The sequence below is a fragment of the Oryx dammah genome, unplaced genomic scaffold, assembly GCF_014754425.2.
Source record: "Oryx dammah isolate SB20612 unplaced genomic scaffold, SCBI_Odam_1.1 HiC_scaffold_5, whole genome shotgun sequence".
Classification (NCBI taxonomy): Eukaryota; Metazoa; Chordata; class Mammalia; order Artiodactyla; family Bovidae; genus Oryx; species Oryx dammah.
In genome coordinates this window covers 88,025,309-88,095,159 of record NW_024070189.1, presented here as the reverse complement: position 1 = coordinate 88,095,159, position 69,851 = coordinate 88,025,309, and the positions used below count along the sequence as shown (strand labels likewise).

At 47.0% G+C, this 69,851-nt stretch overlaps 3 protein-coding genes across 14 annotated transcripts in view; 2 read left to right on the top strand and 1 right to left on the bottom strand.

Moving 5' to 3' along the window:
- Positions 1–20,944: 20,944 nt before the first annotated feature.
- Positions 20,945–48,403, top strand: SEPTIN8 (septin 8). Of its 10 annotated transcripts, XR_005721229.1 has the most exons (11): positions 21,393–22,109; positions 33,184–33,304; positions 34,301–34,496; positions 34,831–35,017; positions 36,048–36,209; positions 36,774–36,870; positions 37,067–37,235; positions 37,444–37,576; positions 37,682–37,872; positions 46,777–46,962; positions 47,055–47,131. XR_005721229.1 is itself a non-coding variant. In XM_040241839.1 (10 exons), exons 3-10 carry the CDS (start codon positions 34,330–34,332, stop codon positions 47,218–47,220), a joined length of 1,272 nt encoding a protein of 423 aa, XP_040097773.1. In that variant the 5' UTR covers positions 20,945–21,114; positions 33,184–33,304; positions 34,301–34,329; the 3' UTR covers positions 47,221–48,403. The 10 variants fall into 10 exon arrangements, 9 of the variants coding, with proteins under 9 accessions (XP_040097773.1, XP_040097767.1, XP_040097766.1 ...); XM_040241839.1 differs by lacking the exons at positions 21,393–22,109; positions 46,777–46,962 and adding an exon at positions 20,945–21,114 and having other exon boundaries at positions 47,055–48,403; XM_040241833.1 differs by lacking the exon at positions 46,777–46,962 and having other exon boundaries at positions 47,058–48,403.
- On the bottom strand, positions 45,701–51,509 carry CCNI2 (cyclin I family member 2). Its single transcript, XM_040241607.1, has 6 exons — positions 51,465–51,509; positions 50,971–51,423; positions 50,536–50,667; positions 49,965–50,039; positions 47,040–48,357; positions 45,701–46,406 (listed from the first exon to the last, which is right to left on the bottom strand). Exons 1-5 carry the CDS (start codon positions 51,507–51,509, stop codon positions 48,103–48,105), a joined length of 960 nt encoding a protein of 319 aa, XP_040097541.1. The 3' UTR covers positions 45,701–46,406; positions 47,040–48,102.
- Positions 51,510–56,192: 4,683 nt separating this feature from the next.
- KIF3A (kinesin family member 3A) overlaps positions 56,193–69,851 on the top strand; it is an 82,956-nt gene continuing 69,297 nt past the window's right edge. For 2 of the 3 annotated variants that reach the window (XM_040241831.1, XM_040241829.1), the window contains exons 1-2: positions 56,208–56,353; positions 59,465–59,738. In XM_040241831.1, the coding sequence (XP_040097765.1) occupies positions 56,348–56,353; positions 59,465–59,738 (280 nt within the window). In that variant the 5' untranslated portion in view covers positions 56,208–56,347. Of the gene's footprint in view, positions 56,354–59,464; positions 59,739–69,851 lie in introns of all 3 variants that reach the window. The other variant, XM_040241828.1, reaches the window with a different exon arrangement.

Below are 69,851 nucleotides of genomic sequence, written 5' to 3'. Positions count from 1 at the left end.
CTGAGCAACAAACAAGAAGCAGGAAGATGAACTGTACTTCTGAGGCTCTGCGGTCTGGGGAAGAGGTCATTAATACTGGTTTTACTTATCTAAGCGTTAGTAAAATGCCAGCAGCACTAACTGAAAACGAGGATGAGATATGTCTCTTTTCATCAACCTATGCCCACAATAGCTCAAGCTCCCAGGAGGAAGATGTTGTATCCTTATAAGTTCCGATATAGCTCTATATTCAATTAATATTGGTAGTGATAAAATGGCAACAATTTGTCACACAATAGTGACTTTCATTGCTTTGAGTTTTCTTTATCAGAGTGGAGCTAGAGGGCGCTGTCTATAGCAATTATTCAGTAGTTATTCAATATGTTCAATAACTATTGATACTGACAAAACAGTGACAGTTTGTCATAAGGTAATAACTCTCATCCCTTTGGCTCTTTCTTTTCATTTGGTAGTGACTCTCATCCCTTTGGCTGTTTCTTTTCAAAAGTGGAGTCAGAGGTGACTGTCTACATCCTTGACTCTCAGTAAACAACTTGAACATGTTACAGCAGGTTATCATGGCTCACTGCTGCTAGCCATGTGATTTCAGAAGCTAGAAGTGAGACCACGGAGAGGGCTGTCTTCCTGGACTTCTGTAAATGTAAACTCCTGGTTACCTTCCATGTTGATCAAATGGAGGTGAGCACAGCAGAGCAAACAATGCAAACATCTATGCTGACCTTGCAAAACTTCGATTTCAGATAAGAATGGCTGGAGCAAGAGCAAGGAACAGAAACGCAGAGGAATTTGGGGTGCTCTTCTAGAGGGGAGGTTTTGCTTCCCCACGCAGGCTCTGAAACAAACTATCGAGGGTTTGTCTCAGTGGAAAAGGCTGGAGTCTGCAGTTTGGCTCTTCATGCGTGTGCTGTGTTCCTTCCTCTCTTCTTTCTCCCCCATCTTCTCTTCTTTGGCAATGATGATAGAATTTCCTGGGCAAAATAATCCTTTCTTTTTTAAATGGAAAAATCTGGCATAATGTCACAGTGTTCTAATGTCCTCAGAGCTCGACATACTGGGCCTTAGAAAGTTTCCAGGGGAGAGACAATAAGACCACAGTCTGCATAGAGCCTTCTGTGTGGCTGTGACAGCAAAGGCAAAAACAATCACGTTAATGTTGCTGCTTCGGATTGGGCTTGTTTGCTGCCGCTTCTTTGTGAGTTTTTCACTATTCACTCTAAGTTTTTAAAGGACATTGTGTATGTCTCCATTAAGACAAACTGTTTACATCTCAGAGTTACCACATTCTGTATCCTCTTTGTTATATTCTATTCAGAAGATGAAGTAGGTGGAAGAGTGGACCCCCACCCCCCACCCCCAAAGATATACCTACATGCCAGAACTTGTGAATATGACCATATTTGGAAAAAAGCTTCTTGGTGAATGTAATTAAGGATCCCAAGATAAGAACACCCTGGATTATCCAGTTGGGTGCTAAATCCAATGAAAAGTGTCGTTATAAGAGACAGAAGTTGCAGAAGAGGAGAAGGCAATGTGAAGACTGACGCAGAGATTGAAGGGGTGCAGTCAAGGAAGCCGAGGCAGGCTTGCAGTCCCCAGAAGCTGGAAGAATTAAGGAAAGATCCTCCCCTACAGCCTTCAGGGGACTACAGCCTGATGACACCTTGATTTTATTTGTTTATTCTATGATTTTAATTTTTTTTTTTTGCCAGATCACATAGCTTGCAGAATGTTAGTTCCCTGACCAGGGATGGAACCCTGGGCCTTGCCCTGGAGTCCTAATCACTGGACCATCAGGGGGTTCCCGACACCTTGATTTTAGACTTCTGGTCTCCAGAATTATGAGAGAACACACTTCTGCCATTTTAACCCACCCAGTTCATGGTAATTTGTTATGGCGGCTCCAGAAAACTAATCTAGAAGGTTAGGAGGACCTGGTGGATTTATCCAAACATTGTTGGAATGGAAGATTTCATCCTGAAGTAGCGTTCGTCAGGTCTCTAGGACTCAGATAAGCCAATGCTGTGACACGATCTGGCCCAGGCATGTCTCAACTAAAACCCATGGCTGTAGTTGTGAAGTCCTAATATATACATCAAATTTGGGGAACAGAAATTCCTCGACAGTATAAAGGTATCCAGACCTGGAGGAATGCTCCTCATTCTGCGAGGTATTTTATGTGATAGAATGGTAGACCAGCACGGTATTTTCACTCTCTTGGAGAGGGGTGTTTCTTGTTAGTTCGTTCGCTGAACTCCCGGCTTCTGTCTCCTCTTCCCAGACAGACTTTCTCTTTCCCAGAACCCACCACCACCTTTCAGTGCCCGCACCCCTTCGGAGTCATATGCAATGTGGTATTCCGTGTTGTCATCTCCAAGCTAAGAGTGTTGGCAAACAAGATGAAATATCTTCATACTTCTAGTTTAAGGGGTAAAAATATAAAGGATAATAAGTGACAGTTCCTCTGTACTATAAACCGTAGCCTGGGGGAGAAGATAGACCCATAAATGGAGATCTATAGGAGAGTGTGCTTAGGGCCAAACAGAGATCTGCTGGCCTCCTGGGGCACCCAGGGGAGGGAGCACCTCTCCTTGGGAGAAGATTTATGAGAAGACAAAAGATTTGTGCTAATGACCTGGAACTCTGCAAGCTGAGAAGGGAGAGGAAAGCATTCTCAAAAGAGGCATCAGCATAGGCAAAGACATGTAGTCAATTTGTGGAATAGCAGGAAATTCCTCTATGCACTAGAGAAGGCAATGGCAACCCACTCCAGTGTTCTTGCCTGGAGAATCCCAGAACGGAGGAGCCTGGTGGGCTGCCATCTCTGGGGTTGCACAGAGTCGGACACGACTGAAGCGACTTAGCAGCAGCAGCAGCAGCAGGGTAGCAAGAGAGTAGGGTGAGATTGGAGGTGAGCAAGTGCAGAAATACAGAAATCACGATCAGTCAGGCATTGGTTGTGATTCTTCCTCACCCTGTTTATTACTTCTTGAGCCCATTCTTCCTCACCCTGTTTATTACTTCTCCTAGGCCAGGCTGCCATCACCTCCAGCCTGTGATGGCCCTCTCGCCCCCTTGCACTCAATGTTCTCGCTCCCAGTCTGCCCTGCTCTCCAGTCCAACTCTCTTAGCAGCCAGAAATCCATTTAGAACACTGACCCAATCATATCACTCGATTGTCTTTGTAAAACTCAAAACTATTTTAAGTGGCTCACAAAACCCTCTGTGATATACCTTCTAATCAAAGCAACACGTGCACAAAGGAGCATATAATGGGCTGCACCAGCGCCCTGACGTGACACTCTCTATCCCCGGGCTTTCTCCCTGCACCAGCGCCCTGACGTGACACTCTCTATCCCCGGGCTTTCTCCCTGCAGAAACTCATTTGACTAGTTCTAGATTTTGTACTTCTGGTGATTACATCCACATCCCAAGTTTTATGCTTGTGCTGAAGTCTCCAGGTTTATCAATCATGAATGTCCTGGTATAATAAATAAGGGTCTAATTGACTTCTATTACCTTTTGTCTCGTTTCTCCATCCCCAGGTTATTCCTGGTTCCTTCTCAGACCAGTTCTGAAACCTCAAAAAATATACTTAAGCCTTAATTTCTTTCTTTATCATTATAGGACAGATTTACCTCTAATGTATCATGCTGTAAGATGGTAACATTAGAGCTCCCACCCTACCCTCTGCCTTCCAAGCCCCATTTCTTGCCTACACCTTGACTTATACGTTTGTCATCTGATGACATCTACATTCCATTTAACTGTAGTGAAATCGTCCATAGTTCTTTTTTGAAATAATTAATTCATTCACTAGTTTTGGCTGTGCTGGGTCCTCATTGCTGTGTGCGCTTTTCTCTAGTTGCATGGAGCAGGGGCTACCCTCCAGTTGCAATGCACGGGCTTCTCATTGCGGTGGCTTCTCTTGCTGTGGATCACGGGCTGTAGGGCATGTGGGCTCAGTAGTTGCAGCTCTTGGGCTCTGGAGCACAGGCTCAGTGGTTGTGGCACACAGGCTTAGTTGCTCTGCAGCATATGGAATCTTCCCAGCCCAGGGATCGAACCAGTGTCTCCTGCATTGGCAGGTGGATTCTTTACCACTGAGCCACCAAGGAAGCCCCCATCCCCATGAGTTCTTTTTAAGTGGAGTCTAAAAGGCAAAACAATTTAAAAAAATGTTGTAATAACCATGGAAACCCATTCACTGCAGCTCACTTCTGTGCTGTGTTTCATTTTGCTTTATATTTGAGTCCTGTCTCTCTTATGTATTTTTTGTTTGTTTTTCTGGGAGTATAATTGCCGTTTTTTTTTTTTTGCCTTCTGTGGGTCTCCAGGGCATCAGTCATACTCTCCTTCCTATGGGATCCCTCCCCACCACCCCTTTCCGAGAGCCCCCTGGTCAGTCTGCCTAGTGGCTCCAGACTTGCTGCACAGCTCTCAGCTCTCATCCCGGGACTCCGCTGGACTGCTCTCCTGGCCTGCACACACTGTTTCTGAGCGTCATACCTTTCTCTCTTTCTTGGAACCTGCTGAAGCATGCTATCAAGTAACTTCCTAACAGAAGATGCTTAGGCGGTAGTGTTTTGTTTTTTTTTTTTTTTACCTTCTTGTTATGGAAAACTTCAAACATGTATAAAAGGGTAGAAAATAACAAAATGAGCCCATAATGATGGGTACATGACCCAACAACCAGCTCCAAAAATTGTCAATTCATGGTCAATCGTATTTCACCTATATTCCTAGTCACTTCCTACAAATTGAAAAGTGAAAGTCTCTCAGTCAAATCCGACTCTTTTCAGTCCCATGGATTGTACAATCCATGGAATTATTCAGGCCAGAATTCTGGAGCGGATTACCGTGCCCTTCTCCAGAGGGTCTTCCCAACTCAGGGATCGAATCTGGGTCTCCCGAATTGCAGGTGGATTCTTAACCAGCTGAGCCACAAGGGAAACCTCAGTCAATTCCTACACTCCCAGATTATTTTGAAGCAAATTCCAGATATCCTATTACCAGTAAATATTTATGTATATATCTCAAAAAGTAAGGATTCTTTAAAAAAAAAAAATTACCATACCATTAACACATCTAAAAGTTAGCTATAATTTCTTAACATCATCAAATAGTTAGTGTTCAAATTTTGATGTACCTAAATGTTTGCTGGTTTGAACTGAATCCAATTACAGCTGTTTGAGTTGACTCATTGGAAAAGACTCTGATGCTGGGAGGGATTGGGGGCAGGAGGAGAAGGGGATGACAGAGGATGAGATGGCTGGATGGCATCACTGACTCGATGGACGTGAGTCTGAGTGAACTCCGGGAGTTGGTGATGGACAGGGAGGCCTGGTGTGCTGCGATTCATGGGGTCGCAAAGAGTCGGACACGACTGAGCGACTGAACTGAACTGAACTGAGCAGCTGTTTGATAACACCTCCTGAGTCTTTGAATCTATGGTTCCCCTGACTCTTTCTTCCTTACAATTGCTTTGTTGAAAAAGAATTTTTTGCTTGTTTTCCTTATAAAATTTCCCACAATCTGGATTTTGCTCCTTGCATTCCTGTTGTGACAGTTGACACAGTCCTTTATCTCCTGTACTTTCCTGGGTTAGTAATTAAAAAGAGTCTTGAGCAGATTCAAGTTTGAGTATTGTGGGTGTAGTTTCATAGGTGGCATCTTGTACTTCCGAGAGGAGGCACATTGCATCTGCTTTTCTCTCTTTTATAATGTGGACAGTTGCGGATGACCCTTGCCCGGATCCCTTATTTTACTGGGGATTTCAGCATGGTGATACTTTGTCACTCCTTCATTGACTAGCTGGAAGATACCTATATTAGGGAGAAATTTCCCCTCATTTACTATTTAGTTACTCTGAGGTTTCTATGGGAAACGTTTAATAAATTCCCTTTCTTTCTTTTTTTTTTTTTCATAAACTGCAAGAAGTGTATGTAAGAGGTAAGGTGTGGATTTTTCATCTATGACTCTTGCTATATTGAGGCAGATGCCTTTAATTCCTAGTGTGTTGAGTTTTTAAAATTTTATTTTATACTGAAGTATAGCTGATTAACAGAGTTGTGATAGTTCCAGGTGGACAGCAAAGGGAATCAGCCATATATGTATCCATATACATGTATGCCTTCTCCCCCAGACTCCTCCCATCCAGACTGCCACATATTGTAGACCAGAATTCCCTGTGCTATAGGACCTTGTTGGCGATCAATAAATTAAATTCCCTTTATCATTTTTTGAAGTACTGGGTCCCTAGCATCTTCCAGTGGAGAAGGCAATGGCACCCCACTCCAATACTCTGGCCTGGAAAATCCCATGGACAGAGGAGTCTGGTGGGCTGCAGTCTATGGCGTCTTGAAGAGTCGGACACGACTGAGCGACTTCCCTTTCACTTTTCCCTTCCATGCATTGGAGAAGGAAATGGCAACCCACTCCAGTGTTCTTGCCTGGATAATCCCAGGGACGGGGGAGCCTGGTGGGCTGCCGTCTATGGGGTCGCACAGAATTGGACACGACTGAAGCAACTTAGCAGCAGCAGCAGCAGCAGCAGCTTCCAAAGGCAACTTGTGAGTTTTGAAAATTTTACTCATGAATTTAAACATATTTGATGAGCTTCAATTTGTTACAGTGATTATCAGTGATGCTCACTTTGTATCTTATTTGTCAGTGGAAACTTTGTTCAATTGGCTCCTGACTCTCTTGACTTCATTCTTCCTTGATATCGGAAATAAGATGTTTCATTTCCATCTTATGTATATACGCTCCTAGATCTGGAATAAATAATTTCTCACTGTTACTGGATCGGTCATTTTTCTAGTCCTTTTCAGTAGACAGAGCTGGAAATATAATTTTTAAAGAGAAAAAATACATCATAATACCAAAATACTAAAACTTGGAAATCAAGTTGAAGACTGAGGAATTTTATTTCACTTCAAGGATCTTTTATTTCCTTTCTCCCACACTCAACAGAAGGTAAGCATTGTTCTTTTTTAAATGTCTAAACATTTCTTTATTCTCCTTTACATTTAACTGACGGCTTCACTTGGCATAGGATTCTGGGTTGAAAATAATTTTCCCTGAGAACTTTGAAGGCGTTGTTCCATTTTCTTCTAAGAAACCAGTGCTGCTAATGAGAAGTCTAATACCATTCTGACATTTTTCTTGTGTGTGGTCTCCTATTCCTCCTCCTGCCCCTCCTCCTCAAAGAGAAATTCTTTTTTTTGCAAATATCTCCTCCTCTTCTTTTGTGTAATGTAGCAGAAAGAAATATACATAAAAATTTCCTTACAATTATTGTAAATTGGAAAGAGATGTTAAACACGGACTGGAAGGCTTGACATGGTCTCTTAGCGCTCTTCCCCTGGCCTTTAGCTCCTCTCAGTTCCTGGCCTGGGCCTCTCTTTCTCTAAATGCTCTTTCATATTAGGATATTCTCGTCACCTCACAGCCCACACAGACTTTGCGCCCGGTTAACTCCTGCTCGCCTTCCGTCTTGGCCCGGGCCTCGGCGTGGTCTCCTCTGATCCTTCGCTGGATCGGGTGCCCTCTTACACGTTCCCCTCACAGTCTGTACTTCCCCCATCACCACGTGGCCCCGTCTACAGTCGTTGCTTGTTCAGTGCCTGTCTTCAGACTCTGAGGCCCTTGAAGTCTCATCTGCCTTGTTCGGGGTGGCAATCCTGCTTCCGAGAAGTTATGTGTGGGCAACAAGAAGTCAGTGTGTGGCCAGGGTGGCTCCTAGCAAGCTGTCTGATGGCAACATCGTGAGGAGCTGGGAGAGAGCCGGGTTGGTCAGACCAAAGAGGAAGCTACTGCTGGAGCCCATAGGAGATGAAAAGCTCTGGACTAGGGCAGTGACGCAAGGGTGGAGAAGAGAGCCTGGTTGAGGAGATGCTTCTGAGGGTGCAATCAGGATTTGGTGACCCTCCAAACAGAGGTGAGGGAATACGGGTATTCAAAGATAATTCCAAAATTTAAGTCTTGTCAGAAGAGGAAAGCAGTGTTGCTGTTTGCTTAAATAAGAAGATTAAAAAAGGGGAAAATGCAAGTTGGGTTTGGACAAGCTGAGGTTTCAAGTTAAGAGGTGTTTGCGTATCACCTGGAAGGCAGCTGCGAATGAGGATCTAGAGCTCAAGTGAGATGTCTGGGCTGGAGACGCGGGAGTGAGTCATGAGCTTCTAGATGATGGAGGATGTGAGAGTGTGGGAGAGCCCTGCTAGGAAGAAGGTGTAGAAGAGCAGAAAGGAGTGGGTAGAACCCTGGGGAACCTCAGTCCTGAAGGGGCAGGTAAAGAGCAGTCTATGGAGGAGAAGAGAAGAGAATGCATACAGAGGCAGGAAATCCAAGGGAAGAAAGTGTTTCCCAAAATTAGAACATAGCCAGGTGGCTAAAGGAGGAAAGGAATGGGAAAAGAGTGCTCAAGATGGCAAGGGGTCTAGTGTGACTTGCACACAGAGAGCAAGAGTAGAAGTCAGAGAAGTAATGAGCAGCTTATGCCATGTACCACCTCGCAGGCCACGAGAAGAACGAGGGAGGTGGGAGCCACTGCAGGTTTGAGAATGGCAGTGATAGGATCTAACTTGATCACACATTAAGCAAGAGAACCGGTATTGAGAGTTCATGCTTTGAAGCCCAACACAGTGATAGATAGAGTATAGAAGGAGAAAATTCAGAAGTTGGCACTTCACTGAAACAAGATAAACATTTCCATGGGCCAGAAACAGAACACAAACCCATAGCCTCAATCACAGACCCGATGGCTTCAAAGTCCAGATGCAGTGGAGATACCCAGGAGCTTGGCTTTTGTGAAGTGCCAAGGTAAGAACACTCCTCACAAGTTTGGGGGATTAGAGCCTGGCCCACAGTGGAAAGTCAGGGCTGGGATGGACCTTGTAGAATGAGGTATATAGTTTCTTATGTTTGCTTTTCTGAAAACTCAGATCTCTAACTGTGCATGAATTCTACTTTTGTTTATACCTGGACAAATATTTGGAAAGCCATGCATCAACCCAGGGAGTGGAGTGGGAGGCTGGGACAGGGGCCTCCCACTCTTGCTTTTTTCTGTACTTCTGATATATTTGGCTCTTTTACACCAGGAGTATATACAGTATTGTTTCTCTCCCAGGTGGCTTAGTGATAAAGAATCTGCCTGCCAGTTCAGGAGATGCAAGAGATGCAGGTTTGATCCCTGGGTCTGGAAGATTCCCCTGGAATAGGAAATGTCAGCCCACTCCAGTATTCCTGCCTGGAAAATTCCATGGACAGAGGAGCCTGGCAGGCTACAGTCCATGGGGTCTTAAAGAGTCAGAGCACACGCATACATATATGGTATCACAGAGAAAGTAACAGGAGCTCAATGCACTGTGGGAGGAGTAAGATCAGACTTGAAAAGAAGCCATTGGGTTTGGACACTAAGAGGTCAGTAATAGCCTCAGCAAGCACAGTTTCCTGGGAGATATGGAGAAAAAAGACAGACTGACAGGAAATATGCGATGCCTGAGTGAGTTGACAAGTAGATTGTTCCTTCAAAGAAAGGGAAGGAGAGAGATAAGCAGGGGACACAAGGGGGCAGGTGGTTAAGGCAGGAGGATGACTTGTGGGTGTTGGCTAGGTAAGAGGGTAGGAGAAGGGAGGAGGAAGGGAGAGATTTAAGATGTGGGAAAAGGAAGGAAAAAGTGACACTATAAAAGGGAATGCCCCGGGGAAGGGTCAGGGCCCTGCTTTGTTGGATCCCAGAAGACGGCCCAGGTGGCAGTGATGGACACATGTTTTGGACTGGGTGAGTCCTGGAGGGTGGGGTGTGAGATCAAGGCTTGGGAAGCTGGCTTAGCACCCTCACTTGTATCTGGCCCGTCTGTATTTCTCTGGCTCCTCTGTACCGCAGAGGGCAGGAACCAGGCCTGATGTATCCCTACGGCTCTAGCACACTGTAGACCTCGAGTTAGTATCTGTTGACTGAATGAATGGATTGTCTTTGTAAAGAAGAGGTCAAAGTGTCAGTTGAGTGTGAAGGGGGATGGAGTGGGGAGGAGTGATTGCTATTTGGAGCCATAGCCATGGGGAATGGGCCAGGGTGGTGACTGGAAACAAGCATGGGATTTCTAAGCAACCCTGGGGGTCTGCTGAGCATGGCACCACCAGGAGCTGGTGCTGTCAGGCAGCAGGGCTTGTGTTACATTTTTTTTTTTTGTACAACCCCAAGCCGTGCAGGAGCATGCCGAGAAAGCAGATGGGATTTTTGTAATGTGAGCTGACCTGCTGTCATCCTCTCAGTGGAGGCCTGGAAGAGCTACTGTAGCTCCCCAAAGGCCCTGGCTGCATTCCTAGACAGTGTGCTTGCCTAGGGTGGGCTCATCCTTTGTGTTAGTAATCTCCGGGGCCAGAGGAGATTCCTGCGTCTGAATGTCATCTCCGGGAGACTTCTTCCCTCTCTATCCTCACATCCTGTGGACCCCTGGCAGGGGGTGCCTCGAGTCCCACTCAGAAGCCTGGGCTGCGGTGGAGATTGGCAGTAAGAAACTAGAGCAGGTTGTTGGTACATGGGGGTACAGGATTTGGGTTTCAGGATGCTGGTGCTTGTGCCTTTTATTGGACCCCGACACTGCTTTGCTGACGGCAGATTCTTAAAGGGGTGGCCAAGTTCGGCTATATGTTATTATCTTAAACACTTTTTATATTTACTTTCCTGTTGAACTCTGAACTCCGGGAGGCAGTAACTGTGCCTCGTTATCTTCACGGCCACAGCACATGGGAAGTGCTCAGGAAATCTTTGTCGTGTAAATGATGAAAGGACCTCAGTGTTTAGCCAGTCTAGGAACTTATAAAATCATAATAGCCTGGACCAGCAGAGCCCTGAGAAGTGAGCCAGTCCATCCCTCCAAGAGGATTTCATAGATGACAACAAATTCGGAAGGCCTTGTGTCTGTACTTTAATCAGAAAAATAGACTCTGTCTCAAATGAACTCAGTATATCTGATCTCGAGTCAGAAGATTAGACCTAGTGAACTCCTGTGACTTCAAACAGCTGACTTCAGTCATTCTCCCCTTCTTTATAACAGGACTCCAATTTTGTTTAGATAGTAATGCACCCAGTCCTAGAGGTTGACCATTATTGTCTATCACATTGGAAATTATCTTGATTCCATGTGGCTTCCGAGTGCTTTATCAGGGAAGCTGTCCAGAGGTCATGAACAGAAGGACTCATAAATCAATTTAAGATGGTCAACTCACTCAGCTTAAGGATTCAGTTTAAGACTTGCAGTAATAAACAAGGGGAAAGAAGCGGGGTGGGTAAATCCACTTCGAATTCAGTGTATGTAGAGTGGAAGGCGCACACTGCCTGAATCCTGAGTCCCGGTGTTCACATCCTCTCTCTCTCTCTCTCCCCCAGCATCCTTGCCCACTGACAGTGTGCTTATGAGAACCAGAGTTGAGATTGAATAAAGGGCCTTAGCAAACAGAAGATGCCTGGAGCCAACACATGCTCTACCAGGCAAGTGCCCCTGGCTACAGCTGTAGCATGCAGACGACCATGCGGGAGCCGGGGAAGAGCAGAGTGGGCCAGGATGGGATGATAATGGGTGTCACCAAGACAGTTAATTTGGGGATGACAGCTGTCAATCTGGCATTAACAGGGTCCTTACCTTATAACTTACTTTTCCCATTCTTTTCTATCTGCAAATAACACTCTTGTGTTCTTGTATCCTTCTTATCTATGTTCAACATCCATATGTTTCATTTATTCTAAATCTAGCACTTCTCACAAGTTACCAGCTTACAATCTGTACTTAACAGATCTTATTAATTTTGCCTTTTTTGTTGTTGTTGTTGTTGTTTTTTCTTCCATTCTACAGGAGATTTAAACATTCTCAGTGATACAACCCAAACACATTACATTAGTCTGAGCCAACCTTTGACAATTCCCAAACCTCTGTGTGACTGATTTCTGGAGTCAGTGAGACCCCAGGGGGAGTTTTTAGGAGGCCATCTGGGGAAAATTTTCTTCACAGAAGACAAGGGCAATGGGATGGAATGGAGGAGGGTCCCCTCAAGTCTTTGCCTGCTTTCTTAGAAGTTTTCTGTCTTGTCCCTTTCCCCCGACCCCAGCCTGCTGCTCCCCACAGAGGATGAATATCTGGCAAGGCAGCAGTAGGAGCCAAACCCCTGAGTTCCGGGGCCTTGGCTGGCCATTGGCTCATCTGGATTAGGTTCTATACATTAATCAGGTCCTTTATTCTATTTTCATTCCTCAATCAGCTGGCCCCATCCTTCTCTATGTGTTTTCTTTATTGCTAAGTTTGTCTTATTTTCTACTCCTAAAACAAGTTAGAGTAATTTTTCTCAGCTCCCTCAGATTCATTCTTCCAGTCTCCCTGGCCAACCCCTTGGTTCCAGGTAAGACTCCACCTCTCAGCGCTCTTGACTCAAACTCAGTTGTTCCCTTGGATCCCTTCCAGCAGCAGCCTTTTCCAGACCCATTTTGTCTGTCTGAATAAATTCCCCCCAGAGATGTGGTTTTCAGACTTATTTTTAGCTGCAGAAGAATCCTTTGTTGAAATGAAAACCCAATATATAAAGCAGATGGAATGGAGCTGTTTGGGAAGGGGGTAGAGCCTTTTCTACCCCACTCCAGTACTCTTGCCTGGAAAACCCCATGGACAGAGGAGCCTGGTGGGCCGCAGTCCATGGGGTTGCGAAGAGTCGGACACGACTGAAGCGACTTAGCAGCAGCAGCAGCAGAGACTTTTCTTCCCCACTCTTCCCCAGGGCCCCTCTGGGCCCAGTTTGAAGACCATCGCTCTGCAGACCCCTCCTGCTCTAAGCTGTACCCTGCCATTGCTTCTCCTGAGCTAACTGTCTCCTTTCCTGAAGTCTCCCTTTGGCACCTTGGCCAGAAGGAAGCATTCTTTTTCTCTCCACTTCCCACATGGCCTTTGAAAGTAATTTTTTTCCAAAACTGCAAAATATTTTAACTTCCTCACCTCTGCCTTGCATATCACTATGTGGAGCTGCCTCTCACCTGCTTGTATCTCATCTGTTCGTGGCTGCAGGGATGGAGAACATGCTGAAATGGGCTGGCCAGCCAGCTGCTTATCACTGGCTGTTCCATATGTGAGCATCTTGAGTCTAACATTTGTACAGCTTGTAGCTCTCTGGTCACTGGACAGTCAGCATATTTCTCCAAGAGGATTCTTGTGGTCACAGCTACCTTGGAGGAGCCGAAATGCTTCCACTATAGGGAAGCCTGTGCCTACTGGGGGAAGTAGGGGGAGGTAGGGACAGAGCCATGGGAGGAGTCTTCTGACAAGTCACATAGAGTCCCTTGTAAAGTTGGTATCAACCCCTGTCCTTGGCTCCAGGCCAGGTTTGGAGTGGGGTTTCCTCCCCATTGGGCAGCTCTGGACTATGGGGGTTGCTTCAGAAGTCCCTGTGGACTCAGGGAGTAGGCACCTGTGGGTGTCTTTGTGGCCCCTTTACTAAGGACATTCTCAGTTCAGTTCAGTTCAGTTGCTCAGTTGTGTCCGACTCCTTGTGACCCCATGGACTGCAGCATGCCAGGCTTCCCTATCCATCACCAACTCCCAGAGCTTGCTCAAACTCATGTCCATTGAGTTGGTGATGCCATCCAGCCATTTCATCCTCTGTTATGCCCTTCTCCTTCTGCTTTCAGTCTTGCCCAGCATCAGGGTCTTTTCAAAAGAGTCAGTTCTTCCCATCAGGTGGCCAAAATATTGGAGTTTCAGCTTCAGCGTCAGCCCTTCCAATGAATATTCAGGACTGATTTCCTTTAGGATGGACTGGTTGGATCTTGTTGCTGTCCAGGGGACTCTCAAGAGTCTTCTCCAACACCACAGTTCAAAAGCATCAATTCTTCTGCACTTAGCTTTCTTTATAGACCAACTCTCACATCCATACACGATTACTGGAAAAACCATAGCCTTGACTAGACGGACCTTTGTTGGCCAAGTAATGTCTCTGCTTTTTAATATGCTGTCTAGGTTGGTCATAACTTTTCTTCCAAGGAGCAAGGGTGTTTTAATTTCATGGCTGCAATCACCATCTGTGATGATTTTGGAGCCCCCCCAAAATTAAGTCTGTCACTGTTTCCATTGTTTCTCCATCTATTTGCCATGAAGTGATGGGACCCCTAAGATCAGAAGCCATGATCTTTGTTTTCTGAATGTTGAGTTTTAAGCCAACTTTTTCACTCTCCTCTTTCACTTTTATCAAGAGGCTCTTTAGTTCTTCTTCGCTTTCTGCCACAAGTGTGGTGTCATCTGCATATCTGAGGTTATTGATATTTCTCCCGGCAATCTTGATTCCAGCTTGTTCTTCCTCCAGCCCAGCGTTTCTCATGATGTACTCTGCATTTAAGTTAAATAATCAGGGTGACAATACACAGCCTTGACGGGCTCCTTTTCCTATTTGGAACCAGTCTGTTGTTCCTGTGGTTCCAGGACACCCTGGACCTCCTGAAACACATGAAGTTTAAGATTCCAGGCCTCTCACTTATATGGTTCCCTTCCAAGTCCTGTTCTTTTCTCACTCAATTACTTCCAAACTTGTGCTTATAATTGTGTATCCTATTTTCTCAAAGAAAGCCTTCCACATTCTATAAGCTTCAGGCTCTGTAAAGCCTGGGTGTGTCACTGGGAACCATGGTCTCAGGGTTCTCCTAAGAGACCCAAGGACTCATGTGCTATAGGAGGCTCTTCTGTTTAAAAAGGCAAAGACCCCCAGCTCCAGGGCTTTCCAAGGCACTCCTAGTACTTTGTGTATGAGGCATCCATGCCATATGTTCTGGTGGAAGGCAGGGAGGTCTAAGTTCTGACCTGCTTCCTGTTCCGCCTGCATCCTACAGTCTCTACTGTGGGGCTTGAGGTAGAGGACAGCCAGAAACCCACGAGGCCAGGGAAGGGCTGCTTCCTGCCGGTCGTTCCCCCTATGCCACATGACTCCTGCATCCAGCCTTGGTGCAAACTCTGACCAGTCTCCTGGAAGGAGCTGGAACGTGGTTTCTTCCTCCAGGACAGCGGACTCCTGGCCTAGGCCTCAGCCTGGCAGTACTGCCAGTTGACTATCATTCCTAAATCTGGCTTGTAAGAGTCATGGTTTGCAAAATGGAAGAGTTAGCCTGCCTGGTTGGGACAAATTGGGACTTGTGAACTCTGTGCCTAGGACCCAGGAGGCTCCTTGGATCTGCTCTCGTTTTGGATCATTTCATAGCACTTGAAAACAAGGCAGGTGTGAAAGCCAGAGATGGCCAATGCCACTTTAAAAATGGGCAGGGGCACTTCTAGATGTAGATGGTGGATGAAAGCTTCCCCATAGCATTTCTCTTTTTCAATTCCCAACAAAATAAAATAAAGTAGATAAAAATCACAGGGGAAATTTACTGTCAGCAAATACAATGACAAATTTCACATCCAAAGAAACAGCCAGAAGATTTTGGAGTGGCGAGAGGTGGCACAGCACATCTCTGCTCTCCACCCTGTCCTCAATGCCCAGAGACTGACAAAACCTTGAACATTCTCCCCAGTTCTCTTGACTCTGAAAAGAAACAGATATGAGTCATGCTCTCATAGTCTTCCTTTCCTGAATGAGTAGTGTTACAGAGTGTACTAGGGAGAAATAGGGGAAGCTTGGAGCAGGATCCATGGTGCTGACTCAGCAAATGGAAATAAAGACTCCAGAAAACAACACTCCAGCTTGAGAAATTGATCCAAAGCCCGAGTTATTCTCCTTCCTTGGAAAAGGTATATGGTGTCCCCCTATTCATCCCCATTCAGCTGACATGAGCCTTGGGCTGGACATTAATCAGAACCTCAGGACAGGAACATACACAGCGATTCCAACAAACACCACACCCTGCTTTGGCTGAGTGCCCCTCTTCCCCTGTGACCATTCAGATGACCAGAAAGTGTACAGGCTAAATCCCCAGCCTATTGCTTAGGTCAGAGGGAAAAACGGTTTGGTCCCAAACCTGGGGTGATGGTCAGTAAATGCCCCTCTCTTTCCATCAAGTTATAGCAGCATAAAGAAGGTCTGGACAGAGCCAGCAAATCAAGATGAAAAGAAATGGATGCAAACACATAGTAGCAAATGATAGATGATAAATAATAGAGGGAAAACACTGCCAAAAAAAAAAAAGGGCTCCTCTCCTCCTCCCCAAAGGAAATTTCTTACAATGGCTTCATATATAAAGCAACTTAATAAGAATATGAACTTAAATTAGAGGCTCAAAGATGGGATGATAAAATAAGAGCATTGGTGGAAAGGCAACAAAATGAAGACAAAACAGCATCATTATACAACAAATAGATACATAAGAACTAACAAGAAAGAGAATTGACACCACAGAAGTTCAAATTACTGAGCTGGGCTAACTAAACAAGGTAAACAGATTTAAGAAATTAGAATGAATAGAAATGGAATACAGATAAAGATGATCCAATATAAGGATTAATTGATATCCCCAAAGAAGAAAAACCAAAAATAGAGCTAAAAAAGAATGTTTAATGCAGAAAAATCAAAACTAAAACTTCTGGTTGAAAGACATTATATTCCAGAAAAGCTTTATTCAGAATGGTTAATACTAAAGCATGTTTTAGTTAAGTTACTGAACTGGAAAAAATAAAGGACGAAGAGTGACTGCTTTAGACACACAAGCAGGAAAAAAAAAAAAGTCACCCACAAGGGGGAAAATTCAGGCTGGCCTCAGACTTCTTCCTAGAAAAAAAGGAACAAAACTTACCACATTCTATGGGGAAAAAAAGTGAGACCTAAGAATATTTTATCCAGCCAGGATATAGTTCCAGTGTAAAAGCAACAGACAGACATGCTTAAACATCCAAAACCCTTCTTGAAAGAACAGCTTAACAATGAAATTCAGTCCATTAAGAGATGAATTGAAATAAAGACCTCGTAAATGGAGAATCTTTGATACTAGTTAAAGGACCTGTCATGAACACTGAATTTATTTAAATCTAGAACGTATACTAAGTAACTAGAACAGAATATGATTTTCATAAACTTGAACAATGTAACAATATGTAACAAAAGTCAGGATGCAGGGTCAAGAGCTGTGGAAAGATGGAAAGAATCATGAGAGCTAATACACACACATACAGAAACGTGCAATTAAAATGCAAAAAAAAAAACAAACAAACAAAACCCAAACTGACTCCAGCCTCTTAATGTTTTTCACGGTTTTTACTTTAACCTCAGAGGTATCTTTTAGGAAGTAATCTCTCTTGTGGTGAAGAAGCATTATCTGAAGCTCAACTTTTCCTTCAGTTTCACTTCTTTAAATTAAACTTCTTTTAAATTTGAGCAAAATTAAATTTAATTGTTAAAATGGCATCTCTATTATTGTTCAATTCTTACAAAATATCTCCATGATATTTTCTCCTGTATGTAACTAGGCATAGTGGGTTTTCTGGAATGATGTAATATTAAGGTCATTTCTGTGGTTGATTCTGAAAGGTGTACATAGCTGGTTATTTTCTTGTCATTTTTAAAAATTTTCATTTCTCAATAAATGAATTAAAAATTAAAGAATTAGAAAAAAATTTCAGGCATCTTACTCAACACATTCAGAAACAGATTTAGCAGAGATTGCTACCATCTCCCAATGTCTACTCTCCTAACATTTTATGGAATTTTTGGCTTGTCACACGATGGCCAAAATAAAGACCCCATTTCCCAGCAGTGGCCAATAGGATATAAACAGACGTGCCATGTAGCAGTTTCTGGAACCATCTGGGAGTGTTTGCTCATTGTTCTTTATTACCTTCGTCCCCTCCCACTGTCTGGAATGCTGACTTCACCACGTGGGACCATGAGGTCCAGGCTTTTCAAAGCAAAGCAACATAGGAGGTATGGACAGAATGTCATATCACTGAGACTGCCTATCTGGATAATGTGAGAAAGAAATATCTACCTTATTAAAACAAGTAAACCTTATCCTAACTGAGCCACAGACCTACACACACAAATAGAAATTTAGTCTTTGATACCATTTGCATTGTACATCAAGTGGTGATGAAACAGTAGGTTTGGCACACACATAAACAAACCACTGAGGATCTAAATGTGAAAAAAATTAATGTTTCATTAGAAGATACAAAGAGAATATCTTTATGCATTTGAGATAGAGAAGGACTTTTTTTAAAAGGGGGCTTCCCTTGTGGCTCAGCTGGTAAAGAATCCGCCTTAAAGGAGATTTCATGGTGAAAACCATAAAGGAAATAACAGGCAAATTTTACAACATCAACATTTTAAACTTTTGTATGACAAAAAAAAATTATAAGCAAAAGTAAAAGACAAGCAACAATGAGGACTGTCAAGTTCAAGTTCAGTGTGTATGTGGGGCAGCGGCATAGAGATGGTCAATTAAGTTTGAGGAGGGCTGCGTATTCCCTTTACCACTCCGACAGTGACAGTGCATATCACCTTATCAAAAGCTCTGAGGACTTGTACAGAAACATTTTCCTGTATGGAACTAAGCTTTCCATACATACAGTTGTTTGACTATGGGACCACTGTGTGTATATGTGTGTGTAACAGCTAGGAAGTTCTCCAGGGTTTCTAAGAAACGCTAGGAAATGCTGCCCTGGTGGCTTAGCTGGTAAACAATTTGCCTGAAATGTAGGACACCTGGGTTTGATCCCTGGGTGGGGAAGATCCCCCAGAGAAGGGAACAGCAACCCACTCCAGTATTCTGGCCTGGAGAATTCCACGGACTGGATAGTCAATGGGATCGCAAAGAGTTGGACACGACTAAGTGACTTTCACTATCACTATCAGGAAATGCTGCCTTGAGAAATCACATTTCGCCTTATGTGAGAAATGATTGCTGTATTCAGCTTTGCATCTTCACAGATAACTCGCCCTCCTTCAGTAGTTCTGACCAGCAGCAACACTGAAGGAGGACGGGGCAAAGAAGGAGGAGGAGGAGAATGTGATGGAGGGAGCGAAGGAGAGGAGGAGGGGAGGGGAGGAGAAGGAGCAGAGAATGAAGAAGAAGCGGGGAAGGAAGGAGAAGAAGAGGAACAAGAAGGAGAGGACAAGAGGAAGAAAGAAAAACAAATTTGAGGTTTGGGGAGTAGATGTAAATTTTCCTAGTAAAGCCGAGCAAACATATCCCAAGAGAAGGAAGTCAGCTGTAATCTGGGCTCTTTCTTCTTACAGCCAGTAACTAGGGCTGCTAGAAGTAGATCGTTTTGAAATATGACCCACTGGGGGCTAGTGGGAAGAATCATTTTAGAAATAATTTAGGGCAGGTCTCAGAAAGTTGTGATGCAGAAAATGGTAGTTGGGACAGATTTCTTGCCAGTTACAGTGGAGAAAAAAGAAATAACAGATCTGGTCTAGGATGACCAACTCAACACTGAGTGACCGCCCCCCACACACCCCCTCTCTCTGGGTTCTGACATTAGGGCATCCGTCATCTTGACAGGAAGATTTTATTATGCATTTTATTTCAAATATAGTTTAAAGCCCTTTACTTATTTTATTGTGCTTAATCCTGTGGCAGAGGTACTATAAGTGAAAGTCGTTCAGTCGTGTCCAATCCTTTGAGACCTCATGGACTACACAGTCAATGGAATTCTCCAGGCAAGAATACTGGAGTGGGTAGCCATTCCTTTCTCTAGGGGATCTTCCCAACGCAGGGACTGAACCCAGGTTGAGAGTGAAAAAGTTGGCTTAAAGCTCAACATTCAGAAAACTAAGATCATGGCATCCGGTCCCATCACTTCATGGCAAATAGATGGGGAAACAGTGGATAACTTTATTTTTCTAGGCTCCAGAATCACTGCAGATGGTGATTGTAGCCATGAAATTAAAGGACACTTATTCCTTGGAAGGAAAGTTATGACCAAACTAGACAGCATATTAAAAAGCAGAGACATTACTTTGCCAGCTAAGGTCCATCTAGTCAAGGCTATGGTTTTTCCAGTGGTCAGGTGTGGATGTGAGAATTGGACTATAAAGAAAGCTGAGCGCTGAAGAATTGATGCTTTTGAACTGTGGTGTTGGAGAAGACTCTTGAGAGTCCCTTGGACTGCAAGGAGATCCAACCAGTGCATCCTAAAGGAGATCAGTCCTGGGTGTTCATTGGAAGGACTGATGTTGAAGCTGAAACTTCAATACTTTGGCCACCTGATGCGAAGAGCTGACTCATTGGAAAAGACCCTGATGCCTGCAGATTGAGGACAGGAGGAGAAGGGGACGACAGAGGATGAGATGGTTGGATGGAATCACTGACTCAATGGACACGGGTTTTGGTGGACTCTGGGAGTTGTTGATGGACAGGCAGGCCTGGAGTGCTGCGGTTCATGGGGTCGCAAAGAGTTGGACACGACTGAGCGACTGAACTGAACTGAACTGAACTCCCACATTGCAGGCGGATTCTTTACCAGCTAAGCCACCAGGGAAGCAAGCCCTAATTCTCAGTTTTAGGATGAGGAAAGAGAGGCATAGGTAAGTAAATTGCCTAAAGTTAAAAAGATAGCAAGGGATAGAGTCAGGGTTCTAACCCTGGCAGTTTGCTGCAAGTCCAGCTTCTTTAACCACAGCTTTGCCCAGTTCTTGTAGATAACTACAACATAGCTTGTGAAACACCACGATAGGGAGGAACAAAGTGAACACACTGAGTCAGAAAGGACCAGCAGGTTGTCGGTTCACCTTAGTGAGTGTTTGCCCTGGAGAGAAGGGAGGGGAATGCCACTTCAGGGTGACAGGATCAACTACCTGAAAGTCAGCAGATGGGACAGGGAGGGGCTCCTCTTAAAGCCAGGTATGCCAAGTACACATATGGTCTTTGGGCACCTTCAACCAGGACAATTTCCTGAGTCAGAGGGACAGGCTGGGTTGTTTCTCAGGAAACTGTTGGTGGGTGGGAGGGGTGTTGGAGGGTGGATACACCCGGGATGAGGCTACTGGAGGAGCAGGAGGCAAGCCTTGCTATATATATTTCCAAAAGAGAGAGCAGAGAGAAAGGCAGAGAGAAGGGAAAGAAAAAGAATATCACAGCATTTAGAGATGGATTTGATATAGTTAGTCAGTGAAAAGGTCCAGAACCCCCTGAGGCCTCTGGCTTGGGCAAAGGTATTCGTTTTTCTACGTTTTGTACAGGTTTTGAGCAGTGAGATTAGCAGAAAGAATGTGCATGCTTAGGGAGCCGTAGTCCATTCTGCACAGTGCCCAGATTCCATTAAGACATTTCCCCAAACCCTTGGGGGCAGGAAAGGTGACAGTCACTTGCAATCTGATGTCCTGAGTATCGAGCTCGGCTTTTCTATTGCATGAATCCCAAGACTGAACTGCGCATCCTGAGCGTTCGTTGCGCAAGAAGCTGAAGGCTGGTCCCTGGCCCGGGAAGGCCGCCCGGCCGGACGCGCGGGTCCCGTCCTGTGTGCCGCCCTGGCTGGGACTGGAGCATCAGGTGGGGCCCAGGGACCGGTCATTCGAGGCTGAGGCGCCTCTCCTGCACCCCACGGGCCGCAGGCAGTCCGTGGACACTCTGGCCGGTGGTCCCAGTGCACTGCAGACTCCGGCCGACCGGTTGGAAGCGGCTTGGTGGGGGAGACCCTTAGGGCGCACGCGGCACCCCAATCTCCTGGGGACGGAACGGACTTCCTAGCGCGCGGAAGCCGGACACTCCCTCCGGGGCTCGGCCCCAGCCTCTCGGGGACACGCGGCAGGCCAGCAGACACCGGTCCCGGCCACCAGGCACTGCCCTCCCGGCCCCCCAACTCGGAGACTACAAGTCCCAGCAACCCCCGTAGCTAGCACCTCCCGCCTCGCAGCAGAGACCCCCGGCTATCCCAGCTGAGGGGCTTGGGCTGCGCTCGCGGCCGGACCGGGCCAAGCGGGGAGGCCGGTCCCGCGGGCGGGGGCGGGGGCGGCTCCGCGGCTTCTCCCGCCGCCGCCGCCAAGGGGAGTTTCCAGGAAGTGGCCATATTGGATCCATTCAGCCGCAGCCGTCCGGGCGGAGCGCGTCCCGCAACCGGCTTGTCCCCGTCGCGGCCCGGGTGCTCGCCCCGGCTCGCCCGCCCGGTGCGGAGCTCGCCATGGCGGCCACGGACCTGGAGCGCTTCTCGGTGAGGGCCCTGCTGGGCCGCGGCGCGCGCGGGAGGCGCGGGGCGCGGGGAGGGGGCCGCCCTGCTGCTGGCCGGGGGCGCGAGCCGGGCTGTCAGCGCCGCGCGGCCGGGCCTTGACGCCAGGCGAGCCGGGGGACCCTGGAGCGGGTCTTCGCGGCGCTGGTCCCGGGTCCCGGAGCGTCGGGCGCGGACGCCTTGCCGGGAGGCTGGCGGGGTCGCCCTCCTTGGGCGAAGAAAAGCAGACCCTTTTCGCGAAACGAGCAGATAAATACCCGCCTGGTTGTGGCCCGGTGTGACGACAGACTGGGGCCCCGCGGATCAGAGGGAAGATCTAGGATTCTCCGGAGCCCCCTCTCCCTGAGTGTTCTTTGCACGGCTGGGGAGATTCCTGGCCGCGCAGGTGCCGCTGGATGGGCACAGTCGGTGACGATGAAGCCCTAGGGATCCCTAGGAAGTCCCGCGGATGAGCTCAGGGCAGTCGCAGACTTGGGTCCTGAAGACCTTGGCCTGCTGCTCCTTCCCAATGCAACCGCCGGGCCCCACCCCCGCGCCGGGGTCCAGGGTGAGATTCCAGTGGGTGCCTCAGTGGTCGGGTCTGAGGCAGCTGTTCCCCAGGAACTGGAGCGATTCCACATTCAACCCAGTGGATGTTTTTTTGGGCCCCAGTCCGAGTATGCCTCCTGCAGGGGTATCATCTCTGGTGGTCCCTGCAGAGGTCTCTCTGGACTTGAGCCAGCCAATAACCAACTTCCCAAAGGCTTTTATGATCTGTCCCCCCACCCCACTCCCCCCAGGGAGAGAGGCCTTTTGGGGATTGTATCTGCGTGTCCCCCAGTGTCTAAGGCTGGATTTGGGTGTGTCTGGGAGGTTGAGCTGTGACAGTGAAGGAAACTGTGTCCTCTTGGCAGCATGTGAGGCCCTGGTTAGTGCTAAGGGGGAGGGAGGAGGCCCCAGGGATGCTGTGGGTAGGGGGGTGAATGCTAAACATGTGACTGATAAAGTATTGGTTCTGGGGCTAAATAAGGGATTCAGGACTTATGTAATTAATGCTATAAATATTGTCATCTGAATTTATATATGTAAATTCTCTCTTTAATCTGAAAATACATTTGTTGGTCTATTTTGGAAACATGCGTAACTAAAGCAGGAACTCTTAGTGTCATAATTTTAGACTTGAATGTTTTATGAGGGGGCTGCGAGTCAGTTCAGTAAGTTTAAATACCGGAGGAACAGATTCAGAGGTTGGGCAAATCAGAGATTCAACCCAGCCTTGCACTCTGAATGAGAATTTATGTACCCCAGGAGGGCTGTGCATGAATCCCAGCAGACCTGCTGGTTAGCTGGAGACCAGCAGACCTGTGTGTGTTTGCACATCTCTGCCTGCATGCTTGTGTGCATTTTCTGTGCCCAGCTGACCAGAAAGTTATGTCTGGGTCTTGTCTTTCTGTGGCCAGAGGTTGCTCTAACAGTTGGTCTTGCAGGTGGGAGCGGTATGTAGAGTAACTGGAATCAGACTGCCTGACATGAATCCTAGATTACTACTTGTTGGCTGTGTGACTCTGGGCAAGTTGTTTAACCCCTCGTGTGTTCTCATCTGTATAATGGGACAAAAATACTACGTCCCTCATAAGGTTATAGGAAGGATTTAATGAGAGGGTCCAGATGAGGTACTTAGAACAGTGTCTGGCACATGATGAAGACACAGTAAATGATACATGATACTTAGCACCCATATGGATGTGAAGACTGCCCCTCTGTGTAAGAAGGTAGCAGAGAATGAATTTGCTCTTTTCCAGGGCACCCTCCCTAGGGGCTCCCACTACTACCCACCCAGAGATTATCCTCAGAGGCTGAGCTGAGGGATCTAGCTGCAATGCCAGGCAATGGGCAGGAAAGGCTCTTCCCATTAGATTCCTGTGTTTGTAAAGATTTCAGGTATTATCACCTTGGTAATAATGACTGAGGCATAGAGAGGGAACTGACTCAAGTAAGGATGTACAGCCTGAGTTCAGGATGGATACCTTCCACACCCTTCACGATCTGAGCCATTAGCCTCCTGGGAGGACTTGGACATGGTTGAATTTGGGTGGAGACCTTGGGTTGGGTTTGGCCCGAATCTCGGAGTCTGGACTCCATTCTCCTCTTCTATCTTGTCATCCTGGGAAAATGATTTCTTCCTTTCTCCTGCTATAAAGTGGAACAACCCTACTGATACTCTTCAAAGCGTTTATGAAGATAATTGCAGTCTGTGACATGTTTGGAGATATGTTTAGCAGTCTTACCAGCTGCAGGGTTGAATTGGGTGTTAAGTAGTAGCCATGAAGTTATAATTTGATTGAGCTGTGGGAGGTTGACACTGTTCCTCAGGCTAGCTTGGTGGTCAGACCAGCTCAGGAGGGCATGGGAATTGTCCCAACCTGGAGCTTAGATGAGCATATGGAATGATACTTTTTCTTGGGGGCGGGGGAGTCACATTGCATGAAATGTGTGATTTTAGCTTCCTGACCAGAGATCAAACTCACATCCTCTGCATTGGAAGCATAAAGTCCTAACCACTGGACTGCTAAGGAGGTCCCTGGAATGGTACTTCGAGGTCAATGTGTGCTGGGTTCCTATTGTCCACAGGCTGAGTGACCTTTACATTTTGACTGGGCCTTGCTCAATCCTAGATCAGCCCTGTGGTTATGATCAAAATCTAGGATGTGCATGTCTGGGACAGCCCTCTGGGGAGTCTGTTGCCTCTTGCCCTCCTTGGGCAGCCAGATTCCTATCCACTCTTCCTCTGCCCTTCTTCCTTACTGGATCCCAGACTCTTTTTCTGCCCCAGGGGCCATCTCCTGTGCCTCTCCTGTCAGAATCTCGTGGGGCAGGGTTCAAACTCCATGGTGGGGGAGGACTGAGGAGAGGCTGGAGAAAATGAAGATCTGAGGGAGAAAGGGAAGAAACGTGTGGCATGGCAGCCTGGAGCCTGGCACTCCTCCCAGCCAGTCACTCTCCCCACCCCCATCTCCACTTTATCCCCAGCACCATCTGTCACTTCCGTTGTCACCCCTGTAATCTTGACACTTTCCCAAGAAGCAGGCTATCCAGGGAATGCCTATTCTGTCCTCAAGGCAAGAGCTGGTGGGAAGGAATGTAGACAGCAACCCCTTACTCAAGTGGGGGTGTCACAGAGGGTGTCTCCCTATCCTATCAAAATGGCCAGAGACCTCTTTGCTGAGCTGCTCTGAAGGAGAAGTGAGAACTGAGCAAGGGACATCTGTGCAGCTCTCAGTGCCTGGGGGTGGGGAGGGGTCATACATGGGCACCGCCTGCAGAGCTGAAGCTCCACGCCCTTTCCCGGGAGGTTGGTCCACCCTGCTCTGCCCCCCATGGGCATTGTACCATGCTATGGGTGCATGCTTTAGGAAGGTCTGCCCAGGATCTGGATTGGCATGGACCAGAGCAGGGACACTGATGAGAAGGCGCTGGTAATCCAAGGGGGCACCTGACAAGGGATTGACCAGAGTAGGAGTGGAGAGGGTGGTAAGAGGGAGACTGGCCACAGTGCTAACAGTGCAGGAGGACAAATGGAGGCTGGGAACCCAGGGCCAGATATTTATCAAAAGCTTTGGATGGCACAGAGGGTGCTGGGTGCTTTGTGTCCATCATCTTGATGCCAGCAGCTCACCTGAGACCTACCCTCAGCCCCCATGGACCCCTTGTGACGACAGAGAGGGTGGAGCCCTCTGAGTTTGGAGCCCAAAGATAAGCTAGGTGGAGGTATGTATTTGGGGCAATAACCACCACGCAGGTTTCTGTGGCTCTGGTCCAGCTCCCAGAAGGAAGCTGCTGCAGGATGACGGAGCAAAGGGCTGGCTGAGGACTGGCTGGCCTCTGTGTGTCCCCTGCAGCCTCTCCGGTCTTCCTGCCTCTCTGCTGCCAGGTTGATTTTCTCTCAGGATCCCAAGTCCTGGCCCCCAAGGAACAGGCTTTGCCAGACAACTAGGTATGGAGCTCTGCAGGCAGGAGGGAGACACGTGTGCCTGGGGAAAGGATGCCTCCCAAGGTAGACATGCCCTCATGATAGAGCTGGGGTGCTCTTTACTGGAGCTGTCTGCATCCTCAGGGCTCACGTGAGGAACTGTGGCTGGGAAGAGGTGGTGGACGACGAAGCACGGGGCGTGTGGGCGTAACAGCCATTGCCCCTGATGGCACTGGGGCAAATTGGATGTTCTCCTCCTCAGAACACATGGCTTGCAGATGGTTCTTGGTCTTTCTCTTAGAAGCTGCATTAGAGGGACCGAACCAGGAGAGGAAGTAGTAAGAGCCTATTTCAGATCACAGGTGCTGGCTTCTTTCTGAAGGCTCTCCTGGGCTTGGGCCACCTGAGGGCTGTGCTTAGAGAGGGGCTGTGGGCCATGGATCCAAGTCCACTCACCAGATCTGGCTGTGGGGCCTGGGTGCGAGTGTGACACTCTGCCTGGTGCTGGGGTAAGTGGTGCAAGCAACAGAGAAGGATCGCCGTGCTGCCCTGAGCCCCTGCTGGCTCACACTGGTGCTCATGTAGCTCTCTGCTTCTTCCCAGCACTGGCATCCATCCTGGGGTAGGAGGGGGGGCATGATCACCTTTGCCACCCACATTCTTCTTTCCGAAGTTGGGTGGAACAAAGGCCACCTCCGTCCCACGATGTCTAGACCCCTGTGGTCATCCCTGCTGCAGGGAAGTCCCCAAGTCCCAAGTGGGAAAGTATGAACACCTGGGCTTCCAGTACCTTCTGTGGCCTAGAGTGCCTTCCCCATCTGCTCTGTGGTGGGATGGACCATTCCCTCCCAGGGGGGGTGCAACACCACAAAGCCTAGGAGCATTTTTGTGTCCTGGATCTGGGGAGGGCTGGGTGGGCCCAGAGGCCGAAAACTGGGCTCTTGGCTTCTTGGAAACCTGATTTTGACATGGGAAGTGTGAAACAAACCATCCCAAATTCCTGAGTGGCTGTCCTGGCTGGCTGTGTGCAGCAAGAGGGAGGAAAGTGCCCTCAGTGAAACAGGGAGCAGGGAGACTGAAATTCTGGGGTCAGGGCACTGGGTGGCTTTGGACTCCTAGGGATAGTTTTACTTCCAAAGTCCCTTCACTTCTCAGGGTGGGGGAGAGGATGACTGGCCTTGAGAAGGACTGGCAGCCTTCTCCTGGAGCCCAACTGCCACCTTGCCATTCTTACCTCTTTTGCTACTGTGCTGGCACCAAGAAGGCTGATCCTGGCTTGTGTCTTTTTCCCAGGTTTATTGCCGCCACAGGAGAGAGACACTTTGGTTCTCTGGTGTCCTCTTGAGTGGGGACAGGTATATCCTGTCTCTGTTCTCTCTGGTCCAGGGTGGCAGTATTCCCCCACTTCCCACCACCCCCACCCCACGCACATCCCTGTGGTTATTTCCCGTAACCTTTGACCTGGGTTTAGAGGCTTGCTGTGGAATCCTGGGACTAGAGCCTAAGCCTTTCCTGGGAAAATTCCTAGGATTCCTCTCAGACTCAAGGACAGTTGCGCCGTGACCACGGGTTCTGGCCAGAGGCCTCTGCTCTGGCTATTTAAGGCCCAGGCTGCTGAGAGTGGTGAGAGCCAGGGGAGGGTGGTTTGTGCCAGGAACATGGGTGGAGGGGGTTCCCAATGGCACAGTGACTCCTGGGTCCACTGCGCAAGGCCTCTGTAGGGCCTCCTGGAGCTGACTGGCGGCCTCCTGGGGCCCAAGTGCCCAAGCCTTCTCCTGCCTGCCTGTGGGGTGCTCAGGGTGGCGGGAGCCTGAGGGGAGAGAAGAGTCCGAAGTCTGATGCTCTTGGAGGGAACTCTGTGGAAGGCCTGAGTGGGGCTGCTCTTTGCCTAGGATTTAGGAGCCAAATGCTTGAATGGTGGAGTGCCGCCTCTACCGCTACCCCAATAACTATCCTCATTTGGGAGGTTTGTTCTCAAGGGGCTCTTTTCACCCATAGATTCTCTGCCTATGTTGGTTCAGACATTCAGCAGATTTCCATTTCCTTCTGGATAAAAGCTTCTTTCTGTGTGGGCAAGTGCAAGACATGGTTTCCCCCCAAATCCCACCTCTCTTCTTGGTAAAAGGGGCGGCTTCTTTCGGCTGGTGATTGGGGCTGCTCCAGAAGGCTCAGATAGCATTTCCTGGTCAGGAAAAGGACGTCCTATTTATCCACCAGGCTGCATAACAAAATGCCATTCTCCACTTTGTTCTGGGTGACCGGGCATGGAGGAACGCAGTCAGCCTGAGCAGTTATTATTTTGGTTGTTGTCTTTGATGTGCCAAAGAAATGATGACATAGAAGCCTGGAGCCTGGCTCAGTAGCCAGAAGCTTGTTAGTGATTAGAAGGGGGATAAAGGCCCTGTGGAGTTTCCCATTGTGTGTGTAGAGCTCAGAGCTGCCAACTCTCTATCCTGGAGCTTTGAGTACAGTTTGAGCCCCCTGAACTGGCCCCCTGGGAGCTGGGTGTGTGGAAAGAGTCAGAAGCAGCTAGGTCTGCCTCTCATCAGAGTCCAGGCTGAGTTGTCCAGCCCAAAGGCTCCTCCCCCAGAGCAGCCTCCTGTAGGTCTCCTTGCCCCATGGGTGCACCCTGGGTGTTTTGTCCTTCCAGGTCACCATCTTGCCACTCCTGGGGTTGCAGACTGTCAGGCCATGGATCAGGTTCAGCCCTCAGACATGTTGACCTGGGCCCTAATGGTTTTCTCCGTTGGCAGTTGTTGCCAACCTTTGAAAACTAGTGCATTTCACATAAAAATCTGGATTTCTGGATTCTCTTTAAAAATTGGAAGATTTGGCAGCACTAGGCCTGCATTCCCACAGTTGGCTGGAGTCACGGGACCACAGCCACCGTGGACCGAGCCCAGCCTCTGCAGCTCCCCGCTGCGCCTGCCTTTCCCCGAGGGCCCCATGCTCAGCCAAGTCACTGGGTCCTTCATCCAGCAGAGAGCGGAGTGACGCGGCTAGAAGTGTGGCTTGTGCTGTCACGCCATCACCCTTGAGATTCTGCCTTCGCCCTCCTGAGCAGTGTGATCTTGGGAAACTTACTTCATCTCTTGGGGCTTCAGCTGTCTCTTTCTATACAGTGGGCGTAATATACAGCCTACCTCACAGGGCTGATGTGTGGACTAAGTGAGATTAGAGTCATAGCTCATCAGCAGGTGATACCTGATCTGTGGTTGTTGCCATTTTTCTTACTATGTTTCACCCACTTATACTACCTGCCAGGCCGCCACAGCCATTTGAGTCTAGACTGAATTAGACTGGGCCCCTGAGGTCAAGGATCTGGTGTGTTCATCTTTTCATTGGCTGCCATTCCAGTACCTGACACCCAGTGGATGTGACCAGTGAGCCTGTGTTTTGTGGCTGAATGAATGAGTTGGGAGCATAGTTAAGAGTAGGGGTCTGTGTAGCTCAGTGTTCTGGAGCATGGGCTTGGCTGCTGTCAAATCCCTACTCCACCCTGATTAGTTCTTTAGCTTAGGTGCACCTCAGTGTCCTTACCTGTACAATGGGCATAATAATAGTGTCCGCCACACAGGTGGTTAAGGGCTATATAGGAGACTGTGTAAGTCACTTGGCTTAGCCCGTACAGGTGTCCTTGGTGGGGTGTTGGTGTCATCATCTGATGTTCATTCTTTCCTGTGGTTGTAACACCACTTTTTTCTTCCCTGTCTTTACTCTCCTTGCTTTCTCTCTGTTCCTCTGTGTTTAGAGTTTCACTCTGGGGACGTAGCATCAGGATATTTTCAGTTGCACATAACAGATAGCCGCATTCAGCTAGCTTAGGCAGGAGAGGGGAGATGTGGCTGGGGTAGAGGGAGAAAGTGGGGTGGGGGATTCTGGCTGTCTCTCCTCTGTGATGTGCTTGGCTCTGTAGTCCTCAGTGAGTGGGCTTCAGTCTTAGGCTGACTCCCCTGATGGTTACAGGATGGTCGTGAAGGTTCAGTCGGGGTCGCTTGCCCCTGCCTGTGCCCATCGTGGGATCGTGCTGATTGGCTCAGGACTAGGAGGACCCAGCCCTGGAGCTGGAGCTAAGGGCTTCCCTGACACATTGCAGGTAACCAGTGGGAAATCTGATGTTCTTTCCTGAGCTGTGGTAGCTCAGGCTCCTGGCTCCTCCTGGGCTGAGACCCCATGCAAGTCAGCAGACACACCTGGGCAGGCACCTTGGAGAGAGCGGTGCACCTTGGGTCACTTGTTGTTGATGCCAAATGTAGGATCAGGGAAGCTGGCATTAGTGGGAGTCACACCTCAGTAGAGTTGGGAGGTTAGGGCAGTCTCTCAAGACCGGAGAAAAACACTCTGTCCCCGTGAGGACTAGCAGCCATTCTCTGTGTGCGTGTGTGCACGTGCTCTGGGGATCGATGCTCCAGGGATCCCTGAGGCTCCTGAGCAAGATCGATTGCCCTAGGTCTGTGGCCCTTGGATTGACAGCACAGCTTCGGCGACAGCTTGGGAATGGAGAGAGACTGCCTTGTACTCCACACACTTCTCCGGAGAGCCCAGCTGCATGAGGAAGGCAGGCAGGGCTCACTGAACACAGGTAGGCGGACTTGTGTGAGACCCCCAAGTGCTGCTGTTAGAGTCGGGGAAACTCAGGAATAGGATAGCTTCTGAACCTTTGCAAGGACTCTGTAGCTGGGGGAGTGCGCCTGTGTGTGGCTTCCAGACACAGCCGACTTGGTGGGTTTTGGCGGCAGACTACAGGATGTTGGATTGCATCCTGATTGTGTCACCCTTGGAAGAAGAGGATGAATAAACACATAGCCTTCTCTGCAAGCACAGCACGCCTTAAATTTTGGAGATTCTCAGTCTCGCCCGAAAAGAAAAAAGCTCTAGACTAACAGCTCTGTCCTCCATTTGATCCTCAAGCTGCCATGAGCAGGTGGGACAGAGATGCAATAATGAAGCTCTGTGTAAGGTGGGCAGATGGGCCCGATGCTGCGGCAGTGAGCTGTGCTATGATTTATAAATGGTAGTGTTGTCTGGCACGTCGGCCATGGTGGTGGGAGGGTGGGAAGAATGGGAACACTGACCTCCCCTGGCCTGTGGCCCACTTTGAGGAGCTCATGGAAGAGCTGAAAGTCACAGTGCATATCAGGGCAGCTAGTAGTGTGAGGAAATGGGGTCACAGCCAAGTGAAGGGTCTGCAGTGGGAGTACTTAGGGGCCAGGTCAGGGCAGGTGCCAGGGAAAAGGTAGTGAGCTCCAGAGCCCAGGGAGGGGCCGAGTTTGAAAAGTATATCCGGAGATAACCAGCTGTGCAGGAACCGAGCCTGGGAAAAAGGCCTCAGATGGGAAAGGGCCTGGAGTGCCATGCTAGGGAGTTTGGACCTGACCCAGCACATCCTATGCTCCATTTACTGGTTTTGCTGTGGCCACCAATGAGGGGAAGCTGCCTTTGGGGCTTCTTTGTTGTTATGTTTGCAGCCCTGGGGGGACCTGGACTTGACTGGGGAGGTTGTGACTCAGTTCCCTGGGGATAGGGGACTCCAGCTTTGAGAGCAGAGACTCTGTGGAAAGAGGATCATTGGAGAGAAGAGCTCAGGGGTAACTGATTTGTGAGCTTCCCCAAGGGGCCATGTGACGTCTAGGCTGCCCATGTGCACACTTGGGAGTCTTTGGTGCAGGGATACTGGGACTGAGCTGGGGAAAGGGCTTGGGGAAGGGGCAGGAGGACTTAGTTAATGAAGAAGAGAGGGTTGGGTTTAAGTGTCGAGGGGCTCTGGTTGGGAGGAAAGAATGGTTGGAGGGTTCAGGCTGAGACAACAGGCTGTGGCTGCAGAGAGACGGAGGGGCCGCAGATGCTCCGGAGACCCCTGCGCTGGAGGGCAGGCAGCTGGGGCGCTACTGGCTGGTCCTCAGCCTCCTCTGCCCCCTGGGCCTGCACCCACATAAGGGCTGCCACTGTCCTGATCTGTGCCCCTGGGACTGTCTTCAGCTGGGCCTGTTTCCTCCCCTCTGGAGCTGTGGGCTGAATGGCAGGATGAAACTCAGACCCATCATCCTGTCCTGTCCTTGCTCTGTCTGGCTGGCAGTCAGGGCAGAAGGGCTAGGGGACAGAGGAGGTGTGTTTCTGCTCTATACGGAGCTGCCTGGGGTCTGTCCTCAAGGGGGCCAGACCCAGGAAGGCTGAGCCTGGGAACCTTCCCTCAGGACAACATTCCACCTCCATTCCCAGGGAAGCAGAGAATCCACACAACTTGGAGCCTGACCTTGACCCTCTGCTTAGGGTCCTGCTGGGTCTTTTTATAGTGCTGTGGGCCAGCTCAGTGACCCATGCTCGCTCAGGACCTGCTGCCCGCCTCTCTGGGCAGGCTTCCACATTCTCACCCAGAATCCTCTATCTAAGCAACCAGGACTGGGGCGGGGCTGGGAGGGGGACATGAGCCAGAGCCTGGGAGTCCCTAGAGAGTACCACTGAGGCCTTGGACCCATGATGCCCCCGAGACCAGTCCTGAGACCCAGTGGTGGGTCTGAGTGAGTACTGGCTCCTTTAGCAGGGCTCATGTGTGCATTCCATGCTTGGGTGCATGAGAAGCAAGGGGTGCCCATGGAGGACTGTGAGCCCACCTGATGGGAGGGCCCTCCAACAGTGTGAGTGTGAGGGGGTCAAGCCAGACCTGCCCCTGTCTGCATCCTGCTTCAGCAGGAGAGGGCCACAGGAGCATGCACATCCTCAAACCTTGGCCTTTTGAAATCTTTGAGATCTAGGGAACATCTGGGGCCTCCTCCCAGGCAGGCAGGCAGGTGAGCCCTTGGGGTAGCAGCCATGGACCTGGGGCCTTCTGCCAGGAGACACCTCAGGCTAAGGCGTCGCTTGCCAGCAGAAGATGCAGGGCCCCAGGTGAAAGGGCCTTTCCCAGGTCGAGTCATGGGTCCTGAGGCCCGTGGGACTCCCTGTGTGGAAACTTGGCCTGGAGTTGGAGTTCCAGTGCCCTCAACGATGTGTCCTGAGATTTGCTGAGAACTGAGACAAGTTTGAGGGGCATATTGATTCAGGTTTAGCCTCCCCTCTTCTCAACCCCTCTTCCCCAGTGGGCTCACTGCGTCTCTTCTTTTCTCTTTGCAGAATGCAGAGCCGGAGCCCAGGAGCCTCTCCCTGGGTGGTCATGTGGGTTTCGACAGCCTCCCCGACCAGTTGGTTAGCAAGTCAGTCACTCAGGGCTTCAGCTTCAACATCCTCTGTGTGGGTGAGTGTCATGCCTGGCCAGGGGACAGCCTCCACTGAGGATGGACGAAGCCCTCCTGGGAGATGAGATGCTGCTGTCCTGACTACCTGATGAGCTGCAAGGGGACCTCCCAGGCAGAGTGACACTTTGGGGGGTCAGGATGAGGCTTTGGTATGTGTCTCTGCCAGGGTCAAGGATAGAGTTGGAGCCAGGGCCTGATTCAGTTGCCATGAAGAATAAACAGGATTAGGTACCTGAAAGTACTTTGTAAACTAAGAGTATTTATCACAGTGGTTGGGATCCATTTGTTTGTTTTAAAAAACATGTATTGTTGTTCTTCCCATGTGTCAAGGACACTGTGGTAAACCAGACTCTCTCTCCATTACGTTGTCATGTAGTAAGAACTTCAGTGCTCATCTAAACAAATACACCCCCAACAGGGAGGCACTGGAAGGTTCCATGTGTCTCAGGCCACACAAAGTTCTGACAGACCCTGCACAGGTGCTCTGGGAACCCCTTGGAAAGCAGCCTCTCCTGAACCTCCCCGCCCCGGTTAAAGCTTCATGGAGTTGAGGCCACCCATGACAGGTGGGCTGAGCCACTGGTGCCTTTAGACCTCGGCCCTGCCGGCCCCATGGCCTTCCTAGGCCCAGGAGGAACAGCAGGCACAGCAGGTGACCAGGTCCCATTGAGGCCAGAAGAGGCCAGGGTCCATTGGTGTCTCCCAGCTGCCTGGCTCTGCCTCTTCTCACTCCCAGCAGAAACATCTTACACCCCACCTAGCCACGTTTTAAGTCCAAGCCAGCCTTTTGGCTCTTCCTTCCACATGTTATTTCTGAGGCCACTAAGAAGGGATGGTTCTTGGGGTTAGGGACAGTGAGGGATGGAGTGGGAGGCCTGCCCCTCTCTTATATGGAGACCAAGGGTGCCTGAGCCCCTCCTGGCCCAGCTAGGAGCCAGGACAGCCCCAGTTCCAGTCTGTGTGACAGCCCCTCTGCCCACTCCCCGCTCCCCTAGGGGAGACTGGCATTGGCAAGTCCACACTGATGAACACGCTCTTCAACACGACCTTTGAGACCGAGGAAGCCAGTCACCACGAGGAGTGTGTGCGCCTGCGGCCCCAGACTTACGATCTCCAAGAGAGCAACGTGCAGCTCAAGCTGACCATCGTGGATGCCGTGGGCTTTGGAGATCAGATCAATAAGGATGAGAGGCAAGAGGCAGGAAGGGCGGTGTCTTCCCCGTCCCTCCATGTTGGCCGTGGTTCTAACACTCTGCCCCAGCGCTCCGCACTCCTTGCTGCCCCCAGACAAGTCACCAAGCCCGCACTCCATGAGGTCCATGGGAGGGCTGCCTGGAGAATGTCTAAGGTCCTGAGGACCCCAAGGGGGACCAGGAGAAGGGGTCAGCCACCTGTACCCAGGCAGGAATCCCCAGGCAGAAGCTGTTTGTTCTCACAGAGAGAAGGCTGGTGGGCCGCTCGGCTGGGCTCTGGGCCCGGGGCTGTGGCTCCGCTGTCTGCCTCCTTGTGACGGAGCTGTCTGTAGTTACAGGCCCATCGTCGACTATATCGATGCACAGTTTGAAAACTATCTGCAGGAGGAGCTGAAGATCCGCCGTTCGCTCTTTGACTACCATGACACGAGGATCCACGTCTGCCTCTACTTCATCACGCCCACGGGGCACTCCCTCAAGTCCCTGGATCTGGTGACCATGAAGAAACTGGACAGCAAGGTGTGGCCCCTTCCGGCGGAGTCTGTGGGCGCCCTGTCCATGGGGGCGGGGCGTGCTGGCTGCCTGTGACTGTCCACTGCAGCCCCCGGGGACTGGGGCTGGGGGCTTGCAGAAATGGCTTGGTTCTCTCGCTGTCTTCTCTTGTGTCTGTCCCTGTGGCTCCAGCCGGCCCCCATTGATCTGACCTCTTCAGAGCTCTGTCCTTGCCTCTGGCCCTGGGCACCTTCCCTCCAGCTGCGATGATTCTTATTCTCAGCCTGGTGGCTCCTGGCATCCTCCCCGTCCCCCTAGAGTTACCTCTCCAGCTCGCCCCTGTCCCTCTGCCCCTCTGACCTCCGCTCCCCAGAGCATGCCAGTTCTCTGCTTTTTTTCTCTCTCTCAATTCCTAGTTCCTCTGCACCCTTCACTTCCCCTGTCCTTCCTTCTGTGAGTTTCCCTTGGGGTCCTCCTGAGGCCAGCAGAGAGAGGAGAGTTAAGCCCCAGAATTGCAGTAGGAATGAGGAGTGTGCATTAAAAAGGCAACTTCATGGGAACGACAGGAGCGATGGGGAGTTGTGGAGGGTGTACAGCCCCAGGGTCACCTGTCAGCTCTCATGTGTCCCCATCTCAGAAGCTAACTTTCACTGTGAACAATGAGATAACTTTGGCCTGGGAGATATTGAGGTCTTCCTGTGGCTACTGCTAATGGGTCATCTAACTTGTGTAGGGGCACAACCCCCTACTGCAACCCCTGTCAGGCCCCACACTGGCTAAGACCTTCAGAACACTCTGGGTCAAAGCTGAGTATGCCCATGGGACAAATTTGGGGCTGGATGGAGGTTTAGCAGAGCAGGGAGGGGCTGTAAGAACCACTGCAACCAATTGTCACAACCTGTCAGAATGGGCCCACCTGGCTGGGTTCAGGCTGGGACTCCACTGGGGAGCTTCGGGAGCAGCTCCATCTCTTTGGCTTCCTGCCCCTCTGCCCAGGGGTGTGACTTGAGAAGTCAGGAAGCAACTCACCCCTGACCCCTCTCCACAATCCTGGCAGGTGAACATTATTCCCATCATTGCCAAAGCTGACACCATCTCCAAGAGTGAGCTCCACAAGTTCAAGATCAAGATCATGGGTGAGCTGGTCAGCAATGGGGTCCAGATCTACCAGTTTCCCACGGATGACGAGGCTGTTGCCGAGATTAATGCAGTCATGAATGTGAGCACTGAGCAAGGGCCTGAGGGCTCTGGGGTTGGAGGGCTTGGAGCTAGCCCCTTGGCCACTGTCTTTCCTGGGTTCTAGCCTTAGCTCTCCAGGAAAGATGGCTGGGCACCAGGAGCTGGCCAGTCCTAAATCCTCTGGACAGGGGATGGGAAGAATTGGGTATTGGGCTGGTGCTGGAACTTCCCCAGGTTTAAGTACCCCAAGGTATGAACTCAAGGGAGGGACCTGAAACCTGCAGGACTGAGCAGGTGGGATGCCCGGACTTGGGAACCTAGAAGAGAGGCCCACAGGTCTTTTGAGGGAGCTTTTACTGGCCCCTAGGGAGCCCAAGGGCTGAAAGAATACCCTATAACAAGAGGAACAGGGTTGTGGGTTCAGCCCACTCCCTTGTTTGGAGGTCCCAGGATAATTCTCTAAAGGAGAGCCTGAAAGTGAGCATCTGGCCCTGCCTTGTTTGGGTCTGGGCAACCCCTCCCTGGGGCCCAGGGGCAGCGAGGGTGGGTCTGTCCACTAGTGCATGTCTGCGCAGTGCTCACATCCACTTGGGCCCCTTTCCAGGCACACCTGCCCTTTGCCGTGGTGGGCAGCACCGAGGAGGTGAAAGTGGGGAACAAACTGGTGCGAGCGCGGCAGTACCCTTGGGGCGTGGTGCAGGGTGAGTGTGGCGGTGAGAGCTCAGCCCTGGCTGAGCCCCCGGACTCAGTCCCCTGTCCCGTGTCCTCCCCGTGACCATCTGCTGCCTGCCTTCCCTCTGGGGTTGGCCTCTGACAACCCACCACTGTCCTGCACCCTGTCCCCTCCGTGCTGGTGGCCGGGTCCCTGTCTGATGCCCGCGTGCCCTCCCCTTCCAGTGGAGAACGAGAATCACTGCGACTTCGTGAAGCTCCGGGAGATGTTGATCCGGGTGAACATGGAGGACCTCCGTGAGCAGACACACAGTCGGCACTATGAGCTCTACCGGCGTTGCAAACTGGAGGAGATGGGCTTCCAGGACAGTGATGGTGACAGCCAGCCTTTCAGGTGACAGCCCGTCTCCCCCGCCACAACCAGACTTGCCATGCCAGCATCTGTTCCAGGGGCTTGGGAGCCAGGTGGGGAGAGAGGCTGCTGCGACAGTAGCATCCTCCCCTGACCCCCCATGTGTCCACGTGATTCCAGCCCTCTGGCTCTGGCCAGCCCTATCCCACTGTGATCCCCTCCTTGGCCTCTTCTCTCTGGGTCTCCACAGCCTCCAGGAAACATATGAGGCCAAGAGGAAGGAGTTCCTGAGCGAGCTCCAGAGGAAGGAGGAAGAGATGAGGCAGATGTTTGTCAACAAAGTGAAGGAGACGGAGCTGGAGTTGAAGGAAAAGGAGAGAGAGGTGTGTGCTGGGCTCGGGGGGTGTGTGTGGCAAGGCCAGGCCAGGGAGGGCCCCAGGCTCCTCCGGGGCCCACACAGAGCCGGCCTCCCCACCTTCTGCTCCCAGCTCCACGAGAAGTTCGAGCACCTCAAGCGGCTGCACCAGGAGGAGAAGCGCAAGGTGGAGGAGAAGCGCCGGGAACTGGAGGAGGAGACCAACGCTTTCAACCGCAGGAAGGCAGCAGTGGAGGCCCTGCAGTCTCAGGCCCTGCACGCCACCTCGCAGCAGCCTCTGAGGAAGGACAAGGACAAGAAGAAGTAGGTGGTGGGCTCCCTGCCCCACGCTGGCTTGCTCGCTCTCGCTCTCACTCTCACTCATTCTCGCTGGCTCGCCATTTTGCTGTCTCCTTTCACTCGCTCTCCCACCTCATTCTTGCTCACCTTTCTTCTTTCAGTGGTGATCTTCACATCTTCAGGTATCAAGTGTTCATGCCCACTCTTGTGTTTGTGCACGAGTGGCTCCTCTCCCTGCTCTTCCACCCCACACCCTGTTTTTTTCTCTGTCTCTTTTTCTCTTTCTCCTGCAGCCCCCTCAAGAGCTGGGTGGAGAAGGCTGGGCCACACAGGCAGGGAGTGGCCCCTGAGAGGGTCCTAGGGTCCCAGGGAAGGTCCTTCAGGCCAGGAGATGGTCAGGGCTTGGGAATGTCAGCCTTTCCAGACAGATTCCAAATGCTCCTGTGGTTTCTGCTTGGACAGCCATGGTGCCTCCCCCTCAGTCCTGAGGCTGTGGACGTGGGCCCCGTTTTGGCAGGTGGGTGGTAACTGAGGGCAGTGGAGACCTGAGCCCAGCCAGCACTGATCCCTGGACACCGTGGTCATGACCTGCTAAAGGAAGGACAGCAGCTCCCTGGAGGGCTGTGTGAGTCCTACTGAAGAGAGGAGCTGCTCCTCAGGCAGAGGCTGGAGCTTTGCCTCCAAGGGTAGCCTTAGAGGAGATGGAGTGATGGGGGAGAGGAGGAGGCTTTTCCCAGCCTCCAGGAGTGCAGTCAACTTTGGCGAGGTGGAGGCCGCTCTAAGCCTCTTCTCCTTGGCATAGCCTGTTTCCATGGTCATAGCTGGATCCCAGATGCCCTGGCTCTGGATGGGGGTGGAGGGTGCCTCCCTTCCCTGCCCCACTTCATTCAGTGTCCCCCAGAGCATCTCTCCATGGGGATCCTGCCTGCCCCGGCTTCTCCCTGCCCTTGGTCTGTGTCCGGTACCTCTTCTTTCTCTTGCCAGCCTGGAAACTAAGCAGGTATACTCACCTTGGCCCTCATTCTTATTCTCTTGGAATTCCAGTTCCTTCTTGAATGTTTGGGAACGTGTGTGTTCAGGCCGTTCCTTCCTTGGTGGCAGTGGAGCCTTGTGGTTAGGGCCATGCAGTCAGTGCATAGCTAACTGTGGCCCCGGGGTGCTGCTTGTGGCATTGGCCCTCCCCTTGCCCCCCAGTATTGCGTTCCCTAAAGCTGTACACATGCATGACACATGTACACTGTCTCACTCTCTTGGCCCATCACATACACAGATCCAGACACATCTCCACTAAACACACACAAGTCTCCGAGACACACAGGCACAGAGGCACAGACACATCGAAGTTTAAAAAGCTTCTCCCTGGGGAAGACCAGGGGGACAGAAGCAGGCATTTAGGAACTGGATGCTAATTCTTGTTCCTGAGGCCTGTCTCCTGCTTTGGGACAGACGCTGTAGTTTCTCCCATCCTGCTGACTGGCCCACCCCCACCGCCCCCACCAGCCGTTGGCCCTGCTGCAGCAGATAAGCCCCTGCTGGTCCCCAGCCCCACACTCCTCTCAACCGTGCACATTTCCCCTCTGCTTTGCATTTGCTTCCGGCCCTGGTGCCTGTCTAGATGTTGGTGAGCATGCAGGCTCTGTGAATTGCAACCCATGTGGATTTTAAGCTGGTAGCTCAGAAATCTGGTTTCTCCTGGGAAGTGGTATGCTATCCATGACCCAGTGCTGGCTCCCAAAGACACTTTGCCTTGCTCCCTGGCAGCTTAGCCCAGGCCATCTTGTTTTTTTTGTTTTTCTTTTTCTTTAAAAAAAAAAAGCAGAGTCCCCTAGGAAGTTAGCTATGGAGAAGCCACTCAAAAGCAGCTCAAGGACCTGTGGCCAGGTCAAGGTGTTGAGGGCCAGTGGGGGTGGGGTGCAGGCCGGCTGCTGGGGCACCAGGCCAACTCAGGGTGGGGCTCATCACTGATGTCAGATCTCCCTGCTTTTTTTCATGTGATGTAGGCCTGGAGAACAGGTCTTTTCTGTTTGCTGGACATTCCAGAAAGCTTCAGTCAGTTTGGCCTCTGGGAGAGAGCCCTCTCCTCCCATGCTGGCCTTGCGGAGGCCAGGAGTGGGGTGGGTGGGCTGGCTGGGAGCACCCCTTCCCTCTGCCCTGGTTGGGACAGGTCAGGAGTACATTTGGAGGGGGAAATGTTGTTTTGTGACCATTTAGTTGAATGGCTTTGATTGATTGTACTTATTCTTCAAATTTTAATTCATTTTTACAAAATTACTTCCCAATCAGATCTTGACCCCTCAGCCTGGGATGCCATAAACTGAAGTGAATTCTCTGCTTTGCGCGTCACAAGTGCCAAACTGACTGTCCTTTCCCAGTGTTCATCTTGCTGTCTTTTGCTTCTGTTTGATTTGGTCGTCTGTGTATCTTTTAATGTGTCTGTTTTTGTTCTGTTTGTTTTATTTTTATTTTTCAGTTAACGCACGCACAGACTTACTTGTCAAGAGCGGACTTTAGACTTTCATGTGTTAAGTTGCTTGAGTTACACCTTGTGACCCTTCTCCCATATCATGGTGTGAGGACGGACTGGGAGCCGGTACAGACTCCAGTGTTTACAGCCCTGCTTTGTCCCCCACCCCTGTGCCCCAGGCTGCCCAGGCCTGGTGGGCCACCCTCTCTATGCAAACTTGTTAAAGCCATGAATGCTGGAATCCAAAACTGATGAGGTTTATTTTTTTCAGAGCCAGTGGCTGGTCTTCCATTTACAGTGTCACTATTCCTTGACGGAGCAGTTTTGTGCCGCTCTAGCAGAGGCCCCAGCCGGCGATGCTCGGCCTAATTGTTCAGCGTCAAGATGGCAACTCATGCAGTGCCCTAGCTGTGGCCACGTGGTGTGGTATACATGCTGCAGAATTCCCCCCATGCCCCTTCATTTTAATTTTTCTAACCTAGAGCTTAATTTCAATAACTTTTAAAGCACTTCTAAATTTTTATTTTGGCACAAGCGTAAAGACAAATAATACCCCCTCCCGTTATTTTCGTAAGTAACATAGATTCCCTGATTTTTAAAAACTAAAAATATCTCTAAACCTTTCTTATGTATAAAGTATCCCTATAAAATATAGGGGGAGGTGGGTAATAAACGTCCTGTAATGACAGTGTTTGGGATTTCTTTACGAATGAAAGTGGATCATGAAAAAGGCCACGTTCAGTGTTGTTACTGTGAATGTAAATGGAACAGCAGCCCGTAGCCGTTATCTCTGAGCTCCCCCCGCCCAGGTGCTGCCTGTGAACAGGGACCAACTCCACGAGTGCGTGTTACATGTTTGACCCTTAACTAAGACCGCCACCACCACCCCCCCACCCCCACCCCCAGCCCAACCCTGCCTATTCCAAATGCAGAGTGCTCAGTGGGAACAGGTTTCTCTCTGGGTCATTCTTTCCTTTTTCCTGGCTGAGTTGCAGGGAAAGAGGTGAAGGTGCCTCATGTATGTGAACAATTAAGGAAAAAACTACCAGCAGAGGAGCTTTCCCCCTTTCAGCTGTATTCTTAAAGAGAACCTTCTAGGAAAGAACAGCATTCTTCTCTGTTCCTGTTGATTGGCAAGCCACTGAGACTATCAGGGTTGAAAGTATGGCTTGATAATATGGGACATAAAAAATGAATAGGTGAAAGGAAGGATTCCACTTAGCATGATGAAGCACTGTGCTGGGCACAGGCTACCCAGAGTACCGCACAGCTCTGCCCTCAAGGAGCTCACAGTCTAGTGCACTCCCTAGTTGGAAGCCTTAGGAAGCTGTGCTAATACATTGTTGGATTGGCGGTTTGTGTTTTTATGTCCTTCATTTTCTTTCCCATCTTCGTTTCCTTCTTCCTGCCTTGGCTTGCTTTACCAATTTCCAAGGCTAGGTTCTGGCTCCCTCCTGACCTTCTCAGAACATGTTCCATTCAGAGAGGGATGGAGGGCGAGCTGTATGTATCCACTGAGGTATGACCAGGAAAAGGTGGTCTTTTTCGCTTCACCTGGAGCAGAGCAGATTTTGTTGAGACTCAAAGTGAAAATTCTCCAAAGTTATGCCATGACCACAGGTGGACACAGATTTTTGAAGGGCTCAAACTACTTGAGAAGCCTTCTTAAGAGAACATGAGTATAAAATCAGGTACAGGGCCTTGAAAGAGGCCCTGAGAATTAAGTTTCATTAGCTTTAGAGTAAACCCACTTGTGGTTGTAACTGGTAACTGATGCTTCAGTGTGGGTATCTAAAAAGGTAAATCAGCATATCTAACGCAGATGTGGACTGCAAGTGGCTTAACTCTTAGGGTCATTATATGTCTGAAAGTGTATTCAGTTGGATGGAAGTATGACCTTTACGATAGCCTCTGTCAGCTAGTGTGTTTCTGAAGATGAGGCTCAATGACCCAGCAGGCTCAGCTATGTAAGAAATGAGGACTCCTGGCCAATCTGGGGACTCTTATAGGGGGCAGATCCTGCTGCCCATCCACCCCCATCTGAATGTAGGCTGCACCCAGGGCATACTTGGGTGGCTAGAATTGTGGCTGGTTACCTGCCTGCAGGCCCCAGGCTTCCAAGAATCTTGGGGGAGACCTGTCCTTGTTACATTTTCTGGGGTCTGGGCTGCCTCCACAGGACCCTTTGACTTTAGTGAGCCTCACTGCACTTTTCTCTCATACTGTTTGTGTTTAGAATTTTGTCATTTTTAGCTGAAACCAAATTAATCTTTGGTGCACAAGGTGAGCTTAAAAGCTTACCATTCATTGTTTAACAAGCTACCCGCCTTATGGAACGTGACCCCTATCTGCAGGATCTGATTCCCCCTCATTTTCTGTTTCCGTATCATCTGTTGGCATTGTTAGGGCTGTCAGTGGGATCGCTGGCATTTACTATCATGTCTTTCATGAACCAAGTTGATTTTTGGGTAGAATCACCATATAATTTATTGCCCAAGCTGAGACTTTTGAGAGTGAAAGGAGATTTTGTTAATAATTATGCCAAGTCGACATGCATAAGCCATGATTGTCTCAGGCAAACTGGGAGGTATGGTCACCTGAATTATGGGTAACCTGAGTCTAGGTGGTCTGTGCTTGTGCAGACCGACTCCATATATGTTGTGTATGTCTTTGTGTGGGTTCTCTGTTAAGTGGGGCTCCTGTTACTGGATAAGAGGCCCAAGGGAAGTGTGGCTTGCTAGTCTGTTACGTTAACATGCTTTTCTAAAACTGCTTCACTTGTTAATTCATTTATTCCTTCATTCATTGACTGTTTTTGTTCCTTTCCATTCACTTTGTACTCATTTTTTTCATTAAATTTTGCATTTATTTTGAGTTTTTGTGGTGTCTTTTTTGGGCAGTGGCTTTTCTGATTTAATGTTTCTTCTATTAATCCCTACAGCTGTGGTAAAATACAGCTTGTTTTTTCCATGAACTTTGTGGGGTTGATCAGCTTCTATAGGAGTTATGTTTTAATAGTGAACCTGCCATGGGCGTCTGTGAACAGCTCTCGAATGGGTGTGGGATGGAGGCAAGATAGGAAAGAGAAGTTGCAGCCTGTGGTCAAAGGATCTTTATCAGGCAAGACATGAGAGAAGGCAGACCCTGCCCTTGAAAAGTTTACATCCTTGTGGAGGAGGCTTGACATAGGACAACTAACATTTGAGTTCTTACTGTGTGCTAGTCATTGTTCTAAAGTGCATTACATGTATTAATTCCTCTAATCTTTATAATAATCCTATGATTAGGTACCATTTTCTCCTTTTTATAGGCAAGGCATGAGAGGTACCCAAGGTCACACAGCTCATAACTGGAGGAATTGAGGTTTAAATATTGCTATCCTGTACCCTATTCCTGTGCAGTTTGATAGTGTAGGTTGGTGGACCTAAGAAGGTTTTGCTGAAGTGGGATGCTGTAGGAAGTAGGCAAATATTTGGTTGAGGAAGGGATGGCAGTCTCCAAGGCCCGTTTGTCAAGGTGCTTTCTCTGTTGGACAGTAGGCTAATCTCTGGGAAGACCAAAATGAGGAGATGGAGGACTAGGTCCAGCAGGGAGACTGGCATGCTGGCCTCCCCAGGGAAGGTACAACACAACTCTGCCCCTGGGCAGGCAGGTGCAGGGCGGCAGAGTCTTCACCAAGCTTTGAAGGACCAAGACTTTCCAGGAAGCCAGGGGAAATAGGGCCACCTTGGTGGAAGGAACTTGGCTCACCCAAATGAGGAGGTAATATTTGGACAAGTTTAAGATGTGTCTGTGATACTCATCTACTGTGTTCCTCTCTTAGCCCATCTGCCTCTGAGCCCTGTCCCGTCTCTGTTTTCGGCAGTCACAGCGCTTTACCAATCTCTGCCCTATGTAAATGGTGACAAATGGAAGATGGATCATGTCCTTATTTCTCTCATCACAGTGAACCCCAGTCTCTAATCTGACGTGGGATAGAAATTCCTAACTGCAGGGAAAAAATGTTAGAGAGTAAGATAGAACTTAGGGCTCCAAGGCAAGCTTGAACAACATAAAAACTTAAAAACAAACAACAAAAACCCCTCACAAGTGGTACTTTGGCAGTACAAAATTTGCTTCCCCAGAGAAGGGAATACTATTTACAGAAAGATGAGGCAACAAGGCTGTCCCTTACCCCCATACTGTGGCTCACAGGTCTACCTTCTTCTTTTCCCAAGAGATGGAGAGTTGGTTTAGCTCTGGGGAATGAAGCTTACATCCAGAGCTACTTGGTTCGGGGGTGGGGGGGAGGAGGGTCCAAGTAATTCCTACCTGTTTTCTGAAGTCAAAAATAGCCTGAGTAGGCGTGGGCCCTCAGGATTAGCCTCTGTTCCACCAATGACAGTGCTGCTCACAGTGGAAGAAAGGAGGCAGAGGAAGCTGAGGCCATGAGCAGCAGGCTGCCCCCCAGCACATTCATTTGTGCTGGGCTAGAGGACAGTTACTGATAGGGTTTGAGAGATTGCATTTCATATGTGTTTGACTCTGTCAAATCTCAATGCACGGTATCTGCTGCTGCTGCTAAGTCACTTCAGTTTAGTCCGACTCTGTGCGTCTCCATAGACGGCAGCCCACTAGGCTCCCCCGTCTCTGGGATTCTCCAGGCAAGAACACTGGAGTGGGTTGCCATTTCCTTCTCCAGGGCATGAAAGTGAAAAGTGAAAGTGAAGTCGCTCAGTCATGTCCGACTCTTAGTAACCCCATGGACTGCAGCCCACCAGGCTCCTCCATCCATGGGATTTTCCAGGCAAGAGTACTGAAGTGGGGTGCCATTGCCTTCTCCAGCACGGTATCTAGTACATGTAAAATAAGACACAGAAAGGATTGAAAGGAAGTGTATTTGAACAAAAGCTCCAACAAGCAAATTTGTCTTAACAAAAGGCAGAGATTTGTGCTGACTGTAGAACAGACACTAATACGGCATAGCTAGTATTGCACCTAGTAGCAGATCACCTTCCCCGTGGCTTAGCACGTTTACAGAAAACTGTTCACTGTGGAGGGACTTCACAGATGACCTCTAAATGTGTGGCTCAGTCATTCACATCCCCAGCACTGCTCCCACAGTCCTAGCTGGCATCACTGTCAGCTGGACTCCGTTGCCTAGAGAACGGCTCCGTAGTGTCACTGCTCCCCAGGGGCAGCTGGCTTCTCCCTCACAGCCACGCTAGTGGTCTCTCCCTCCTCCTTGCAATAGTGGGAGCTCAGCCTCAGGAGCTGCTCATCTCAACCAAAACTCGGGGAGCTGTGCCTTCCCAACACAAGGATCACCTCGAAGTGTCATTTTCTAAACATAAAAATTCCTCTAGTTAAGCCTGTAAACTAAGAGTAACTAAGCAGAAATATGCCTACAGCTTGCTCTGGTTACTGTATATGAAATAAAACACACTTTATTGAGTTCTTACAAAGAAAAGACTTAGATGCTGGGCAAGTAAGGGTAAATCCCATTTCTGCAAAGGCGAGCAGAGTACTTGGGACTTGAAGCCTGCACAAGCTCTTGGTACAGGCCTGGGAAGCTGGAAAGACCCGGCCAGTTCTGGCAGGTGGAGCAGCAGAAACTTGTCTGTCAGCACCAGCCTGGCCCTTCTGCCCTGAGCAAGGCCTGCCTCTGACCTCATCGTCCAGCTATCTTATAGGCTGATACAGCCCTTGATGAGGAAGGAAAAGCAAGCTGCACTATGAGCATTTATTCCCTCTCCCTGGTTTCAGGCCCAGGTTTGCGAGAGAGGCAGGAATCTGAGTTTGATTTATCAGACTACCTTTCCCTTTAGGGACCCTGACCTGTCTTTTTGCCCCCTTGTTGTTGTTTTTTCCTGAAGAATCAGGAGTCTTTTCTCAGTTGCTGTTTCAAGGCCTTCTTGCTTTCTTGTTATAGGATCCATAAAGCCTAGAATATAGAGGAGTCTAAGTCCAGATTTGCCATTATGCTGTAAAGGGCTCTGGGGGTAGGGCACAGACGCTGGCAGGTGAGCCAGAAAGTGTCCGTGCAGGATGACTAAAGGCTTGCCAGTTGCTCCTTTACAAGTTCTTTGCAGCGGTTCCACTGCTTAATACCAACCTGTAATTAAAACGGAGTGGTCATCCTTGAGGCAGAACCATTTTACATTCTAAACAATGAGCAACTGAGTGCCAGAATGTCAGCATGGAGCAATTCCAGGAAGTTCCAACCACCCAACTTGAGAACATTAACCCCACCATCTCAGGGACACCCATCTTCAACCTCAGTAAAAAACTGTCATTTTTCTAACTGCATTCCATGTTATGCTGTCCATCCTGAGTGATTCTGACCTCCCTGTACCTACCTCATAGTACCCTGGTGCCTGGTACCATATAAAGGGTAAAGGGTCTGAAATTTACACTCCCCAGTGTTAAGCTCAGCGTTGTTTCCTCCTGAGCTCAACATGTCCCCACATCCTCTTGACTACCAGGGCTGCCACTGAGATACAGCTTCGCTCAGTGTCAGAGAAGCCCATTGTGGTGAAGGGAACGTGTACCTAATACTCAAGTCCAGAGGATATGCCATGTATGGAAAGCCTAGCCCCTAGGAAGCCTCTTCAGAGTCATCACAGCCAGAGTATCTCCTGGAGCCCACAAGGGCCGAGAAGGGGCCACAGGTACTTTTTTGGGGGCAGAGTGCATCAGCTGAAGGGGCAAAACTGAGAGCCTGGTGTGGGGCAAAGTTGATGTCTACCTGTGCTTTCTTTAGCAGATCAGATATAGGAGTACAGCAGTCGGGCATGAGCCTCTCCAGCTCTAAGGTGATGATGACCAAGGCCAGTGTGGAACCCTTGAACTGCAGCAGCTGGTGGCCCGCCATACAGTGCTGCAGCTGCCTGGTCAGGGACGCGGCGTGGAGGGAAGGATTCCTCTGAGGCATCAGCTCCTTCACGTGGGGCCAGCCCAGGACCACCAGGGCGTGGAACTGGAGACCGTGGTTTTTATGTTAGAACAGAAAACCCCACACTTTTCATAGATCAATGACCAAAAGTGCAAAAAACAATTTACATTTTCATCAGGGAACATTAAATGTTGCCCAGCCCTTTTCGATCCCATCCATGGCCCCAGAAGGGGATTGAGGCTTAATACCCACTGTGCGGCCAAGCTATGCTTCAACCCTGGTGAGAAAAAGACAGTCTGCTTTGTGACATGGTCATTAAGAGCCTAAAGTACCCACTTGACAGTGTTTCAGTTCTGAGAAACAGAAGCATACAGTTCAAGATTAAGGTAGCAGAGAAGTTACTTATATGTGCTCGACATGAGAAGAAATGCTGCCGCTTGGCCACACTGGTCAGTTTTTATAATGGTACAGCCCTTCGTGATTTAACCGTCACACTTCATAACAGACCAAAACCCCATGACATTTCCATATTACATAATTTTGCCTTACTAACAGAATCCTATGCTTAAGGATGACCATCATTCTCTAACTAAAACAAATACAAACTAACATGACAGTTTTTAAGTGCCAGATCAATATGGTCTAAAGCCTCAGTAAGGACTGTGTGTAGGTGAATAAAAGACAGCTAAGTGAATGTGTGTAAAGTGCAGCAAAAGCAGACAGATTTTTATGTACAGTATTCATAGAATGGAAAGTTAAATATTTTTGCAGTGTGTATTTAAAAGAGAAGCTCACCATAATAGTGCCGTCTAAATATCTTTGTAAAGTTAATGTCCTTTAGAAGCGGGAGTCTGGCGGAACCGTGTTGGATGTAAGATAATATTTCACTCTGCCGTTATGTCATGAGCCTTGTGGGTCACGTCGCTGTGCTGCATGTGTGAGGACGTGTGCTTTGCCGTCCTATATTGTGAACAGCTGTTCCAAAGGCACAATGAGTCCAGGGTAGGCTCTGGAAGTTCCTCGTACTTACTATGGACAGAAAGTCCAGCGGTGTCCCGATGTAGAGGTCCCAGTGCAGTTTGTCCAGAATAGCCAGCTCCATCCTGAGGAGCTCATTCGGGGAATAGCCAGAGCCGTAATGCTTTATGAAGTCTTTTATGCGTGGAATTAACTGTAAAAAAAGAAAATAAAAGAGGCCAAAGCCCTGCACTATGTCATAGTAGCTTTTGTTTTCTTATCGCTGGGGACTGGGCATCCATGACCCCAGGAGAGCTGTCTTCCAGTGACCCACCACAGAAAACGCTTCTGAAAGAAAAACCAAACCAGATCTTGGCTATCCGTCAAGTCCCCAGGTAGTTGTGACAGTGCGTAGTAAATGCTGCGAGCAGGTCTCAGTCCCCAGCTGCACTGTAACTCCTACCCAAAGGTGCTTTGGAGGCTGGGACTGTGCCATCTCCCACATTCACCTGTAAGAACTCACCCAAAGCTTCCCAGCTGTGGACTCTACCCAATCCTGGTTCCAATCACTACCGTAATTGTTAAGTCAGAGAGAGAAGTAGGCCTTTGAGCTTCCTGGTCTGCATCAGACAGACTCACTGATAAAACCTCCCAGAACCAGGTAACACCATAGCTGCAAACACATTCCTTTCAGCCTTTATTGAAGGCTATGACTTTCCCCAGAGAAATTATAAGGCTTGTCTATGAGTAAACATTCAAGTACCAAGTGAACTGAAGACTTGGTCCTACTCTTTTAGATAAACAAAGTATTATATACCCTCTAGAAATAGTTCTTTTAAGGGTTATTTACTTGGTTCTTAGTTGGACAAAAGCATCTTTGCAGGGCACACATTACATTCTAACAAACAGGGTTAAAATAGTTTTTATTGCAAGTTTGGAACTGGACGCACCATGCCTTTTTCTGGCCCCTTGGATCTTGAGATCAGCTAAGGGGATCTTGTATAAATGGCAGTGCTTTGGTTCCACAAAGAGGGAGAGGTTGGAGGGAGGGAAGTAGGAAGGGAGGTTTGGGAAGGATACTGGGAGAGGATCTTCTGAACAGAAGCCATAGTGAAACGGAGAAATTCAAGCAAACCTGAAGCACTTACGGGGGCTTCTCTTCCACCCACTGCTTGTGGCCCTCCTGCCCCTCCCAGAAGAGGGTCCCAGACTCCCTGAAGACCAGTTTCTTTGACACAGGCAAGTCCTTAAGTCTCAAGCAGCTTTCTTAGATGTAGTTTCTGGGGGATAGCTATTAGGCCATATGGTCTGGGAGGCCACTTTCCTCTTCTTAGTGGGAGGTGGCATCTTCCATCAACCAGTGAGGCAAGATATATCTGCCAGGAGGTCAGGCTTCTGGGTTTGCTGGACTAGGACAATTCAGCTGTTCTATTTTCCCATTTGTGGGGTACCAGAATTCCCATGGCTCAGATGGGTAAAGAATCCTTCAGGAAGCCTAGGTTTGATCCCTGTGTTGGAAAGATCTCCTGGAGAAGGAAATGGCAATCCACTCCAGTATCCTTGCCTAGGAAATTCCACAGACAGAGGAGTGTGGCAGGCTATAGTCCATGGGGTCGCAAGAGTCGGACAGGACTGAGCGACTAAACCACCACCACCAGCGTCTGACAAGCCTAAGGAAGGGACAGCAGAGATCCTGGGAGGTGTGACTTTTCCAAAATGCCCATTCCCAAGACCACAGACCTTTCAGGAAACTTGTGTTTCCAATGTTATACACCCCTAAACTTCAAAAGCAGCCCTTAATCAGCTTCCAGGGATGCATACCTCCTCTTCTTCATTAACTTTTGTAGCAAGTCTCAAGGAAGTAATTGTGACACAATGGAGTAAATGCTTTTTTATCTGCAGTATGGAAGAGACACATTTAAGAATATGAGTGTCAGAGACTAACCATAAAGCATCTGTGGGGTTTTTGTTGTTTTTAAGAAATCAAGGTGTTTTTTTTTTTTTTTTAATTTTTAAAAAAGACATTGTATTTATTTGCAAGGAATTTAGCCCCATTTTTAGATGTGACCAGTGAAAACCTCCTGGTTTCAGACCCACAGATGACTAGTGAATAGCTCTTTGTTAGAAGACTGGAGATAGGAAATACAGCATCATCTCAGGGAACACACAGCCCACTCCTGGCCTCAGGCTGACCACTCATGGCTACACAACACTGGGCCAGACAGGTAAGGTGGTAGGATTTTCCAATTCCAGTTCTATTCTTGGAGCCATTGACTTAATTTATAACGTTGGGTTTGAGCACCTGGGGTGGCTCCCTTGTCAGGTAGCAACAGGAAACAAAGGTCAGTTTCCACACCCACCCATCTGCCACCATCCCTCACAACCCCCCTACCTTTACTGAAACGATGAGGCGGCTGAAGATAGTGAGAGCCAGGTTAAAAGTGGTCTGAGAGAAGTCAAAGATGTTCTCAACTCTCAGGAGCCACAACACAACTTCCCTGAAGGCTTCGCAAATCTCCGCCTGCTGGAAGGAGGAGGTGGGGGAGAGCAGAGAAGGTCGTTGGTCTCAGTCCATCAGTGGCTGGATCAGAGGGATTGTAAGAAGCCCCTTCACCCTAAATAGCGGTCACGTAAAAGTGTCTCTCTTGTCCAGTGGTTCCCCCATTCAGACCCTCTCCTTCCCGCGCCCGTTTTTTGGGTCTTCAGCTGAATTCCCCGACTCAAGCCCTCTTCCAAAGCCCTCTAGTGAAGCACCGTTTCAGTGAGATAAGCTGGGGAGTGAGAGGGACGCACGTGGGGAAGGTGCAGGCTCCAGGGTGCGGCTCACCTGGTCGCGGGTGCACGTGGAACCCGGCCTCGTCCCGTGCGCGCGTGAGGGAGGGGGATGACCGGGCTTCCGGGAGGGCCCCGCGAGGGTACCGGTACCTGGAGTTGGCCACCCCTCCACAGACGCGCCTCGCGGCCCTGGGCCTGCGTCAGGTAGGCGAGTAGCCGGCGCTGGTCCGGGAAGCCTCCCCAGGTTTTCTGCATGAGCCTGGGCGGGCTGGGGACTGGGGGCTGCGTAGATGGTGCGGGCGGCGGCCCCCGAGCTGCGGCGGGGTCGGGGCCTGCAGCCAGCCGAGCCCGCATTCCCCCCCGCACGGATCTGGTCCACGAAGGCGCGGGGAGGCGGAGCGCATCGCGCAGGCACGCCTCCGAGAAACTTTTCCGGATTGCCGCGGAGAGAGAGACGTTCCACGGCCGCGGGGGGAGCGGACAGCGAAGGGCCTTTTCGCCTAGACTTTCGCCCGAACTCTTACCTGGACACCGGGAGGATTTAACCTCCGAGGCCGAGTTCTGCGGCGCATGCTGCCCTCCGGAAGCCATGGATGCGTCAGATCCTGGGTCTGGGTCCCGGCTTAGCTCGGCGTTTTCTACCCCAGCGTCAGTGACTTGCAGCTGGGGAGGCCACGAGGCGGGGCGGGGCGGAGCGGGCTCAGCTGGCCCACCCCTCACTCCTGGCCCTGGGACTGCCCTGGCGCGAGGGGGCCCACTCCTCCCGGCCCTTTGTTCCCGAGGTGAGGGGCGCGGGCCTGGGACGCGGCGGGAGGGAGAGCGCGCAGGTGGGTGAAGGATCCTCTCTACTCTTACTCTACCCCACGCCCACCCACTGAGCCCCTCTTCCGCACCTAAAGCCCCAGCGCCAGGCGCAGAGTCCCCAGCCGGGGTGGGGCGGCTGGTGAGCAAGCCGCCCTGGAGAAGGTTATCTATTGAAGGCGCTGGAGCATAACAGTGAGTAGAAGAGAGGTGGAGCTTACAGTCTAGTCAGGAGAGAGAAAAGCTTGCGTAGAATAGATGGAAATCCCGGCAATTCCACTCCTAGATATATGTCCAACAGAAACGCATATGTGAACGTGCATGTTCATAGAAGCACTATTTCTAATAGCCCTAAAGTGGATACAACCCAAATGTCCATCAATAGTTGAATGGGATAAACAAATTGTGGTATAGTCACACGATATAGGGGATACTATACCACACTGTGGAGAAGGCACTGGCACCCCACTCCAGTACTCTTGCCTGGAAAATCCCACGGACGGGGGAGCCTGGTAGGCTGCAGTCCATGGGGTCGCTAAGAGTCCACTTTGATTTTTCACTTTCATGCATTGGAGAAGGAAATGGCAACCCATTCCAGTATTCTTGCCTAGAGAATCCCAGGGATGGGGGAGCCTGGTGGGCTGCCGTCTATGGGGTTGCACAGAGTCGGACACGACTGAAGTGACTTAGCTTAGCATACCACATTGTAAGGAAGAATCTTACAAACATGATATTGAATGTTGGAAGACAGATAAAAAAGAATTCATACTGTATGATTTCATTTATAAAAAGCATAAACAATGGATCTATAACGTTAGAGTCAAGATAGTGGTTACCCTTGGGGAATATGTGTGTATGCTATAGAAAACTACAGAACATTACTGAAAAAAATTAAAGAAGATCTAAATAAATGGAGAGACATTCCATGTTTATGAGCTGGAAGATCTAAATTATTAAAATAGCAATAGTTCCAGAACTGTCTATCAATTCAACATAATCCCTGTAAGTTTCTAGCTGTCTTTTTGATCCCTATATCATATCATATATCAAAATTACTAAAAATAGATCATAGATCTAAACTAACAATGTATTTTAAAAATTCCTATGAACAACCAAGGAATTCAGAATGACCAAAACTACCTTGAAAAAGCAGACATATAGGCTTCATAGTATCTAATTTCAAAGCTTACTACAAGCCTATGGTAATCAAGACAACATAGTACTGGATGGACATATAGATCCATGGAATTGAATTGAGAATCTGGAAATCAACCCTCATATTTATGACCAATTGTTATTTGCCCAGGTTGCTACAATAATTCAGTGGGGGAAACAACATTCTTTTCCGCAAATGGTGATAGGACAGATGACTATTCACATGCAGAAGAATGAAACTGGATCCCAATAACATATCATATATAAAAATAACTCAAAATAGATCATAGATCTAATTGTAAAAGCTAAAACCAGAAAACTGTTAAAAAAGAAAATCTTCATGTCTTGAGTTAGGAAGTGGTTTCTTAGATTTGCACCAAATATAAAAGAATATAAACAACAAAAGAAAAGTTTGGACTTGATCAAAATTTAAAACTTTCGTGCTTCAAAGAGCAGCATCTAGTGATTCAAAAGACAACACACATAATAGGAGAAAGCACATGTATATCATAAATCTGAAAAGAGACTTGTATTTAGAATACATAAGGAATTCTTACAACTTAATAATGAAAAGGGCAAAGAATTGATTAGACATTTCTCTGAAGAAGATATTCAAATGGTCAAAGAGTGTGTGAAATCATGTCCAACATTACTAATGATCAAGGAATTACAAATAGAAACTACAATGTGATGCTATTTTACATCAGCAGGATGGCCATAATAAGCAATTCAAGACAACAGCAGGTGGTGGCGAGGATGTAGAGGAAATTGTAAACCTCATAAACGGCTGGTGGGAATGGAAATCCTCTTACATTGCTGGTGGTGCAGCCACTTTGGAAAACAACCTGATAGTTCCTCAAAACGTTAAACATTAGAGTTACTAAATGATCCATCAATTCCACTTGTAGCATATACCCAAAAGAAATGAAACATGTTCACAACTTATTATCCATAGTACCAAAAAGTAGAGACAACCCGAATGTTCATCAATTGATAAACAGATAAAAATGTGGTATATTCATATAATAGAACATTATTCAGCCATAAAAAGTAAAGGATTATTATGTGTTACAATAGGGATGATGCTTGAAAATATTATTCTAAGTGATAGACATCATTTCACAAAAGGTTACGTATTATATAATTCCATTTATATGATAAGTCCAAAATAGGCAAATCTATAGATACAGAAAGTAGATTAGTGGTTGCCTAGGGCTGGGATGTTGCAGGGGGAAAGGGGGAGTGATAGCTATAAGCGTTTCTTTTGGGTGTGATGAAAATGTTTAAAATCAATTGTGGTTATGGTCACACAGCTCTGTATACAGTAAAAATCATTGAACTGTATAAATTGGTGAATCTCAATAAAGCAGATATATATTGTATCTATCATATATCAGAGAGTGATAAGTACTATGGAGAAATATAAAGTAGGGAGGGAAGATAACAAGGCTGGGACTGAAGATTGGAATTTTGTTTTCTGTTTTAGTTTTTGGTCATACCCTGTGGCATGTGGGATCTTAGTTCCCTGACCAGGCATGTAACCTGCATCCCCTGCATTGGACAGCAGAGTCCTAACCACTGGACCACTGGGAAAATATCAGAAGGTTGGCATTTTAAGTAGAGAGATCATTGGTAGGGTTCACTAAGGAGGTGATATGTGAACAAAGATATTCTGAAGGCAATGAGGGAGTCAGGCAATACTTATAGTGAGGAGCTTTCTAGGTAGGGCCTGGCTTTGGATCTGGGCTTTGTCGCTGCCCATATGTATGACCTTGGACAAGTTACTTAATGGCTCTATGCTTCAGTTTTTTAAATCTGTGAAATATGTCAATCTATGCCAAAACCAATACAGAATTGTAAAGTAAAAATTAAAAATAAATAAATAAATAAAAAAAAATAAATCTGTGAAATAGTTCCTCCTATTTTCTATTAAAATGACTAATGGTACCTATTTAAAAAAGTTTTTATGTGAATTAAATTAATAATTTAAAAGGAATTAAAGCACTTAGAACAGTATGCTGACACTAAGTATTTTTATTAGCTCCTACTGCAAGCATAAAAGGCCTTGTATTCTATCATGAAACCATGCCTGCAAGGTCAGATGAGTCAAGGAGGCCAAGTGCAGCTGGTGTGAGAGGGATAGCTTGCAATAATGAGTAAGAGGGAAGATTGCAGGAACCAGGGACAGTGATCTGAGCCTGTGACTTTTATGCTGGGAGATGAGAAATCACTGGCAGGTTATGAATGAAGGCAGTGTTGTTTTAGTTGTTAAGCCTTATTAGACTTTTTGCAACCCTACCCACTGTAGCCGCCAGGCCCTTCTATCCATGGAATTTCCCAGGCAAGACTACTGGAGTAGGTTGCCATTTCCTTCTCCAGGGGATCTTCCCCACCCAGGGATAGAACCTCCATCTCCTGTATTGGAAGGCAGATTCTTTACCGTTGAGCCACCAACAGTATCTGACTCATTTTAACACCAGCACTCTGCCTCTTGTGTTGAAAGTAGAATAGGATGGGCAAGGATGCACTGCACGGAAACGAGTTCTGAGCTGTTTAGTAATGCAGGCGAGAGATGGTGGTGCTCAAAGTGGTCAGATTCTGGTTCTACTTCTGAGACAAAGACAACTAGTTCTAGTTCTGTAGAGAGATTGGATCTTAAGTATGAGAGCAAAAGACTGTGATTTAACCTGATCGATTGTCAGAATCCAGCTTACATTATTGTGGTGGACTTTTTAAATTGTTTATTTTATATTGAACAGGTGTGGCGTAGGTACTAGTAGACGATAGGAAGTGGGAGTCAGTGTTTCAATTTTGGACATAATAAACTCGATATTATTGCACGTCCAAGCAGAGCGGTGTTCAGGGGAGAGGTTCAGATAGATCATTCTTTCTTTCACAAATATTTATTGAAAACCCACCTTGTGCCAGCTTCTATTCTAGGCTCTGGAGGTAACTGTGAGAATACTGACAAAGTTCCTCAGCTAATGGTGAGGCAGGTCATAATCCAGTTGGCAATCAAGCACAATAACATATGTAAAGTGGCTCTTCTGAGGAAACACAATGTACAATTGCTATCGTTGTTTATAATATTTAGAACATAGGAAGCGCTAGAAGATGGGCGGCGTTGTGCCTCTTCTTCCCCAACCGTAGTAGCCAGATATCCCACCTCCAAATTCGATCAGATTTCCAGCGGCAGCGGAATGGCTGCATTGCGCAAGCGCGGCCTCAGCCTGGCTTCCTAGGAGACGGACTCGGAAAGTTCTGGCGCAGGCGTAATCCAAGTGGCGGAGGAAGCCTCGTGCCCGGGGATAGGGCGGGGCGAGCTCGGAGTGCGCCTGCGCACAGCGAGCTCTCGCCAGAGGAGCCGCAGTCTTGGGTGCGCCAAGGCGGTGTTTCAGGAGTCTCTGATCCGCCTCTCCCGCGAACCCGGCGTCGTTGGACGGCACCCCGGGCGGGCGCGGGAGGAAGCCGCAATGCCGGTAAGGAGAGTCACTCAGCCGCTGGGGCTCCTCATCTCTGCGGCCTGGCCGGGTGGCGCGGCCGTTACCATGGAGGCGCGGAGCAGGCGGGCGGCCCGGGTGGGGCGGGGCCGGGCGGGCCAAGCGGTGTGGGAGCCAGGCGGTTGGGCCCGGGCATGTGGGGGTCCACCCGACCCCGGGAGGGGCTCGGAGAAGGCCTTGCCACCTTGGTCGCTGCTGCACCCCGAAAGGCCTGTGGTGCTTGACATAAAGGCGCTGTGCCAGAGGATGCGCCGTCGCTCCCAGCCCTGTTCTCCGGGTAGGGCGTCTAGGAGCGGCCGCGGAGGGTTGGCTCTTGGATGCCCGGTGGGGCTCTGCGTCGCGGAGCCGGGCTCTGGAAGCCAGCGGAGCACGGGTTGTCTGCCCCTACTGCAGGCTCCTGACTCGAGCTGTCTTTCCTCTCGCGGCGCTCTAGCTGACAGTGCAGGATGTAATCCGTAGGTGTCTTTGTGTGTGAGGTGGGTGAGTGGTGGGTGATGGTATGCTTGTCTTGTAGGATTTCACAGATTATTATCTTGTGACTTAGTAAGGGGGCGTCGTAAGTCCAGTCATGGGGAACACTCCAACTGTGGCCGGTTATTTACGTGAGAGGTGGGTGGTCGTATGTTCGTCTTGTAGGATTTCACAGGTTATTATCGTTCACTTAATAAGCAGGCGTTGTAAGTCCATTATACGGTCATGGAGAACACCTGAGAAGTGGCCGGTTGCGAGGCCCTGGGTAATTTATCTTTCTGGGTTCTTCTTTCCTGCATAATTAAACTTTTCCTCATGGGAGTATCAGGATGAAATAAGATAATACGCAGGAGGCTTGAAGGGCAGTGCTTGACTTTTAGCATTAAATGCTTAATATTTGTTCCTTGTTGCTTTCTATTTAATGATCAATTTATTCAACAATTTATTACTGGGCCCCAGCCACACTGGTGGCTCAGTGGTAAAGAATCCCCCTGGTAATACAGGAGAAGCTGGTTTGGTCCCTGGTTGGGGAAGTTCCCCTACAGAAGGAAACGACAACCCACTCCAGTATTCTTGCCTGGAAAATCCCATGCATAGAGGAGTGTGGCGGGCTACAATCCGTGGGGTCACGACTTGGCTACTAAATAACGACAACAAACTACATAGGCACTGGAGATACAATATTGAGCAAAACCAGCCAGGTTCTTGAACTTGGGAAGAGAAAAGCTTGCCCTGTAGGGCAGAGGTGAAAACCACACATATTTACAGTGATAGGACGCTTAACTAAGTGAAGTGGATCGGTGGCATACAATAGATAGAAGTAGACGCTGGTGAATTGTTTAAATGTTGCCATATAGGAATGCTGGCTTACAAATGTCAGATATCTATTTGTTTTTCAGAGAATCTAGAGATTGTTATTTTAATGAGATTTCTAATTTTTAAATTTTAGCAACTAAAAAGATTTTTAGATAATAAGAGCCAAACAAAAGACATTTGTGGGCTAAATTTAGTCCCTTGACTGAATACCTGTTTGGAACTTCTCATTTAGATACAGACACAGACTTTAATAAAATAAGAAGCCAAAAAAAAAAAAAAGTAAAATTGTAACCAGTGCAGAAGAAAGAATGGTGCTATCAGGACTTGTATTAGGTCAACTCTAGTCAGGGAAGTCTTCCCAGGTGAAGGAGCTATTGAGCTGAGCTCTGCAAAGTAATTGAAGAGGGTGGAGTATGTTTTAGGCATAAGAAACAGCACCTGGAAAGGAGTGTGGTGAGAGGAAGCATGAAGAGAAGAAAAGGCCTAAAAGAAAGCCCAGCAGAGTAACTTGTGAAATAAAGCTGGAGAAGTGGACATGGGCCAGAACCAGATCTTACAGACCACTGTAAGGATTTTGACTTTTATCCTAAAATTTGTGGGAAACTACCATTGTAGAGAGTTCTGAGTAGGGGAGTGACATAATTAGATTTGTTGAAACTGACTGCCAGGTAGAGAACAGACTGTAGCGGAACCTAATTAGATTCAACAGTACAGTTGGTGGTGGTGTTTAGTTGCTAAGTCATGTCCAACTCTTTGCCACCCAATGGACTGGAGCCTCCCAGGCTCCTCTGACCTTGGGATTTCCCGGGCAGGAATACTGGAGTGGGTTGCATTTTCTTCTCCAGGGGATCTTCCCAACCCGGGGATCGAACCTGAGACTCCTGAATTGCCAGGCAGATTGTTTATTGCTGAGCCACCAGGGAAGCCCAGCAGTACAGTTAGGAGTTTCTTATAATTCGGGACAAGATAATAACCTGGAATAAGGTGGTGAAAGTAGAGATGGAAAGAAGTGTGTTGAATTGATACCATCTATTCTTTGTGAATGACAGTGGCTCATGTTTGTTTCTCTGATGCTTAGAAGAGTATCTTAAAGAGTAGGAATTTAGTATCTGTTCAACTTAACTGTTAAACTGGATAATAATTGGATTATATTTAATAATTGGATTGAATTTTAATATAGATGCTTAATCATAGAATTTCAAAGTTTGAAACTTTACATATGCAGATGTTCATAAGGGTAGAGTCATTAAAAAAATTTTCCAAGACATTTTTTTCTCTGCCATTAGGCTTTTTTTTCTGTCCTTCACTAATATAGAAAAAGTAGACCATATGTGGATATATTATTTGATTAATTTCTTTTTTTTAAACTAATGCATTGTAGAAAAGAAAGTTGAAAGTCTGAGAGGGCACAGAGGACCTACTACTGGATTCTTGATTAAAGTTATTAACCACATTCACATTTGTTGTTCTATAGGCAGGAAACTCAGAGGAAGTCAGGGACTTTGTGCAGAAAGACAAGTCTCTTATACATTCTGATTTTCTGCCTGAATAGCATTAACCATAAATGTAAATTAAATTACCTCTTCCCTTATTTGTATTATAAAAGAAACTATTTTTGTACCTTCTTAATAAGTTTTTCTATCTATCTGTAAGATCTTTAATTAAATTTAACAAATAATTATGGAGTGTTTAATGTGTGCAAGGCACTGAAGTGGCAGAGTAGCCTTTTCAGGTTTTAAATTTAATCTGTTAAAGGTAAAAGTAAATGTTCTTTTCGTTATTTGTAAATATTTTCTCCACCAGATCAATAAATCAGAGAAGCCGGAAAGCTGCGATAATGTGAAGGTGGTTGTTAGGTGCCGGCCCCTCAATGAGAGAGAGAAATCAATGTGCTACAAACAGGCTGTCAGTGTGGATGAAATGAGGGGAACTATCACTGTACATAAGACTGATTCTTCCAATGAACCTCCAAAGACATTTACTTTTGATACTGTTTTTGGACCAGAGAGTAAACAACTAGATGTTTATAACTTAACTGCCAGACCTATTATTGATTCTGTTCTCGAAGGCTACAATGGTGAGTACTTTAGTTTACTTCTAAACAACTTTTTATCAAGTTATTAATAATACCCAGTGAATTTACCCGCTGTAATTGTATAATTGAACTGTACAGTTTGAGTTGTAGTAAATACATACAGTTGTGAAACCATCAGTTTTATCATCCCCATAAGTTCCGTGTCCGTTTGCAGTCCTCTCCCCAGCAACCATGGACCTGCTTTCTGTCAAGTTTTGCCTTTCTTTAGAATTTCGTATAAATCAGATTATACACTATTTTGTCTTTATCTGTTTTCTTTGACTTGTTCAGTTGTGTTCAGCTCTGTGCCACCTTGTGGACTGCAGCATGCCAGGCTTCCCTGTCCTTCACTATCTCATTGAATATGCCCAAACTCATGTCCCTTGAGTTGGTGATGTCATCTAAGCATTGTGACTCAGACAGTAAAGAATTTGCCTGCAGTGCAGGAGACTGGGATTTGATTCCTGGGTTGGGAAGATTCTTTGGAGAAGAATTCTCCAGTATTCTTGCCTGGAGAATTTCATGGACTGAGGAGCCTGGTGGGCTGCAGTACATGGGTCTGAAAGAGTCAGGCACGACTGAGCGACCAACACTTTCTTTGACTTAGTGTGATATTTTTGAGGGTCATCCATCTTGTGGCATATATCAGTAGTTCCTTTTTATTGTTAAGTTTTATTCTATTATATGAAAACACCAGCTTTTGTGATCTTTGGGGATTTGAATGATTCCAGTTTTTTTGCTATTAAAAATGATGCTGTTAGGAACATTCTTTTGTCTTTTAAAAACATTAAGTCTTTGTGCAGATAAGTTTCAAAATTTGTCTTGGATAGATACCTAGGAGTGAAATTGCTTGTGTCTTGTGGTTTATGTATGTTTATCTTTTGAAGAAACTGCAAAACAGGTTTCCGTAGCGGTGACTGTACTTCTTTTTTCCCAACAGCATGGTATGAGAGTTCTAATTTCTTTGCATTCTCACCAACTCTTAAACTATCATTCTTCTTAATTATAGCTATTCTAGAGGATATGTAGTGGTATCTCATTGCATTTCCCTAATGATTAACAGCATTAAACATCTGTGTACTTATTGGTCATTTATATATCTTCTTGGTAAAATATCTCTTAACATATTTTACCCATTTTAAAATTTGGTTGCCTGTGTTCTTATTATTCAGTCATGCTCTTTATATATTGGATTCATATATGTGATCAGACATGTGATTTGAAAATATTTCTCTCAGTCTGTGGCTTGTCTTTTCATTTTCTTAGTGATGTTTTTTGAAAAGTTTTATATTTTGTTGAAGTCTCGCTACCAGTTTTTCTTTTATCACATGTTTTTTTGGTGACATAGCTCAGAAAGTTTTTCCAAACCCAGGACCACAAAGATCTTCTCCTGTGTTTTTATCTAGAAGTTGTAAACATTTAGATCTTCAGTTCAGTTCAGTCGCTCAGTCGTTTCCAACTCTTTGCAACCCCATGAATCGCAGCACGCCAGGCCTCCCTGTCCATCACCAACTCCCAGAGTTTACCCAAACTCATGTCCATTGAGTTGGCGATGCCATCCAACCATCTCATCCCCTGTCGTCTCCTTCTCCTCCTGCCCCCAGTCCCTCCCAGCATCAGGGTCTTTTCTAGTGAGTCAGCTCTTCGCATCAGGGGGCCAAAGTATTGGAGTTTCAGCTTCAACATCAGTCCTTCCAATGAACACCCAGGACTGATCTCCTTTAGGATGCACTGGTTGGATCTCCTTGCAGTGCAAGGGACTCTCAGGAGTCTTCTCCAACACCACAGTTCAAATGCATCAATTCTTGTACACTCAGCTTTCTTTTTTTTTTTTTTTTTATCTTGCCTGATTGCTCTGACTTAGACTTCCATTACTATGTTGAATAAAATTAGCAGGAGTGAGCAGCCTCATTTTATTCCTGATATAGAGGAAATACTTTTTTCTTTTCACCATTGAGCATGATATATTATTGGCTGTGGGTTTGTCAGACAAAACTATTATTATGTTGAGGTTTGTCCCCTTTAATTGCACTTTATTGAGAACTTTTTTATCATAAATATCTGTTGAATGTGTCAAAAGCTTTTCTGCATCTATTGAGATGGCTATATGATTTTTATTATTCAATTTGTTTTTTTATATAAATTTATTTATTTTAATTCGAGGCTAATTACAGTATTGTATTGGTTTTGCCATACATCAACATGAATCCGCCACGGGTGTACACGTGTTCCCCATCAGCTTTCTTTATAGTCTGACTCTCACATCCATACATGACCACTGGAAAAACCATAGCCTTGACTAGACGGGCCTTTGTTGGGAAAGTAATGCCTCTGCTTTTGAATATGCTATCTAGGTTGGTCATAACTTTCCTTCCAAGGAGTAAGTGTCTTTTAATTTCATGGCTGCAGTCACCATCACTGCATTTAAGATCTTAAATTTCCTAAAAATAATTGTATTTGTTTTTAGGCTGTGCTGGGTCTCCGTTGCTGCATGGGCTTTTCTCTAGTTGTGGTGAGCCAGGGCTGCTCTCTAGTTGAAGTGTGCAGGCTTCTCATTGCAGTGGCATCTCCTTACGTGGAACACAAGGCCCAGTATATGTGGCACATGCGCTTAGTTGCTCCATAGCCTGTGAGATTCCTGGACCAGGGATTGAACCCATGTCTCCTGCATTGGCAGGCAGATTCTTTACCACTGAGCCACTGGGAAAGCCCTCTGGCTCATTTTAATTTTTATATATGATGTGAAGTTAGGGTGAGTTTTTTTTTTTTTTTTTTTCTTTCTCTGTCTCACTCCCTTTTTTCCCTGTCTTGCTTGTGGATATCTAATTGTTCCAGCATCATTTGTTGAGAAGAATGCTCTTTCTCTATTGAATTAACTTGGTAATTTTGTCAAAATTCAACTGACCACAAATAGGTGGGCTTATTTCTGGATTGTCTTCTATTTCATGTCTGTCCTGTTTTAATGACTATAGCTTTGTAAAATGTTTTGAAATCAGGTAGTGTATGTTTTCTAATTTTGCTACTCTGTCAAAGTTGTTTTTACTTTTCTACGTCCTTTGCATTTTTATATAAAAGTTTTAGGAACACATTGTCAATTTACACACACATACACAAAACCACCTAGGATTTTGTTAAATTACTATTCTGACAGTATTGAATCTTCCAATACATGAACATGATATATCTATTTATGTCTTAATTTCTCTTATCAGTATTTTGTAGTTTTTAATTGCAGATCTTGTACTACTTTTGGTAAACTTTCTTAACTATTTTTTTGATGCTTATTGTGAACAGAATTGTTCTCATAATTTTCTTTTGGAAATTGCACATTGTTCATGTATAGAAATGCAATAGATTATTTTAGACTTTTTAAATTGACATAAATTTTAAATAACATGAGTAAGAGGTAAAGCGTTAGTCATTTCAGTCATGTTTGACTCTTTGCGACCCCATGGACTGTATCCCACCAGGTTCCTCTGTCCATGGAATTCTCGAAGAATACTGGAGTGAGTTGCTATTCCCTCCTCCAAAGGCTCTTCCTGACCTAGGGATGGAACCTGGCCACCAGGAAGGCCTAATAAGTTCACTATCTTAACCATTTTACACTGCACAAATTAGGGGCTTTTAGTACCTTCATACATGCAACCGTGTATCAGTTTTCAGAACATTTCCATCACCCATCAAAGAAACTCTGTACCCATTAGCAGTTACTCCCAATTTTCTCTCTCCTACCCTGGCAATCACTTATTTTGTGTGTATGAGTTTGCCTCTTCTGGGCATTTCTAATGTATAGAATCATATACCATTTATTCTGGTGTGTCTGGCTTCTTATTAACATGATTTTAAAAATTTACTTACTAAAAAAAAAAATTTACTTACATTTGGCTGCACTAGGTCTTCCTTGCTGCACTGGGTCTGTCTCTAGCTGCAGTGGCTTCTGTTGTTGCAGAGCTTAGGCTCTAGGGCATGCGTGTTTAGTTGCCCCATGGCATGTGGAATCTTCCCAGTCCAGGGACTGAGCCTGTGCCTCTGGTATTGATTGACAGGCAAATTCTTAACAGCTGGACCATCAGGGAAATCCTAGCATGATATTTTTGACGTTCATCCATGTTGTTGTATGTATCCATACTTCATTCTTTTTTTATGGCCAAATGATGTTCCGTTGTCTGGATATACTATATAGTTTATTCATCAGTTGATGAACATTTGGGTTGTTTCCATTTCTTAGCTTTTATGAATAATGTTGCTATGAACATTGTACAAGAACATTGTACAAAAACATTGTACAATTTTTATGTGGACATATATTTTCAGTTTTCTTAGGTACCTAGGAATATAACTGCTGAGTCAAAAGGCTAACTGCCTTCATGTTCGTGTTTGGCAGAAACCAACAAAATTCTGTAAAGCAATTATCCTTCAATTAAAAAAAACAACCCCCCCCCCAAAAAAAAAAAAAACAGTAACTGTCAGTCTGTTTTCCACAATGGCTATACCATTTTTACAGTCCCACCAGCAATATGTGAGATTTCCAGTGTCCACATGTCTTTGCCAAAACTTGTTATTTGTCTTTTTGATTATAGACAATGTGGTGGGTGTGATCTCTCATGTGGGAGCTCATGTTTTTCAGCTGGTTTTTGTATGTTGATTTTGTATACTGCAAGCTTGCTAAACTTATTATTTCTAGTAGGCTTTTTATGGGGGAGGATAAACTCCCTAGGATTTTCTACACATGAGAGCTCATCTGAAAATGGCTTCTTTCTTTCCAGTCTTTTTGTTACCTGAATTGCCTTGACTGGAATAGAACCTCCAGTACAGTGTAGAATAGAAATGGTAAGGGGGGACATTTTTGTATTGTTCCTAATCTTAGGGAGAAAGCATTCATACTTTTACCAATGTGACGTTCTCTGTAGATTTTTCATAGACACTTTACCAGATTGAGTGAGTTCCTGCCTGTTCTTAGGTTGCTGAAGTGAAATGAAGTCGCTCAGTCGTGTCTGACTCTTTGCAACCCCATGGACTGTAGCCTACCAGGCTCTGTCCATGGGGTTTTCCAGGCAATAGTCCTGGAGTGGATTGCCATTTCCTTCTCCAGGGGATCTTCCCGACCCAGGGATCGAACCCAGGCCTCCCACATTGTAGACAGACGCTTTACCGTCTGAGCCACTATGGTGGAGTTTTTTTTTCAGGAGTGTATATCAGATTTTGCCAAATGCAGTTTTTTGCACTTAAGTTATTTTAAAAGTTTTTTTAATATGGTCCATTACATTGATTCATTTTTAAATGTGAAATTGGCATACCCCTTGGTCATGGTATATTATCTTCTTGTATAATGTTAGATTTGATTAGCTAAAATGTTTAACATTTTTGCAACTGTGGCCATGAGGGATGTAAGTAATGTAGTTTTCTTGTAGTGTTTTTATCTGGTTTTGTTATCAGAATAATGCTAGTTTCATAGAATGAATTGAGAAGTATTCCCTCCTTTTTAATTATCTGGAAAAATTTGCCTAGGATTAGTATTTTATCTTCTCTAAGTGTTTGGTAGGATTCACCAGTGAAGCCTGCTAGGCCTGGAATTTTTTCCATGGAAAGGTTTTTAGCTACAGATTGAATTTATTTAATGGATACAGGAATATTCAGGTTATGTTATTTATTTATTTATTTTGTGCCCTTTATTTTTAATTTTTTTACTTTACAATACTGTATTGGTTTTGCCATACATTGACATGAATTCACCACAGGTATACATGAGTCCCCAATCCTGAACCTCCCTCCCACCACCCTCCCCATATCATCTCTCTGGGTCATCCCAGTGCACCAGCTCCAAGCATCCTGTATCCTGTATCGGACCTAGATTTACATGATAGTATACATGTTTCAATGCCATTCTCCCAAATCATCCCACCCTCTCCCTCTCCCACAGAGTCCAAAAGTCTATTCTATACATCTGTGTCTCTTTTGCTGTCTCACATTCAGGGTTATCATTACCATCTTTTAAATTCCATATATATGTGTTAGTATACTGTATTGGTGTTTTTCTTTCTGGCTTACTTAACTCTGTATAATAGGTTCCAGTTTCATCCACTTCATTAGAACTGATTCAAATGTATTCTTTTTAATGGCTGAGTAATACTCCATTGTGTATATGTACTGCAGTTTTCTTATCCATTCGTCTGCTGATGGACATCTAGGTTGCTTCCATGTCCTGGCTATTATAAACAGGGCTGCGATGAACATTTGGCTACACGTGTCTCTGTCAATTCTGGTTTCCTCAGTGTGTATGCCCAGCAGTGGGATTGCTGGGTCATAAGGCAGTTCTATTTCCAGTTTTATAAGGAATCTCCACATTGTTCTCCATAGTGGCTGTACTAGTTTGCATTCCCACCAACAGTGTAAGAGGGTTCCCTTTTCTCCACACCCTCTCCAGCATTTATTGCTTGTAGACTTTTGGATTGCAGCCATTCTGACTGGTGTGAAATGGTACCTCATTGTGGTCTTGATTTGCATTTCTCTGATAATGAGTGATGTTGAGCGTCTTTTCATGTGTTTGTTAGCCTTCCATATGTCTTCTTTGGAGAAATCTCTATTTAGTCCTTTGGCCCATTTTTTGATTGGGTCATTTATTTTTCTGGAATTGAGCTGCATAAGCAGAGACATTACTTTGCCAACAAAGGTCCGTCTAGTCAAGGCTATGGTTTTTCCTGTGATCATGTATGGATGTGAGAGTTGGACTGTGAAGAAGGCTGAGTGCCGAAGAATTGATGCTTTTGAACTGTGGTGTTGGAGAAGACTCTTGAGAGTCCCTTGGACTGCAGGGAGATCCAACCAGTCCATTCTGAAGGAGATCAACCCTGGGATTTCTTTGGAAGGAATGATGCTGAAGCTGAAACTCCAGTACTTTGGCCACCTCATGAGAAGAGTTGACTCATTGGAAAAGACTCATGCTGGGAGGGATTGGGGGCAGGAGGAGAAAGGGACGACTGAGGATTAGATGGCTGGATGGCATCACAGACTCGATGGATGTGAGTCTGAGTGAACTCTGGGAGTTGGTGATGAAAAGGGAGGCCTGGCGTGCTGCGATTCATGGGGTCGCAAAGAGTCGGACACAACTGAGCAACTGAACTGAACTGAAGTTGCTTGTATATTTTTGAGATTAGTTGTTTGTCAGTTGCTTCATTTGCTATTATTTTCTCCCATTCTGAAGGCTGTCTTTTCACTTTGCTTATAGTTTCCTTTGTTGTGCAGAAGGTTTTAACTTTAATTAGATCCCATTTGTTTATTTTTGCTTTTATTTCCAGTATTCTGGGAGGTGGATCATAGAGGATCCTGCTGTGATTTATGTTGGAGAGTGTTTTGCCTATGTTCTCCTCTAGGAATTTTATAGTTTCTGGTCTTACATACATTTAGACCTTTAATCCATTTTGAGTTTATTTTTGTGTATGGTGTTAGAAAGTGTTCTAGTTTCATTCTCTTACAAGTGGTTGACCAGTTTTCCCAGCACCACTTGTTAAAGAGATTGTCTTTAATCCACTGTATATTCTTGCCTCCTTTGTCAAAGATAAGGTGTCCATAGGTGTGTGGATTTATCTCTGGGCTTTCTATTTTTTTCCATTGATCTATATTTCTGTCTTTGTGCCAGTACCATACTGTCTTGATGACTGTGGCTTTGTAGCAGAGCCTGAAGTCAGGCAGGTTGATTCCTCCAGTTCCATTCTTCTTTCTCAAGATTGCTTTGGCTGTTCGAGGTTTTTTGTATTCGCATACAAATTGTGAAATTATTTGTTCTAACTCTGTGAAAAATACCGCTGGTAGCTTGATAGGGATTGCATTGAATCTGTAGATTGCTTTGGGTAGTATACTAATTTTCATTATATTGATTCTTCTGATCCATGAACATGGTATATTTTTCCATCTATTAGTGTCCTCTTTGATTTCTTTCATCAGTGTTTTATAGTTTTCTATATATAGGTCTTTAGTTTCTTTAGGTAGATATATTCCTAAGTATTTTATTCTTTTTGTTGCAATGGTGAATGGAATTGTTTCCTTAATTTCTTTTTCTGCTTTCTCATTATTAGTGTATAGGAATGCAAGGGATTTCTGTGTGTTGATTTTATATCCTGCAACTTTACTATATTCATTGATTAGCTCTAGTAATTTTCTCGTGGAATCTTTAGGGTTTTCTATGTAGAGGATCATGTCATCTGCAAACAGTGAGAGTTTTACTTCTTCTTTTCCAGTTTGGATTCCTTTTATTTTTCTGCTCTGATTGCTGTGGCTAAAACTTCCAGAACTATGTTGAATAGTAGTGGTGAGAGTGGGCACCCTTGTCTTGTTCCTGACTTTAGGGGAAATGCTTTCAATTTTTCACCATTGAGGATAATGTTTGCTGTGGGTTTGTCATATATAGCTTTTATTATGTTGAGGTATGTCCCTTCTGTTCTTGCTTTCTGGAGAGTTTTTATTGTAAATGGATGTTGAATTTTGTCAAAGGCTTTCTCTGCATCTATTGAGATAATCATACGGCTTTTATTTTTCAATTTGTTAATGTGGTGAATTACATTGATTGATTTGCGGATATTGAAGAATCCTTGTATCCCTGGGATGAAGCCCACTTGGTCATGGTGTATGATCTTTTTAATGTGTTGTTGGATTCTGATTGCTAGAACAAAGTACTGAGAGTTCCCCTATGTCCCAAAATGCACAGCCTTCCCCGCTGTCAGCATCCTGCACCACACTGGTTACATTTGTTAAAATGGATGACCCTGTATTAACATATCGCTATCCTCCAAGCCCCATAGTTTGCATTAGGGTTCACTCTAGATAGTGTTCATTCTGTGAGTTTGGACAAATATATAATGACAGTTATTCACCACTGTAATATCATACACAGTTGTTTTACTCCTTACTCCACCTGTTCATCCCTCCCTTCCTCTTAAACTCTGGCAGTCACTAATCTTTTTACTGTCTCCACAGTTCTGCCTTTTCCAGAGTGTCACATAGTTGGAGTTTTATATATATATAGTATGTTGCCTTTCAGGTTGATAGTAACATGCACTTAAGTTCCCTCCATGCCTTTTCGTGACTTACTAACTCATCTCTCTTTTTTAATCAGCAATAATATTCCATTGCCCTGATATACAACAGTTTTATCTGCCTACGAAGGAAATCTTGGTTGCTTCCAAGTTTTGGCAGTTATATATAGCTGCTGTAAATATCCAAGTGTAGTTTTTTGATGAACCTTCTGTCATTTTAAGTATTAGTGATAGTTAGAAATGAGGAGACTGGGTAAAATTTCAGGCTGTTTTTAGTTTTTTAAAACTAACATTTTAAAAGCTCATATGAAGGAGATGATAGCATTAGATTTATTAAGAGTGACATAAAGTGACATAAAGAGTGACAAAAAGTATAAATTTGGATTCTCATTGCTGAGAATAAGATGAGATTCTTTAATTTTAGGAGATTTGTGGTCCTTCTTTCTCAGTTTTAATATTGTAAATTAGTATCCTTTTATTTAAAAATTTTTTAAAATTTAATTTTTATTTTATATTGGAGTATAGTTGATTTACAATTTTGTGTTAGTTTCAGGTATACAGCAAAGTGATTAGGTTATACGGATATCCATCTATTTTGGATTCTTTTCCCGTATAGATTATTACAAGTAATTGAGTTCCCTGTGCTGGACAGTATGTCCTTGGTTATCTATTTTATATATAGTATATGTATTTGTTAATCCCAAACTCCTAACTTATCCCTGCCTACCAAGTTTCCCCTTTGGTACCTGTAAGTCTGTTTCTGTTTTGTAAACAAGTTCATTTATATAATTTTTTCAAGATTCCACTTGTAAGTGGTATCGTGATAGTTGTCTTTCTCTGACTTCACTTGGTGTGATAATCTGTAGGTCCATCCATGCTGTTTCAAATGGCGTTGTTTTATTCTTTTTTATGGCCGACTAGTGTTCCATTGTATATAGGTTCCACATCTTCATCTGTTCTGTTGTTGATGGACATTTAGGTTGCATCCATGCCTTGAGCATTGTAAATCATGCGCTAATGAACATTGGGGTGCCTATATCTTTTTGAATTAGGGTTTTCTCTGGATAAATGCCCAGGTGTGGGATTA

Bases quoted from the DNA above. Each gene is read 5' to 3' on its own strand.
- SEPTIN8 (XM_040241832.1), top strand. From the start codon at position 22,080: ATGGCGGCCACGGACCTGGAGCGCTTCTCG. The intron at 22,110-33,183 runs GTGAGGGCCCTG...TTCTCTTTGCAG, and splicing joins CGGACCTGGAGCGCTTCTCG to AATGCAGAGCCGGAGCCCAG. The intron at 37,236-37,443 runs GTGACAGCCCGT...GGGTCTCCACAG, and splicing joins GGTGACAGCCAGCCTTTCAG to CCTCCAGGAAACATATGAGG.
- CCNI2 (XM_040241607.1), bottom strand. From the start codon at position 51,509: ATGGCTTCCGGAGGGCAGCATGCGCCGCAGAACTCGGCCTCGGAG. The intron at 50,040-50,535 runs GTAGGGGGGTTG...TCCATACTGCAG, and splicing joins GCCTCATCGTTTCAGTAAAG to ATAAAAAAGCATTTACTCCA. The intron at 48,358-49,964 runs GTATGCATCCCT...CTTTTTTTACAG, and splicing joins AAGTTAATGAAGAAGAGGAG to TTAATTCCACGCATAAAAGA.